The 71,343-nt window shown below is 51.2% G+C and overlaps 1 protein-coding gene across 1 annotated transcript; it reads left to right on the top strand.

Annotated features, from left to right (window-relative positions):
- Positions 1-13,175: 13,175 nt before the first annotated feature.
- On the top strand, positions 13,176-70,259 carry WNT7A (Wnt family member 7A). The gene is given in 4 exon segments (NM_001265938.2): positions 13,176-13,432; positions 18,005-18,231; positions 34,470-34,741; positions 69,701-70,259. Coding segments are annotated over 4 exon segments (1,050 nt in total). The 5' UTR covers positions 13,176-13,361; the 3' UTR covers positions 70,181-70,259.
- The last annotated feature ends 1,084 nt before the right edge of the window (positions 70,260-71,343 follow it).

The following is a 71,343-nucleotide window of genomic DNA, read 5'->3' as shown; positions in this document are numbered from 1 at the left end:
AGGTTTGTGGAGAACATTAAGAGATTAGGGGCCATCTTCCCACTAAATTATATGTTTAAATCCTAGCATTTATTTTTCCCTGTTATGAAGAATGAGAAAATTAAGTCCTTCACACTTTCTATCATGCTCACACCTAACACACTGCTGCTGGGCTATTGATTTTATTTATTTATTTATTTATTTATTTATTTATTTATTTATTGGAGACAGAGTCTCGCTCTGTCTCCCAGACTGGAATGCAGTGGCACGATCTCAGTTCACTGCAACCTTCGCCTCCCAGGTTCAAGTGATTCTCCTGCCTCAGCCTTCCGAGTAGCTGGGATTACAGGAGCCCACCACAATGCCCAGCTAATTTTTGTATATTTTTTCAGTAAAGACGGGATTTCACCATGTTGGTCAGGCTGGTCTTGAACTCCTGACCTCAAGTGATCCTCCTGCCTCACCCTTCCAAAGTGCTGGGATTACAGGCATGAGCCACTGCTGCGCCCAGCAGCACTGTTGATTTTATAATGCCAAGGTCTGTAATATTCACAGACCTTGTAATATTCTGCCACCTCCCTGCCCTTGAATATTTAATCCTAGTTCTGGGTTGATTTGTTAGCATTGCTCACCTCTAGTCATACCTTGACTTTTCCCTTTCTTAGTTTCTTTTTTTTTTTTTTTTTTTTGAGACAGATTCTCACCCAGGCTGGAGTGGAGTGCCAGTGGCATGATCTCAGCTCACTGCAACCTCTGCTTCCTGGATTCAAGTGATTCTCGTGCCGCAGCCGCCTGAGTAACTGGGATTACAGGCATGCACCACCACACCTGGTTAATTTTTTTGTTTTGTTTTGTTTTTGTAGAGATGGGGTTTCACCATGTTGGCCAGGCTGGTCTTGAACTCCTGTCCTCAAGTGATCTGCCCTCCTTGGCCTTCCAGAGTGCTGGGATTATAGGCAAGAGCCACTGCATCCCTTTCTGACTGTCTTATTTAGATTTATCTCTTGATTGCCATAGACCCACTCTATGGATAGGAACATTAAAGCTTGTTCAAAGTCACATTGCCCATGGCAAATCAGTGCAGAGCCAAGATTCTGGCAAATATTTGCCTGATTCCAGAGGGAGAGCTCAGGAGACCCATGGCATCTGTGAGATTTTGGACTTGGGTGTTGGCATCTAGGGAAGGAGGGAGTCACTCTCTCTTCTTGAACTTTCTGGGGCTGCCAGAGGAGGCTGGACAGGACTCAGGGCTAACTCTGCCTCAAGGGGTCAGATTAAGGGTTGGACAGGTTTCCTGTAGTGCCTGTAACCCAGCCCTAGAGCTTTAAGGAAGGAATTAGTTATTTAGGTGACTGGTTCTCTTGGCCTAGATTTTTCTGGACACTGAGGACTGAGAACAGAAGGTAGGACAATGAGGAGGCCCGATGCATCTGATTTTCTTCCACTAGAAACAAAAATCCCCCAACCCAGAGGCCTAAACATTTACAGATTTTTCTGTCACTTAAAAAAAAAAAAAAAAAAGCCCAGAGGCAGGCTGTGGGGATGCTATGGCAGCTCAACCATGCCATGGTTCCCAGGTTCCTTCTGGTTTTCCATTCGGCCATCCTCCTCAAGATGGCTGCCAGAGGAAGGGGAAACTCAAGGAATTGAAAGCCCGGGGGCTTCCACCCACATCTCTTTCAACAGAACAAAGTCATGGCTGCCCCTAGCTGCAAAGGATGCTGGGAGATGTAGTTTCTAAAGTCAGTTACAAGACAGAAGTTTATCCCCAGGATAATTGAGATTTTTCACTACTTTTTAGTCTAAGATAATGAAAACAACTACACTTAGTAATTTACAGATACTCATTTGAAGTGCCATCTAGGGACCAGGCACAGAGCCAACTGACTTGTGTAAACTGGCGAATGAAGGGCTTGTCCTCTCCTCACCTGACTTACATAGGGAATAGTCACTGTGTGCAAAGTGCCTAATATCTATTACTTCATTTAATGTTCATAACAGTACTAGGAAGTAATTACTATTAACCCCATCCTACACACAAGTAAACAGAAGCTCTGAGAGGCTAATAAATGTACTCAAGGCTCCATAATTATATAACAGAGCCAGAATTCAAATCCATGTTGGTCTAGTCCAGAGCTTCAGCCATTAACTATTCCATACTAGTGGGTTCTGTCCCTGGCTGTGTCTTAGAACCTCCCTGAAAGCTTTTTATATGTTCCACAGAGATTCTGATTTAAGTGGTTGGAGGTAGGATTCAAGCATCAGTGTGTTTGTAATTATCTTATTTAATCCACACAACAACTGGAGATGGAGGTATGTATCTTTCTATTTAAAATCAGAGAAACTAAGACCCAGAGATGTGGACTCACTTGCCTAAAGTCACACAGCAATTCCATCGTGAAACTGGGATATATGTTCAGGTCTATCTTCTCCAAAGAGCCATCCTTAGCTCCACAAAAAAGCAGCCTCTGAAAAGCTGGGGGATATACTGGCCAACTCCTCTGCTCCAGCCCCAGAAGCCTCCCAGGGAATGTGTGTGCATGAAGGGCAGAGTGCCAGGTGGCAACTGAGTGATAAACAGGCCAGGACATGCCAGGATGTGTGCCGGAAGCCCAGCCCGCTGAAGGCAGAGGTGTGGCTGGGCTGGGGTGGGGGCCGGACGTGGGGATGCACTTTTTCCCCAGCACAACAAGCTGTGGGCTTCCTCCCTCCCAGCTGAGCCCTGCCTGATATGGCAGGCCCAGAATGGGTTGCTAGCTAGAGACTGGAGGGCTGGCAGGAGGGCAGGGGCCCAGGGCCAGTCCCCAGAGGAAGTCACATGGCTGGGGGCACAGGCATGACCCAGGAATGGTGAGGGGAGGGAGATATTTCAGGCCCGAGAGGAAGGGCCCAGCCCATGAGATGAATCACCCAGGCCAGAGATTATCCTGAGGAAGACCTTGGGGGTGGAATGGTGATAAGTGCTCTCCTCCCGAGGTGACCAGGAGCCCACGGGCAGCTAGCCAGTGGCCGGTGAGGCAAAGTGTGGCTGGGAGCACACAGATGAGTCTGAGAGTGCCCACCAGCTCCAGGTGCTTTCCAGAAGGGACTTCTCAGTGACCCTACAACACGATGGGAAGCCCTGGAGACCAGTCTCTTGCACAAGGTCACAGGGCCAGAGATGGGACTTGGAGTGGGAGTGTGCCTTTCTGTTTCTGAAGCTTGTCTCCCCAAAGCAGGGAGCTAAGACTGCCACTGCCCTCTTGCTCCAGGGGCTTCCTGGGTGGACTTGAAACTTCACAGATAAAACACCACGCTTTAGACTCCAAATGGCAAACCAATTGTCAGAGCTTATGCTTGCTCCTGGATGAGGCACTAGACTTGTCCCAGCTTCTTACTGCAGGAATGGGAAGTAGGGAGTCCAGAGGCTTACCCAGAACAAGGGGCTTACCCAGGACTCCAGAGCAGGCTGGACAGAGGCCAGTGGACCTGAGTCCTGCCTCCCAGCCCACAGGTGATGATCTTCTGGATCTCTAAGCATGACCATCAGCATCACCTGGGAACTTGTTAGAAATGCACATTTTAGGGTGCATTAAATTCAGCCCCAGATGGACTGAATGTGAACCTGGGCAGTGGGCATCCCTCTGAGTGTTAACAAGCCCTCCTGCAGGGGATTCTGGTGCCAGCAAAACCCAAAGTCCAAACACACACACACACACATTCACAGGCTGGTATGTGGTATAAAATGACCCCACAATGGTCTTTACCTCAAATTCAATTAAAACAATACCATCCACCTGATGATCCATCCATGGGCTCACAAACCATGAGAGTGCAGAGGTCCTTCAAAATCAACAGGGATTTGTTTCTCAAGCTTGAGCGATATGTGGGTTCCTTGAAAGGGGAAGCTGCTTGTACACTACCCCCCGCCAGCCAGTAAACACACACAATGGTGGTTTAATTTTTATTACGCCATTGCTTAGATATGTACTATCATAAAACTAAGTGTAGGCTCTTATGCTATTAAAATCTGAAAGTTCCAGGTGAAATATAAACTAACACAAACACGACAAATCCTTACTTTTAAATGAATGATAATTGATGTATGCCAGAGAATGTTACTTTGCTGAAGCTGAGTGGCAGCTTGTAGGCTGACCATGGTGTCAACTGCCACCATGTGGGGCCCATTAAATTTGGCACCATGTATCACCCTCTGTCATGAGATGAATCAAACCTCCTAACCCCTTTCCTCTAGCCCACCTCCTCCTAACCCTTTCTTCACACAGGGCAGGGGCTTCAATGCATTACTGCGTTCTTCTCCTGGGCTCCAAATCACAAAAGTGGCTTTCCTGGGAACATTATGAACATAAGCAAAAATGCAAACTTAAACAGGAAAGTTAATTAGAGGACAGTTCTCAGTTATGAGGTCATCCTAATAGTTTGAAATATGAGGATATTAGATTCATGTTAAAATGGGGGAAAAAAAGACCATTTTGAAATTCTCACTCTTGGAGCCCTGAGTATGCCTCTCTGCAAACCTGGAAGTCCATAGACCCCTTTTGAAGAGACAGAGACTTAGAGCTGGCATGCCTTACTCCATTTCTGAGCTGGAGAAATCAAGGCCCACAGAACAGTGGGGACCCACTGTTCCCTTCTCTGATCCCTCTAACCTCTAACAGTTGATTTCTCACTGGCATAAGGAAGAAGTGTCCCAGTCACAATTGTACCCAAATGCAAGGGGCTCCCCTGGGATGAGTGAGCTGCTCTCCCTGAAAGAGGTTTGAGCACAGTTGGCCACAACTCAGTAGAGATGGGATAGGCTTCCCTCTGCCTCTGCCAGGAAGTCCAACTTGGGAGGTCCTGAGGGGGACCTGGGCATCTGTTTCATACCCAACTAATTTGGATGCACATAGAAGTTTGAGAAACAGCGGCCCTGATGCTCTTTAAGATTCCTTCTGATCCTAGAGGGCTGGATTCCAATACACATCATTATTGCTGTAATCATCATCATCAAATAACTGTCATGTGTTGAGTGCATGCTGTGTGCCAGGTGCTCTGCTAAATGTGTTATATATATGATTGCTGTAACCTATAAGATGGCATTATTATTATTATCATCTCCACACAGATAAGGAAATAGGCTAAGGGAGGTTTATAATTTCCCTAAGGTCACACAGCAAGAGGCTGAGCCGAGACTCAAAGCTGGGCATGTTACCCCAGTGCCCTAGCAGTATTTCATATCCAACTGTGCCCCTAGCTGGCCATGTGCCTTTGGAGCCTCTCGGGCCTGTAGTGGGGCTCAGTCTCCCCACCTGTGGGATGGATTGTCTCTTTGCAGCCTCTTCCACAATCTTGGCTCCCAGATTCACAAACGGGTTGATGGTTCAGCAGGGGAGTCAATAGGACTTTGGCAGCAGGAGGGAGATGTCAATTTTCCAGCCCCGAGGCCCATGTTCCAGCTCCTCCCAGTCAGGATGCTCTGGCCCTAACCATTCTGCCCCCACCTCCCGCCCCCTTGATAAACGCTGAATCACTGGCCTGGGTGAGGCCCACCTCATGGATAGCAGTGGGCATTAGGAATGCTGGGGTGGAGATGAAATCTATGTAGGTGAAATCAGTGTAGAGGAGCCTATTCTTGGCAGGAGTGAGGAGATGTGGAAGAAGACAAAAAGGGAATGGCGATGTGTTAACATAAGTGCCAGACACTCAGCTAGACTCTCAGCTAGATGCTGGGTAAACAACTTAACACCTCAACATCTCAATTTTCTCTTCTGGAAAATGAAGTTGTTATGAGGAGTGCATGAGAATCATCCAATTATTCATGTGTCTAACAATTATTCAACAAGGGCCGCCCATGTGCCAGGCATCGTTCTAGGAAATGCAGCTATTAAGTAACAAATATTCATGCTTGCGGGGCTGACAGTGCAATGAGGAAGACAGACAAACATAAGTCAACAAATAAACAATGTAAAGTTGGGGGGTGCTGATACATTCTAGGCATATAAATAAAGCCTGAGTAAGAGGTGGTCTAGAGAGTGCCATGAAAGGGCAGGGTACTCAGGGGTCACCCCTGTGGGGCAGCAATGTGGGAGGTGATATTCTGCTTGAATGAAGTAATGGGTAAACCATACAGCCATCTGAGAAAAGTGCTGCCAGCAGCAAAGAAATATAAGGCATCCATCAGATAGCCTGGCGCATACTAGGCCCACAGTAAATCGTGCATGCTCTCACAGTGCAAAGACAGAGGCTGTTTCCTTATTTGAGCAGATGGATGGTCTCTGTGTTCCTGCTGCTCCCCAGCTGTAGGAATGTAGTCTTCAGGCCCCAGCTTTTTGCCATGCCTGCTCTAATCCTGGGAGAGAGGACCTGGGGACCAACAGCTCCAAGGCAGAAGGAGGAAGAAGAGATTCCATCAGAGGCAGCACAACCTCCTACCAGCCTGGCGCACAGCGGGGGGCTCCCCAAGCAGACACCATGGTGCCAGTCACAGGGGTCAAATGCTGGATAGCCACAAAATAATAAAGGCTGATCTCACTGGTGAAAACCCACATGGAACTGGATCATAGCCCACCCACAAGGTGGGTGCCTTTCCATCTACAGGTTGAAGGCTACAGGCCTTTACAATTGACACCCTAATGGCTTCTGCCACCTGCTTCCCACCTCTCCTTCTTTCCAACTCCTCCACTCTCCCCGGGCTGATTACCTGGGCTCCGGTGACCATCAGTGGGTGCGCAGCTCTGGGTCCCCTCTGGAGGTGCCCATGTCAGGGGATGGGGGGCAGACAAACACACAGGTGAGGCTGAGCTGGCATAGTGGCTGCTTGGACAGGGGCCAGCACAGGGGCTGTGAAGGTCCTCCTGTTGGAGGAGTTGGCCAGGGATGGCTTCTGGAGGAGGCAAAATGCAGCTTCAAGGGTGTTTTTCATTGTTCAGTTCTCAGCTCTTCAGAGAGCCTTCGCTGGTCACACTACCTGAGGTTCTCCACTGAGCTGCAGTGTGTCACAGCTCTGAATTTCATTTTGTTCTGAGCACTATCCCACATGAGAGTATTTCTTTCCTTCATCTATTCATCCAACAGAAATGATGCTCCTAGTACAGGGCTCCCAGCAGCTCCAAACACTGTAGCACCAAATGTTTTGGCTCTGGTTTGTGCTGCTGAAGTTTTCTTCTAAGCACAAATGAAGAAAATGGAGGGACCAAACGCAGGTGGAAAGTCATTGGACACCCGCCATTCGAGACCGCCTTAAACACAAACACCCTTTCTTGATCCGTGGCAGCACCAATTTTATTTACAAGCATGTACACGGCACTGGCTATGTTCCCGGCAATGTGCTAAGCACTTTACGTCTAGTATCTCAAACCTCAAAACTACCCAAGGAGGTAGAAACCATTACTGCTCTCAGTTTACAGATAAACTGAGGCAAGGAGGGATTTAAGTAACTTTTCCAAGGTCACAGAGATAATAAACGGTGGAGCCAGGATGTGAACCCCTCTAGGGCCCTCATTGACAGCAGTGTCTGGTATACAGCAGGACTCTATACCTCAGTGATTGCTGCGGGTAAGAGCTAAGCTGATCTCCTTCTGTATCCAGCAGGGGGCGACAAAGCACCTGGCTGACTGTGCACCTGCCCCAGGTATGTATAGTTTATTTGGCTTAAAGACGAACAGTACCTGCTGAAGAGGTATCCTTCTCACTTCCTAATCCAGGCAGAGGGAGCTAAATGGGGAGAAAAATTCTGGGCTAGCACGACTCTGCCAAAGAAGAACTTTATGCAATGGGTCCCATTGAAACAGTCATGAAACCATTATTCACACTAGGTTCCAGGTTTTGGAATGAATCCTTGGAGAAGCTCCCAGTCAGGTGAAGGATTAAATGACCTGAACATTATCAAGCTCACAGAAATCTGTACAAGTGAAAAATAAGCTGTTCTGGATCACGAAGCTAGTAAGTAGCAGATTTGGGATTCAAACTCAGACTTATTTGACCCAAAAGTCTAAATTCTTTTTACCAAACTATAGTCCTCACGTTGATGAAAGCCCTGTCCTGGGTGCTGGAGACAGAGATGAAGGATACAGCATCTTTCCCACAAGGAGATTATGTTCTGATGAAGGAGGGAGGGGAGTGAGCCCATACAACATTTGGGGTGGGAAGGGCTCTGCCAAGATCAACACAAGAAGGGTGGGAGCACAGAGGAAGAGATGCATTAAAAGGTGGTCCCTTCAAAGATCATGTCTATTGTGTTCACTGCTGTACCCTAGCAGTGAACCCAGCCCAGGGACTGGCACAGTTTAATCCTCAACGAATGTTTGATGACTGACTGAATGAGGAAGAGACCAAGTGCCTAGGATAGGAGTAATGTAGATCAAGGAAGGCTTTTCAGATGAGTTGACATTTGGGTGGGATTTGGAGGATAAGTTAGGAGTTTACCAGGTATAAAAGACAGCTAAAGGCATTCTAGACATATGCAAAGGAATGACAGGCTGCAGTAGTAGTCTCTCAACTTTTTTAAAAATCACAACCCACAAAGTATACACATACACATCCAATACACACACACACACACACACACACACACACACACACACACAGTTGGAACCTTATGCATAATGTCCTCTGTTATTTTCTGATCTACTTCTTTTCATAAATGCTAGTGGCAACCCACCAATTTGTTGTGATATGGGCACAAGTGTTTGGGGAAAGTGGAGGCTGTAAAGGTAATTTTGAGCTAGACCATAAAGATCTCTGGATGCTAGGCTGATAAGATGGAACCCTTTTTAGTTCTGCCTCTCCTTCCTTCCCTGTGAAGCCAGACACTACAAATTCCTTTTCCTTCTCTCACTCTCTGATGAACTCCCTGCCTCTCAGGCTTGTCTTTGTTACCTTTTGTCACTCCATTTCCCCAGCTGGTTCTTTAAATCATGCTGAATTCCTGGGCCTCTACACTGGGCCTTCCCCACTCATCCTTCTTAGTCTCCCAGGGCGTCCTCTCCTTGCCTTGATTTGAATGTCTGCCCACTTCTAGCTGGGGATATCCAACCTAGAAGTAACAGCCCAAAGCCTCTCCCCAAGCACCAGTCACCCTTCAGTGACCTACAGACACTTCAGACTCAGTATGTCCAAAACCAAGTTTCAGTCCCTGAGACCTCCTGCTCTCTGGGTCACCATTCTGTATTTTTCTCACCAGCCACACTCTCACAGGACAGGACACTGTCCTGGAGGCCTTCCCCATCTTATCTATCCTGCCTTCAAACTCGCTCTCAAATCCACCCCCTTCTCTCCCCACCGTCTGCCACCGTTTTGTCCAGGGTAAGCCTTCTCTCCCACAGGTAATATTGAGACCTCCTGACTTGCCCTCCTCTCTTGCCTCTTCCTTTGGCTCCCACGACAGCCACCATGAACCTTGTGGAACATAAACCTGATCATGTAACACCCCTGCCCCTCTTAATATGCCCTGTGTCCCTAAACTCCCTATGGGGCCTCTTCCCTGCATATCTCCTTCCACCCTTATTCCCTCTAACACCCCAATATCCAGGCACCTTGAACCTCTGTGGCCCTGTTTCCTCTGGTTTCAAAAACTCTACTTACTTAATACTAGTTCATTCTTTTAGGATCCCACTTTAGGAACACTTCCTCCAGGAAGCCTTCCCTGATCCCCTGAGACTGGATGAGGAGCTCCTCTGTGTTCCAACAGCCCTCTGCGCACCACACATCTTGGTGCCTAACACCTTGTTTCCTGCTGGAGTGTCCCAAGTCTTTCGCCCTCCTCCATTAGATACGCAGCCGAATGGGGCTGGGGGGTAGATTAAGAGCAGATGCTGAAATCAGTATTCTCTAGGTTTGAAGCCCAGCTCGGCCATGGACTGGCTGTGGGAATTTTGTACTTTATTCAATCCCTCCCTGATTCACTTTCCTCATACTATCAAATAATGATGGCTGTGATAATGATATCAACAAGTGGAGCACCTGCCTCTTGGCATTTTCAGGTGATTCAGTGAGTTGATAGGCTGAGGCTGTAAATGACAGTGCCTGGCATGTAATAGTGCTACCTATATGTTTGATCATGAAATCGGTCCTCAGATGGGTTGCTCCAGGAGGGGCAGAGACTGGGTTTATTTGATCTACTGATCTGTCTTGGCCATATTCTTCCCTCCTGTATTCCTCCTCTTCTTCCTCCTCCTCCCTCACCTTCCAATGCACCCAGCACCTGTACTGAGCTGTTGGTATGTGCCTAGCACCTGGCCTGACATTGGGTCACAAGTACATCCCAGCATTCATGACATGAGTGAAACTTTGGTCTAGGAATGATGGTGGATGCAGAAAATAAAGGTCATATTTGAGACATTCTTTGGAGGTAGACTGCTCAGGGCTTGTGCTGACTGCATCTGTGGGTGGAAGAGGAGGAAGAGGAGGAGGAAGAATGCCAGAAGGAAGAACATGGCCAGGACAGACCTTGTGATTTACTTTACCAAACCCTTAGCTTCTCCAACCATCTCCAGATCATTACAAGGCACCTCCATTCACCCAAATGCTCCAGCCAACATCGGGGTCACCTATCATTCCTCTTTCTCTTTCTGTACCCCTCCACCCTCTCCCCTGAATCCTTTTAAGTCCTGTCTGTGCAAGACACAGGCCCCGCCCCGTATCCTGGGTCCTTTTCTCCTCTCTGCACCCCACTTCCACCCTTATTGTCCTAGTTACAACTGCTGTGTAATAAGCACCGCCTCCAAACTTAGTGGTGTAAAACAATCATATTCACAAGTTATAGGACTCAGGAAGTTGGGCAGGGTACACTGGGTGTACTACATAGCCACCGTCCACCATGCCTTAGCTTGGCAGACACAAAGCCAGCATGACACGATGGTGGGGGTACCTTCACCCACATTTCTGGCACCTGAGCAAGGTGACTCCAGTGCTGAACTCACCTGGGACTATGGGCTGGAGCAAGCACAGGTGTCCTCTGCCTATGCCTGGGCTTCCTCACAGCCTGGTGGCCTCTAGGCCTCTACCATGGTGGCTCAGGGCCCCAGCACTGGTGCTCCAGCCAACAAAACAAAGACTGCATTGTCTTTTATCATGAAGACTTGTAATTTTGAGCATCACTTCTACTACATCTTATCGGTGGAAGCCGTCACAAGCTCACCCAGATTCACGCAGGGAGAGCACAGAGAACCCACTTCTTCATGGGAGGAGTGTCAAATAATTTTGTGGTCATGTTCTAAGAGCACCACCCTAACCCAAAACCACCAATGTCTCACCTGGATCCCCACTGTCATCTCCTCTCTGGTCTGCTTGACCGTGCACTTTACTCACCTGTTCCCATTCCCGCAGTGTGTTCCCACAGGACAGCTACAGGGAGCTTTTGAACACACAAATCAGATCAGTCACCCTCTTCTTCATCCTTCCAATGTCCCCAACTGAACACACCACTGAAATCCAAGCTCCTTGACGTGCCCACACAGCCTTGTGGATCTGCGTAGCCCATCTCCCTTCAAGCTCAGGCCTTCTCTCTCTCTCTATCATAGCCCACCATCTCCTCTCCGGGGCTTATGCCCACCCCTGAGCTTTTGCACCTGCCGGTACCCTTCTTGCAGTGCTGGACCCCTGATGCTGTGTCCTTCAGGCCTCAGCTCAAATGCCACCTCCTCAGATCTAAAATTAACCCTCCAACACCCAGTATTCCCTCTCCCATCACCCTGCTTAATGGTCTACTATCTGTAACTCCTGTTCTTGTTCACTTATGATCTGCCTCCTTCCTGGACCCAAGAGGAAAGACTCTAGCCTTTCTTTTTCCTTATGTCCACGGTGCCCACCATCGTGGTTGGCACAGAATATGGAATGTGAGTGAATGCCTGAATGGTGGCGCGCGTGTGTGTGTGTATGTGTAATTTAGAAAGGCAATCTTGAAGGATAGGCAAGCCTGGGTGCAGGAGATTACTACAGTTGGGCATACTTTGTTTCCCATATGGTTCTGCTACTCACTAGCTGTTGACTCTGGGCAAACACCTTCACCCTCTTGAGCCTCGGTGTCTTCAGCTGAAACCTGAGTTCAGATTTGCCAGACCCGGGCATAGGGACAGCAGGTCCAGCAGGAACACCAAGCCAGGATCACAGCCGCTCCCAGGGAGCTCAGTGCCTGGAGCCCGAGAGGAACACTCTCAGGAGGCGCAGGCACAGCCGCTCCTAGAGACTGGACATCCCCCAGGTGGCAGGCGGGACCGGTCCGTGCAAACAGGGAACAGGTACCCGGGGGAAGGACATTCGCTGGCAAAAACATAAACTGCCGCTCGGAGTCTTGGCACCACCCAATTTCCAGTGACACTTAGACTCCCCCTACTCACTGAATGGGGTGTACACCAAAGTAGGGGGTCAGCCCCCTGGGATAGGCCAGGGCACTTAAAGCTTTCTGTTCCCGGGAGCGAGGCCAAGGTGCACCACCCGCCGCGTCCGCCTGGTGTCGCCGCGAGCGTGCTCTGAGCGGCCAGCTGCGCCCCTCACACTCCCGCGGCTCAGGCGCCCCACTGCTGTTCCGCGCGGGGTGCCTGGGCCTCAGCCCGACTCCGTCTGTCGGCTAACAGCAGGATCCCAGAGAGGGCTGCCCAAGTATCTTCTGCCACCCCCTGCCACACCCTCGAATAGGTGGAGGTAGGGAAGAAATACGCTGAGCCAGTCCGCCAGTCGCTCCGCGAAAGGGGGCGCCCTTCCCTGAAGCTGGGGTTGGGGAACTGGGGTGTGCTCTGTCAGCCCCATTGCCCTGTTCCGGGCTTGAGCGAGCGGGGCAGCAGACCAAGGCACTAGGGCTCTCGGCCGAGTCTGGTCCACTCCACCCGAGGGCAGCCTCTCAACGCCCACTCGCCCTGCAACCTGCAAGTTAGTGACGGGTGAGGGACGAGCGGGCTCCTCCTGCCTCCAAACAGGCTGTGCTCGCTAGCCTCCCACCTGCACCCCAGAGCAGGGAGGGGGCCCCCGGGAGCGCGCATGGAAAGGCACAAGCGCGCGCCTGGTGCAGGCGGCCCTGTCCCGCGGGCGCAGGGGCGCGGGGCGGGCGCTCCGGGGAGGCGGGCGGGGGAGGGGGTGGGGGAGGGACGGGGGAAAGGAGGGAGGGGCGGGGGCGGGAGGCAGCAGCGCCCCCGCACTACCCGCGTCTCGCACACTTTGCACCGGTCGCTCGCACGCAGCCCGGCGTCGCCCCACGCCGCGCTCGCTCCTCCCTCCCTCCTCCCGCTCCGTGGCTCCCGCGCTCCTGGCGAGGCTCAGGCGCCGAGCGCGCAGACGGGCGCACGGACAGACGGCCCCGGGGACGCCTCGGCCCGCGCCTCCCGGGCGGGCTATGTTGATTGCCCCGCCGGGGCCGGCCCGCGGGATCAGCACAGCCCGGCCCGCGGCCCCGGCGGCCAACCGGGACTATGAACCGGAAAGCGCGGCGCTGCCTGGGCCACCTCTTTCTCAGCCTGGGCATGGTCTACCTCCGGATCGGGTAAGGGCTGCCTGCGCCCTTTCCGCGCGTGTCTTGGCAAAGTTGGCACGGCCCGGGGAGGGAGGTGTGCCGCCTGAGAGCCTCTGCCGGCCACCAACTTCCACAGCTTCTCTGAGAGGCCGGGTGGGTGCGGTGTGGGAGCGGTGGACGCACAAAGGCCCCCCGCAGGCGGACGCCCCAGGAGATATAGGCAGGGGGACTGGCCATCCTGAGGACTTCTGAGTCTGGAATCTCCCAGGACCAGAGACAGCCGGTAGGGACGCTCCAGCCTGAGGGAGTCTGGGGGAGGGCTAGCTGCTGCAAAGGTTCAGCCCATCCCGGGGACCCTTCGGACCCCGGCATAGGGACAGCAGGTCTAGCAGGAACATCAAGCCAGGTCCACAGCCGCTCTCGGGGAGCTCAGTCCCCGGAGCCCGAGAGGAACTCTCTCAGGAGGCGCGGCACAGCCGCTCCTACAGACTGAGCAGTCCCCAGGTGGCTGGCGGGGCCGGTCCGTGCAAACAGGGAACAGGTACCCAGGGGGAAGGACTTTCGCTGGCAAAAACATAAACTGCCGCTCGGAACCTTGGCACCACTCGATTTCCAGGGACCCTTAGACTCCCAGAGCCCCTTCCCGGGCCAAGGGGACAGCACGTCCCGCCCCCAACAAACACACACAAAGGTGGGACAAGAGGCGGCCCGAGACACCGAGGGAGACAAGCGCTAGAGAGAGGCGGGACACCCCGCCCCCTTGAACTGGGCAGCAGAGGCTGCCGGGCGCGCGAGCAGCCCTCTGGCTTCACCCAACGTTTCTGTGGAGGTGGTGCTCGGGGGCGCTCTGGCTGGAAGGTGGGAGGGGGCAGCTCGGGACGAGTCCTGGAGCTGCTTGTGCAAAGCCGGTCACTCTTTGTACTTAAGACATAACGCGTGTGAAGCTCGGAGCAGTGGGCGGCGGGGGGGCGAGGGGAGTCTAGGCATGGATAGAGGTTCTGGCGCTGAAGGGCCCGCTTGGTAGGTCTCGAACACCCTGCCCCTCCACCCCCCATCAGTGAACCCCCTACCGCCCCTTTTGAGGAGCGGTGGACCGCAGGGGCTGCGGCTAGGGGGTGTGTGTGAGGATCCTTTGTGTTTTGTCACTACTACCCCCCTACCCCGTCACTTCCCCAGTCCACGTCTCTGGAGCGGGGATTTCGCAAGTTGTCGGGCTGCTGCCGCGAGCAGGTGCGTGCAGAGCAGACCAGGGGCCGCCAGCCCGACCAGCGGCGAAGAGGCGGCTACGGGGCTCGCGCCAGTACCGCCAGCCTGCCGGTGTGTTTTAAGTGTTATTGATTCGCCCGCGTCTGGGTGGCTTTTCTTTTTTCCCCTGCTTTAATCTTCATCTTGGCCCGAGCCCCGCCGCCCCGCCGCGCCGCGCACATCCAGCATCCAGGAAGCCGGTCAGGCCGATTGGCTGGGACCGCGTGTGGCTTTATCTCCTTTTTAATTAGAAACGGGGAGGAGGGACCCGGGTGGAGGGGGAGAGAGAAAGGGAAAACAGCAGAAAATAACCTCTCCTGGCCGCCCCGCCCGCCCGCGGGCCGCCCTCCCGCCAGCGCCGCGGCCTACCCGATTGGCCCTGCGGGGGCCCAGCTGCCCCGGAGGGAGGGAGGGAGTCCTGCAGGGTGCTGCCCTTCCGCCCCAAGCTGCCCTCTGGGGTGGGGAGAGGTCCAGGTCGGGGAGGTGGGAGTTGCAGGTGACTTCAGGCCAGGCGCTGCTGCTCCCTGTGCCTCGGGCTACTCATCTATATAGTGGGCATGAGGGGTGAAGTCTCAACGTCCCTAGGTTTTTCCATTTCCCCACATGTGACTGGGCTCTACCCGCTTCTGGTTGATGGTGGGGCATCTGTGGTATTCTTATTTCACTCGGATAGTTCTATTACTCGCACTAGCCTATTGCCACAATCAGATCCAATAAGAATGGTGATAATTACAACACCGCCGCCACATTTATGGGCACTCACTATGTGCCTGGCACCTTCTAAGCACTTTCCATGTTCTAGCAAATGCGGTTTTCATAGCAGCCAATTAGGTGGAGACTAGTTATCAATACCCTAATTTAGCCATGGAGAAACTGAAGTGCAGAAGGAAGGAAACTTGCCTAAGATCGCACAACTAATAAGTGAGGAAAGCTGAGATGGGAAACTAGACCAGACCCTTAGGGGCTAGTCTATTGTACCTATGAGTTTTTGGCCCCAGTATGCCAATCCATCCACTCTCTGCTGGTGTAGAAATTTCCTGGTGGCCAGCTAGGTGCTCAGAGGGTCCTCCTGACAAATGATGCCAAAGCATCTCCACTTAATCTTCTCACGCTGCTGCTTCCTCAGACATTCCCAGCATTCTAGTGTGTGTTAGACTCTGGTTTAGGGCTGAGATGCAGATGCAAAGCCAGGCTGTCCCACCTCCAACACCTGCTAGCTGAGAACCTTCCTCTGGGTCCCAACCTCTGTGAGCCTCAATTTTCAGATATTTGAAATTTATATGATGATTCTTGCCCCACAGGACTGTGTGGAAAGGTCACATGAGCTGCTGTTTGTGGCAGCACCCACCATACTGCCTTGGCACATAGTAGGGACACTGCCCAAGTTTACTGATGCATTTGATGCATATTTGGGGGCACCTGCCATGTAATAGGTACTCACCCGGAGCCACATCTTTGAAGTGCCACAATCCATTTATTTGGTAGACATTTAGTGAACCAGCAGACAGCCTCCCTGCCCGCAGGGAGCTCATCCTCTCAGGAAGAAGACAAGTGATCAAGTGAGCATGCAAATTAAAAACACATACATGAAAACATGAAAGTAGAACATGAGAAATCAAGAATATCCAGTAAACAAAACAGAGACTGTGATGGAAATTTATTAGGGGAAGGGAAGGGAGGGAGGCTCCCTTAGCTGGGCTAGTCAGGGAGGTGACCCTTGAGGTCATGTGAATAATGACAAGAAGCCAAGCTTGTGAAGATCAGGGGTGAGAGCACTTCCAGGGAGAGAGGCCAGCAAGGACAGAGTGCCTGCTGCAGGGAGAAGGCTGGCATGTGGCAGGAGCCTAGGGAAGTGGCAGGAGTGATCAGTTGTGCTCTTGGAGGGCATGGGTCCACGTCACCTCCTCGAGTTATTGGTACAGGAGAACCTCCCTCTAACAAATTGCAACTCCAGAACAACTGCCCATAGCTGAGCCCCAGGACGAGGCACTTGCCCAGTGGCTCTACCTGCAGCCCTACGACTGCCACCAGCCAAGCCATCACCAACCCTAACCTGCCCGGTCCCTCTGCTCCTGCTCTGGCACCCCGCAGGTCTTTCTTCCATGGAGCGGGGACCACCAGGTCATGTCAAGGTCGTGCTTACACCCTTCAGTGCTTCCTCGTGCTGCCTGATGCACCTGAGAAAATGCCAGCCCTCAGCCATCTCCTCTCCCCAGGATCTTCCTGCATCTCAAGCCCTGGTTTTGTAGCAGTTTCCATGGGTTCTTTCTATTCCTTGAAGACCTCGAGCTTGTCTCCTAGAACTTTGCATTTTCTGTTCCCTCTGCACAGAATACCCTTCTCCAGATTTTCCCACAGATGCCTCCTGGCAATTCAGATCTCTGTTCTGTTCTGATGTCACCTCCTCAAGGAAGTCCTCCTTGATCACCTCAACTAAAGTGGCCCTCACTTTCCTCACCACCTGCACACCCTGGTTGCCATCCCAGCATCTTCCTTTACTTTCTTCATAGTACATATCATTGTCAGAGATGGCCTGTTTTATTCATTTGTGACACCTGTGTTGTCACCCTCCCTAGTTCCTTGAGGGCAGGGCCTTGCCTGTCAGGTGCACAGCTGTCTCCTAGCATGGTACCTGGCACATGATGGGTATCTGATACATGTCAGTGAATAGTTGAAGAAGATAGGAATTGCCCTCATAATAGTCACACACATCCTCTAAGCCAGTCATGCCCGGAGTGGGATACGTGTACTCCATTGACAGCAGGAAGAAAATGCCAGGACTTCTACTTAAAACTACTTTTTAAGGTTTTTTTCAATAATAAAACATATACATACATGAGAGTATATGTTACATATACATTAAAAAACAGATTTTTTTAAAGTGAACATCTGCACACCCATCACTCCTTCAGAGGCACCTGCTGCATGAGACTTTGAAGTCATCATTTCCTTGCTTGCCTTTACAATTTTACCAAAGAGATGATTCCCTAGCAACATAGGGTTTCTTTTGCATGCTTTTGAACTTCATCTCAATTGCATCCTACCATAAACTCAAAGGCAACTTGCCTTTTTCACTCAATGTAATATTTGTGACATACATCATCTTTTCTTGTTTCTAAAACAAAAATCAAGTGTGTGTGTTTCACTGATATTGAGTATACGCATTGATACAAGAGCCTATGTAGAAATTATAGGGTTTCTATTCGAATGGACATGAGTTAGGGGTGCAGGATCAAAAAAGTTGGGAGACCACTGCTGGGGGCAGTGGGGTGGCCAGTGCTGGACACCTAGGAAGGGTTCCTAGTCCATGCTGCCTTGCTGGCCTAATGCTCCATCTCTCTGTGTCTCTCCCTCCAGTGGCTTCTCCACAGTGGTAGCTCTGGGCGCAAGCATCATCTGTAACAAGATCCCAGGCCTAGCTCCTAGACAGCGGGCGATCTGCCAGAGCCGGCCCGACGCCATCATCGTCATAGGAGAAGGCTCGCAAATGGGCCTGGACGAGTGTCAGTTTCAGTTCCGCAATGGCCGCTGGAACTGCTCTGCACTGGGAGAGCGCACCGTCTTTGGGAAGGAGCTGAAAGTGGGTATGTGCTCACCCAAACACCCCAGCAGAGTCTTACAGGTTATAGAGACATCAGGCTATAGGGACACCAGAATACTCTCAGGTGCCCTGTGGAACTCCGTTGCCTGCCCCTACTAGAATGTCCTTCAGTGTGGGGTCCTGCATGTGCATTGACTTGCATTCAGGACTCCCATTGAGGGTCAGGTCTCTGGTTGAATCCATACCCCCTCAATCGTTTATTGACGGAGGTGCAAACCAGCAACCAGTGACCCAAATGCTAACCTCTGATACAGTGCTGATGCTGTGTTTTGAATTGAAGCCCAGATTTTAAAACTTGTTTCACCTAAAATATAGGAATTTCCGGTTTCTTTTGAAAAGTTGGCAGATCTACTCATAATTTACATGTGTGCCCACATGGTTGCAAAGACCTGAAACTGAGAACACAGCTCCCTTTAGTTGTAGCAGTGAATGGGCAACCCATTCACTGCCACGGTCCCCAACACTCCCTACTGCTGCCCAGCCTGTGCAATCCTGTGACATGATCCGCTTGATCCCTGTGGGCTTTTGACTTTGAAACTGTTTTATGGGAATGGTGCGTGCAGACACATACATACATGTAGAGTTTTGAGCCACACATTTAACTTCTGAAGCAATTATAACAAAAGTCTGGTGGAAAAGGGTCAGAGAGAGCAATGCTGGTCTCCAGGAGGCCCTGGTCAGTGGTAGGAGGCCATGCTGTGTGTCTTCTGGCTTGTGTGCATGTGCATTAGGGGACCAGAAATTGCCACAGGCTGGCTTCTGCACTGTGAACTTCCCTGAAAGCCAGGTCAGCCTCGGATATCTTTGGGCATCCCTGCCACCTCCTGCTTAGGTCACCCTGCTGTCACGTCTGGGCTCCCAGGTTGTCCCATGCTCCCCCATCTCATTTCCCTGTTGCTCCTGGCCATCCTGCAGTCCCTTCTGCACCCAGCAGGCAGGATCATCCTTTTACATGGAAATCAGATCATGTCACTGTGCTGCTTAAACCCCTCTGGAGGCTTTCTTGCATCAGAATGAAATCCCCACTGCTCATCTAGCTGCTGCTGACCTCTGCTTCCATCTTCCCTCTTCACCTGCTCACTCAGCCTTGTTCTTTTTCCCAAACACACCATGCTGGACACCAGCTATTTCTTCTGCCTTAGCTCCTTTCCTCAGCCCCGTGCCCCTGACCCTGTCCAGGTCTTCTAGACCTTTGCAACCTTGTCAAAAGTCCCCTCTCACCTCAAAGTTCCATCCCATCAGCCAAGCACTTCACACTGTCTGAAACCATTCTGAACTGGTTTGCAATGTCAGCTTCATGAGGGCAGGGGCTTCACTCCCATGCTTGCCACTGAACACTTTCTTCCCATTGCCTTTTGGAAGGCCTTACCCATCCCTGCAGCAGGCCTGGTTTTGTCACCATATTCTGTGAGTGCCTTCTTATTTGCACCTTACAGAACTGCAGACAGGATCTCAGTATGGGGTCCTGCAGGTGCATCGACTTGCATTCAGGACTCCCAGTGAGGGCCAGGTCTCTGGTTGAATCCATACCACCCCAATAGTTTATTGACAGAGGTGCAAACCAGCAACCAGTTTTTTGGGCCACTGGTGAAGTTGGCAGAGACCTTTCCGGAGGTAAGCCTTTTCCAGGATCTTTGTTGTGTAGACTTTTGCCTTGCACCATCTGCCCTGCTTCTCCCTCTTCCCAATTCCAGGGCTCACTTTTTAGGTGGAAACAGAGGCCCAGAGAGAGAATGGGACTGTCCCAGGTCACATAGTGAGTGGCATCAACACTGAGACTCCAGTTAAGGTTGCCTAATCTGTCTTGTGAGCTTCCCCTTGCTTGTCACTTGTAGTTTTTGGTTTTTGTGCTTTCTTCTACTCAGATATCTCTCACACACACACACACACACACACACCCCATTCCTGGGACCCAGGCATGGGTTCCAGCATTGTTTTAAATTTGTGACTTCTGATATGTAAGATGTTATAGATGAGGAGACTGAGGCTCAAAAGGGACTTGCTCAAAGTCAACAAAAGTGAGTGGCAGGGCCTCTCAGGACTGGGTTCATTCCAGCATAACTTTCAGTCTCAGAACAGTCAGTATATCGGCTGGCATTGGAATAGTCCCCACAGAGGTCTGGGGCGCAGCAGGAGGGCTACAGTGCAGGGCAGTGCCTGGACAAGGATCCCCTCCTGTTGAGCAGCCCCCAGCTGGCCATGGTTGTAGAAGTGAGGCTGAGGAGGAATACTGCCAGTGCACACCAGGGAGGAGCAGAGGCCAGTGGCAAGAGGCATTCTAGTGGGCTTGGCAGGCAGAGGTGGCTGGTGGAATTCCAGCAAAGAGAGGTGCCCAAGAAAATCCTTGGGATAGCGATGCAGGGCAGTTGGTCCGGGGAGCCTGGAAGGAAGTAGGAGCTGGAGCCAGGAGGTATGTAGGGTCAATTTAACAAGTTTGAATTTCTGAGCAGGAGCCGTTGGAGGATTTTGAGTGTGGGAGTGACTGCCAGAGGATAGGTTAAACTTATGAAATTGCCACTGTGAAATGATTTTTGGCCCACAAAAGTGGCAACATAATATATGTTGATATGCATATATTATGCATTGACTTGCATTCAGGACTCCCAATGAGGGTCATGTCTCTGGTTGAATCCATACCCCCCAATAGGAATAGGAATCCATTCAACCTTATAGGAATTTTAGGAGATTCATGAAAGAGTGGGTATAAGGTCATTCATTCATTTTAATACGTGTTGATTTATTCATGCATTCACCAAGTTATTGGGTGTCCATTGTGGCTGGAGGCTCCTGTTCCAGTGTGTGTGGCCAGGGAAGGGCGCTGGATTTGTGAGGGAGGTGAGCTATGGGCATGTCTGGGGGAAGAACATGTCAGGCAAAGGGAACAGTAGGTGCAAAGGCCCTGAGGTGGAACGTGCTTGGGGGTGGCTTGAGGAACAGCGAGGGGCCTGGGGTGGCTGGAGTAGAGTGAGGAAGGCTGAAGGGGAAGGCTCAGGGAGCCAGGAGCTGGATGGTGCAGTATCCCTCAGGCCAGGGCAGGGGATCTGGATTTCCCTTCATGGGAATGGAGACCTTCTGAAGGGGAGACAATAAGGGAGGGACAGCATCTGACTTCAGGTTTAGCATCATCACTCTGGCTGCTGGGAAAAGCATGAACTGCAGGGTAGGATGGCAGTGGGAGTCAGGAGTCTGGTTGAGTCTTCCAGGAAGGAGGTGATGGTGGCTCAGCCTCAGTGATAGCCATGGAGACCTGCTTTGAAAGCCACCAGCCAGGAAGGAGGGAGAGTGACAAACTAAGGGCCAGCTAGGAGGGAGGGAGGGTGACAACCTAAAGGCCTGCTAAGGAAGGAGGGAGTCACTCTGGTCTGGACTTCTAGGGTAGTCACAGTGGGAAGAGGAAGATGAATCAAGATGAGAGCCCCGACAGTCTGAAACCGCCCTGAGCTTAGGTTTCCTCATATGTAGAAAGGTGTCCTGCTCCAGGACATCAGGAAGCAAGCATCACATTTAGGGTCACTGGGCTCCTCCTCAGTGCTCTCACCCCCATGGGGTTGCCACTTTCTGGGAATGACCAGCTAACAACGGCTGTCTTGCAGGGGTGAGGATCTGGCCTTTGGAGCTGTGGCCATCAAGTCCTGACTTTGAACACCAGGACCCATTGTCTGCCTTTAAAGAGAAACTTCCCAAAGTTCTACCCCATACTTCTGCTTACATATCATTGGCCAGAACTTAGTCACATGGCCACATCTAGCTGCAAGAGAAGCTGGGAAGTGTAATCTTGTATTCAGAGTGGACATGAGACCAGCTGGAGCTCTGTGACTGAAGAGGAAGAGTTCTTTATCCCATGCTTGGCTCCCTTCTGAGTGTTCAGGTTTCCTGCATAGAGCTGAGGGGCAGCAATGGGCATGTACCAGGTAAAGTCCCGTTGCATGTTAGAAATTGAACCCCAATTCAAGCCACCTCTGGTAAAAGGGGGACTTATGTATGCTTAAGGAACTGGAAAGCCAGGGCATAGTGCTGACTTTCGAAATGGACAGGAGCAGAGGTAGCATTGGCATCCATCAACCCCAGGACCAGCAGGACGGCCTTTGCACCTGCAGTGACACAACTTCCAGGTTCAAGCACCCCCAGAAAGAGCCTTGGCCTTTCTCTAGCAGCACTTGCAGAAGTTCTAAGATTCACTCAGATTGGACCAACTAATGGGGCTTTACTTTTGGTTGTGTGCCCATCCCAAACTAATCACAGTGGCCAAGGGCAACAGTGCTTTTTCTGGTCCAGCCAGGTAGCCCCACCCAGACCATCTCTCAGGGAAGAGGAACTGCTCACGAGTGTACTAGTCTACTAGGGCTGCCAGAACAAATCTCCGCAGACCAGGTAGCTTAAACAGCAGAAATGTACTGTCCAGTTTCAGAAGCCGGACGTCTGCCATCCAGGTGTCAGCAGGGCTGCTTTCTCAGAGGCCTCTCTATTGGGCTTGTCACCTTCTCCCTGGGTTCTCACACGGCCTTTCCCCTTGTATATGTGCCCCAGGAATCTCCTGTGTCCTGGTCTCCTTTTTTATAAGGACACGAGTCATATAGGACTAGGGCCCACACTAACAGTCTCATTTTAACTTAATTATAATACTTCTTTAAATTTCCTGTCTCCAAATGCAGTCACACTCTGAGGTATTGACTCAGTCCACAGCAATGAGTGACCAGAGTGCAGCATGGTTCAGGCTTTAGGGAGAGGCATAGGGGGTGTGGTGGGCTCTCAGAAGTGAGACCTCGGGATGGAGGGAGGGGTCTGGACAGTGGAGATGGCCCTTCATCTGGAACTTGGAGGGTGGGGAGAAATTTACCAGTGAGTGGGATCCTAGGCAGAGGAAACAACAGAGCAAAGACATGGTCATGTGAGAGCTATGGAGGGAGTGAACAGGGGCCTGCAGCCTCAGGAGACAATGGCTCAGGGAGTCGCCTGTGAGATGGCAGGCTAGCTGTCAAGACCCTTGAATGCCAGGGATTATTTGAGTGGGGTGTGTGGCCCCACATCGGTTTGACCAACTGCTACCAAGGCACAGTGTGACCCTTGCGGTGGGGTATAAGAAGGCCTTCACTTCCCTCTAGACTCCCTTCCTTCCTTCCTTCCTTCCTTCCTTCCTTCCTTCCTTCCTTCCTTCCTTCCTTCCTTCCTTCCTTTCTTTCTTTCTTTCTTTCTTTCTTTCTTTCTTTCTTTTTCTTTCTTTCTTCTTTCTTTTCTTTCTTTCTTTCTTTCTTTCCTTCCTTCCTTCCTTTTTTCTTTCTTTCTCTCCTTTTTCTCTCTCTCTCTTCCTCCCTCCCTCCCCCTTCCCTCTCTTTTTCTTTCTTTCTTTCTTTCTTTCTTTCTCTTTCTTCTTTTCTTTCTGTCTCTTTCTTTCCTTTCTCTTTCTTTCTTTCTCTCTCTCTCTTTCTCCCCTCCTTCCTTCCTTTCTCTCCTTTCCTTCCTTCTTTTCTTTCTTTATTCTTTCTTTCTCTCCTTCTCTCTCTCCCTTCCTCCCCCTCTCCCTCCCTCCCCCTCTCCTTCCTTTCTTTCTTTCTTTTCTTTCTTCCTTTCTTTGTTTCTTTCTTTCCTTTCTTTCTCTTTCTTTCTTTCTCTCTCTTTCTCCCTTCCTTCCTTCCTTTCTCTCCCTCTTTTCCTTCTTCCTTCCTTCCTTCCTCTCTCCCTCCCTCCCTCTCTCTGTTTCCCTCTTCCTCTCTCTCTTTCTTTCTCTCTCTTTCTTTCTTTTCTTTGTCCCTCTTTCTTTTCTTCCTCTTTCTTTCTCTCTTCCTTCCTTGCTTTATTCCTTCCATTCTCTCTCTGTTTTCCTTCCTTCCTTCCTTCCTTCCTTCCTTCCTTCCTTCCTCCCCTTCTCTCTCTTTCCCTCTTTCTTTCTCTCTTTCTCTCTCACTTTCTCTCTCTCTCCCTTTCTCTCTCTCTCACGTTCTCTTTCTCACTTTCTCTCTCCCTCTTTGTCTCTTTCTTTCTTTCTTTTTCTTTCTTCCTTCCTTCCTTCTTTCCTCCCCCTCTCTCTCTTTCCCTCTTTCTCTTTCTCTCTTTCTCTCTCACTTTCTCTCTCTCTCCTTTTCTCTCTCTCTCACGTTCTCTCTCTCACTTTCTCTCTCCCTCTTTGTCCCTTCCTTCCTTCCTTCCTTCTTTCCTTCCTTCCTTCCTTCCTTCCTTCCTTCCTTCCTTCCTTCCTTCCTTCCTTCCTTTCCTTTTCTGTCAGGGTCTCGCTCTGTCACCCAGGCTGTAGTGCAGTGGTGCAAATATAGCTCACTGCAGCCTCCACCTCCTGGGCTCAAGCAATCCTTCCACTGGGATTACAGGCACACGCCCCCTCACCTGGCTAATTCTTTTCTGTTGTTTTGTAGAGACAGGGGCCTCACTGTGTTGCCCAGGTTGGTCTCAAATTCCCAGCTTCAAGCAATCCTGCCTTGGCCTCCCAAAGCAATGGGATTACAGGTGTGAGCCACTGCACCCGGCCATTTGCTTTTCTTAAATAATACTGTGACCTCCCTCGAATTCACCCCCAACACAACTTGTCATCCACCTCTGTGAGCCTCCCTCATGTCTCCCCTGCCTCTCCCTCCCTGGCTACGCTTTCCCTATCTTGAATCTTGAGTTTCCCATTCCCTAGTTTATTTATGTTTAATATATCATATGGAGATCTTCCCCCAAAGTAAATGACTTCATTTTGGTTGGATTGAATTGCTATTGTGCCAAGCTCCTCCCCTAGTGGCGGCGCAGCTCCAACCCTGGGACTGGCCAGCTGCATGTCTGCCCAGTGAGTGGGTGAGAAAGACAATCTCAACAGCATCCTGATCTGCACTTCCCTGAGAAGTGATGAGGTTGAAATCTCCTCCTGTATTTACTGGCTGTGCATGTTCGCTCTTCCATGAGTTATCTCTTCATGCTTTGTCCCCATTTTTCTGTTGGGTTGTGGGTTCTCCCATTGGATTTTGCCAGTGTGGTTGTAGTCACAGTGCAGGGAAACCAGGGTTAGACCAGGCAATGCCTCGGGGTGAGTGGGTTCCTCAGGATGAGTGGGTTCCTCAGGATGAGTGGGCTGTGGGGGGCTTCACTCTATCTTGTGTCTTTTCACTGAGGATCAGTGTGGACCAGGAGCCAAGACTGCCCTTTCTCATCCGTCACTTCATTGGGTCCTTGGCACCCCTGAAAGAAAGTGTGTCCACCTCCATCTTGTTCCTGGGAGACAGGCTATGAGCCAGGCAGAGGGTGTCCAAGATCATGTGGCTGTTTCGTGGCAGAGCTGAAATCGGTCGTGAGTCCCCCCTCGCTGGAGGGATTCTTCTGTTTGTGCGATCCTGCCACAGGTGAGATTCTCAAGTCTGCTATGTATTTGAGAACCCCTTGGCTTGTTGCAGGTGTGGGGCTGCCAAGTGAGTACTGAAATCAGAGTCACATGGCCAGGTTTGCATCCCAGCCCCACCCTTACCTTGCAGATGACTTTAAGTGAGTACTTCACCTTTCTGACAGTCTGCAGAATGGGGGAGCCAAGCACCCACCTTACTGGGTGGTAGTGGCATTACATGATACGGGGTGTAAGAGCCTGGCACATTGTTATCCGTTGGTAACATCCCCTCCCCGCTTCCAGGAGGCCTGTGTGCCGTGTCATATGCACACAAGCTCAAGGAACCGGGGACCCACGCTCTAGATTTTCTTGGTGATTACCAGTCTAAGCTGACCGTTTTGACTCTACCTCCAAACTATATACCCCAATCTGTCCAGTTTTCACCACCTTCACCACCACCTCCCTATTCAAACCGCCATCTTCAGATACTTGCTGCCTGAACAATGACATCAACCTCCAAATGCACCCCACCTCCTCCCTTTCATCCTGCAACCTATGCAGCCATCCAGCATGACATCTTCTCCGTGTTGCTCTGAGTGTGGCATCCTGCCGTGTAAAACCCTCCCGCGGTTTCCTGTTGTTCTGAGAATAAAATGCACACCCATCCCCTGCTCCTTTATGGACCTATGCCAAAGTCCCTCCCACCTCAGGGCCTTTCCTCACTGTTCCCTCTGCTTGGATGCTCTTTGCCAGCTTGACTCACTCCCTCTGTCTTTCTATCCTCTGCTCACCTGTCAGGCCTCGGAGAAGCTTCATTACCTCCTCTCCAGTGTACACTGCCTGTCCTTGTCCACTCTCACTGTGTAGCATTTTTCTTTATGTCACTTTGTTACTCCAGGATGTATTCTCTAACTTGCTCATCTGTGCAGCGATGTGTAGTGGTTCAGCCCTGACGCTTCCCGCTTGGTCATTTACCAACAGTGGGCCTTGACCAAACGGGAGTGATAATGGCACCATTCTCACAGGTGGTGGGAGGATGAGGTTGCTTACTGCGCTCAGAACAGTGCCTGGCACACAGGAAGTGCCCATACATCGTAGCTGTGTTGTTATTATTGTGTGTCTCTCTGGCCAGAAGGCAGCTCTGTGAGGGATCAGGGGCCTCTGATCCAGTGCCTGGGACATGGAGGATACAGTCCCCGTTGGGGTGCTCAGTGGATCTAGGGACACCATGAGTACCAGAGCAGCCCCTTGCCCCAACTCTTCTCTGCAGCAGAAGATGACACAGAGGGTACTTGGGAGAAGCCGCTGAGTGATGGTGGGCAACCTGTCCTCTCCTGCATATGCAGGTCTCCACTCAAGAGACTTCCTGGAGGTGGTCTTCTGGAGGAGGTCTTCCTGGACCATCCTGCCCAAGACAGCATCCTCCACCCTTCCCCGACAGGGCACCCTGCATGGTTGTCTTTAAAGCACTTTAAAGCACTCACCACTTTTGGAAGTGACTTTGTTTACTTTTGTAAGAACCCATCTGACATTAGTCTTCTCTGCCATCATGAGGCTCCATGGGGCCCAGATCTGCTGATCCTCTTCTCCCCATACTTCCAGCATCTGTCCTGGGGCCTGGCACACAGTAGGTCCTCATGGAACACGTGAAGAAGTGCATAGCCCCCAGGCAGGCCAGCTCCTTTCTACCTTGTGTGGCCCCAGTTGCTCTGAGCCCTTGAAGACAGGCCTTGCTTTGTTTATCTTCTGAATGCCGGGTCTGGGAGCACCTCATGCACAGTAGGTGCTCCATTTTCTCTGTCGTGTGAGTGACTGCTGTTCATTTCTCACCCCAAATACAAAACTGCATGTTCATTTCTGCACATTTTCTTTGAGATCCATCCTAGCTGGGCAGTCTCACTCATCAAGATCTTTTTAATGTCAATTTGATCAACCATTCTGTTAGCTCTCCTGCCCATCTCTGCATTGGCTTAAAATGGGATAAAAATGTTGACTAGGTCTAGTGCCTAGGAAAGACCGTTATGGCATGATTCAAGAGGAGCTGTGCCCAGGGTCTGCTCAGCAGATCACCATTCCCAGGCTCCACCCACTGCCTACTGCCAGCTGCCCTGGGGAGAAAAGGACATTCCCATGGGTGTCCTTTTAAAATGGGGGAACTCAGCATGTTATACTGCCTGCTCCTGGAGAGTCAGGATGCCTGCCAGCATATTAAAGGTGCTGAAACGTCCTGCGGACAAGACAGCAGCTTGAGCTGACTCAATCTGGAGGGTCCACTCATTTCCATTCTTGGACTCACTGACTGTCTAGTGGAGCTGCTCTTCAGGGGCACACACACTGGGGAATATCACCCTGGAGACCCTCACAGATTGACCATACTCAGAATGTGGTTTATACATCAACTTGGAATCTACCAAAAAGTATATCCACCTATCACCAATTTCCATAGCTTTCCCCAAGGGTACAGAAGAGGCACATCCTCACTTCTGACATTGCCATGGGCAGTGAAATCCATTCTAATCCACATTACCATTGAAAATCCCTTCAATCATGCATAAAATTCAGAATACCTGTGTTTCCATACAAGTACAGGAAAGCATGCACATACATGTAACATGTATATATGGCAATGTGTGTATATATATGTGTGTGTATATATATGCAGTGTATAGAATGAAGTGTATATATCCACAATATAAGTATATAATATTTTTTTTTCTGGTACATTTCGTTCAATTTATGCAAGTTAAACATTCATGGGATAAGACTCCTCCACTTGTATGTCCACTCATTTATTCACGTCTTCATCCTACAGGTATTTACTAGAATCTCTGCAGTAAATGCTGGGGTGCAGGCTCTGTCCAGGGCACTTGCTGTCCGGCGGGGACACACTAGGAAGACAAGGCTGAAAAGTGCTCTGAGGATCTAGTGGAAGAGAAATAGGCACTGGGAGATGAGCACAGAAGCTGCCTGTACGGGTCACCTGAAGTAGGGGCCGTCCACAACCCAGGAGGGGAAGGGGAGTGGCAGCAGGAAGGGCTTGGCTGGGTGACCCAAACAGGAGCCCTGGGATCCAGAGTGGCTTGGCACGAGGGACTGCAGGGCGTAGGGTAGGGAGGGTAAAGAGGCTGGGGGAAGAGGTGGGACCAGGCATCCTGCAGGGTTTTGGGACCAGCCTCAGGGGGTTTGCTTGGGAGGGAAGTTGTCAGAGGTATTTAATCAGAGGAGAGACAGGATGTAGGAAGATAATCAAATTCCTTGCACACACAGAAAGTTGCTATGTCTCCAGCATTATCATCGGCAAAGAAATGGTGATTTCCCGCCGTGTGCTGCTGGGGATGGGTGCATTCTTTTCCACATGCTCACAGCCTCCTGTTTGGTACCCCCCTGCCGGAATTTTTCCAGGGATGGGCACAATGACCTAGGAGTCAACCCCTGGAGTCCACCCTCCTCTGTCTACAATCTGGGAAACTCTGATGCATTTCTGGGCTTCTGCCTCTGTAGAATTTGTCGCCACTTCTCTTGGGCAGTCACTTGAGCAGCTCTCTCCTCTCCCCAAGGTGATGGCCTGGGCTGAGGGTCCCATGTCTGGGGATCCCTACGTCTAGGAGTCCCCACATCTTGCAAAAAGGACGCCATCATTTTACTCATCTAGGGCTGTGGGAGTGCAACACATGTCTGGTGAGCTGGTGAATGCTTAGAAGGATGGATTTGAAAACCTTTCCAGTGAGAGAGACAGAAGCAAGGGGCGGGCCAGCTCCATTTTCTCTCTGCCATTTCTTAACAATGCGCCATCTTGCCCAAGCAAAAGACCTATTCTTTCCTTATTCTTGCTTAGAATGCAGCTAACAAAGGACTTTTTGTCTCGTTTGCATTTTTTTTTGCAAGCCTCAGTTCATCCTGGGTTTTAGCTCTCCTGACACTATTCTCTGAGATGAGTCTTTTGTTATAATGTTCTCTTCCCAGCTTTCATATGGTAGACAGGCAGGCAGGCAGGCGTGCGTGCGCATGCAACATGCACACACACACACACACTTGCTTTCACATGCACATTCATTCATTCAACTGTTGAGGCTTCACAGATAAATAATCCAGTCCCCCACAGCCTAGCGGTGAGAGGCTGATCATTCAATTCAGTACAAAATAAGGATGGACAGGGTGCTGGGCCACAAGTGGAGGGAAGGGACATTTGGGAGGCACCTCAGAGTAGGGAACTTTGGAGCCGTGGCTTGATGGATATGATGCTAACCAATAATGCATCTAGTAAGAGCTATTGTTTATTGGTCCCTTACCGAGTGCAGGCTGGGCTTGTCACGTGCATTTGGTTATTTAATCCTCCCAACAACCCTGGGAGGTAGATATTTTGTTATTCCCACTTTATAAATGAGGAAACTGAGGCCTTGAGAGGTGAGTTAACTCACTCAAGGTCCCACTGCCAGGAAAAGGGAGCCAGGACGTAAACCCAGATTTATCCACCTCCAGGGCTCTGCTTTAACTCCTGCGCTACATTCCCTGCCCCTTAGCAGGCAGATGGAACAAGGAAGACAATTGCAGGCTGAGGGAACAGCATGTGCAAAGCCGTGAAGCCAGGAAGGAGCAGATGCTGACCGTTGGCAAGTGGTCAGCAGCGTGCTCTGGCCTTGCTCAGTAAGGAGAGAGACCCTTGGATGGAGAAAGACAGAGGCTGGGGCTTGCACACACCCCTCCCCAGTTTCCCTAGCTGTGGGCCTGTTACCTTAGCAAGCTCAGCCCAGACACAGCTCCCTGCATCCCCAAATCTTCCAGTTATTCATTGTGAGGCTCCCTGCTTCCTCTTGATGAGACAGCCCCATGTGGCATTCTGAGCCCAGAGGGGCTATGAACTGCCATGCCATGGGGCTGGCAAGTGCAACCTTTTTCCATCTGTATATTTTCCAAATCATATATTTCAGCTTGTGTCACTGCAGATTGCTTGCTCTCTGACCCATTGGCTTTAAATAGCAAAAGAAAAAAAAAATACAATGCACTTTGTGGTTTCCAGTAAGATACCGTAAATACACCCAGATAATATTCCGGTGCAAACCATTTACAGTGGCTGCACAGGGCGGTGGAATGGAATCTTTTGGGCAGGCTTGGACATCAGTTTATTTCCTCTATACCCGCTGGGATCATTATGGAGCTGGAACCACAGAGGGCGTCAGCTGGGCTCCCCATTTTCATCTCAGTGATAATACGTATCGTTCTTTATCAAGCACCTTCTGGGAGCTCCACAGAGGCTTCATTCCACAGAGGTCTCATTTAATTTTCAGGACTTGGCGATGTCCTCCTAAGGGTTCGCACTTCACAGATGGGGAAGCTGAGACTCAGAGAGGCAGAGTCCTTGCTTGGGGCTCCCCCAGTGAATGAGAAGTACACAGGAGGGACTGACAGGTTCCATCTTACCTGAGTTCTGAGCTGAAGTCACCTGGGATATCCCAGGAGGGAAGGTCTCTGGGCTTCTGGATGAAAACTTTACCTGGGAGATGTGGGTGGATTGAAAGGTAAGGAGGGCATGGGGGAGGTGAGGGAGCCCGGGGGATCTTCTGGTCTTGCTGAGTCACTGGTGACCTTGAGCAAGTCTCCCATCCTCCTTGAAGCTATCATTCCAGTAGGAGCCCCCTGGCTTTGTTTCTGTGGCTCTAGGAATCTTTTCTCTGATTCTGGGGAGAGGAAGGGCTGGCAGAATCCGTACCTGCCCTCAGCCTCACCTCCTCCGGTGCCAACCTGGCTCACCGGCTCCTGCCAGTAGCTGACCACACCACGTCAGTGCCATCACTCAGGCTACCACTTGGCCTGATGCCTTCTCTGCCCCTAGAGAGCCCCCTGACCTCTCCGCTCAAGTCACCACCCCAGATGTCCCCCACTCCCATCACTGCCCTGTGTCACCTCCTTCAAAGTCCTCAACTGCCACGGAGTGGCATTATCCTGCTGCCTGTCCTTCTACGAAGGCAAAGCCATGTCTAAACTCCTCATCTGACTTTCCTCATGTCCTAGAACAGTGCCTGGCACATAGTAGATGCTCAAGAAATATCTGATGAATGAAGGAATAGATGGCTTGGTCAAGGAGGTGGAGGGGAGGGCAGGATTTGAGGGAGGTTCTTCCTCTGCTCCTGGGCAGGACGGAGAGGCAGGCCTTTCACAGCAGGCTGTCCCCACTGCTGGGATGGAGGATCTGATCGTGGAGGGCACACAGGCCATGGTGGCCAAGCCCAGGGTTCACTCACAGGCTCCACATGGATGATCTGGGCAAGAATGTAGGCCTGGAGTCAGTAGGACTGGAATGGTTCTCAAGACCTTGAGGCAAGGGAGTGGGTCCAACTCTGGGGCCAGCTGTCCAAGTTTGAATCCTTATAGGTTGTATCACATGGGCCTCAGTTTCTGCATCTGTAAAATGCAGATAATAGCCCCCACCTCATGCGTTGTTGCCATATATTGTGGATCTATATTCAGTGCTTAGAACAGAGCCTAGTGAATAAGAAACATTTCGTATGTCTTTGCTCAGCTTTTTATGGACTATATGCCATTGGGCATATGATCTCATCCCATTTCCACAGCAGTAGAACAGACCACCCTTGCAGGTATCTCCTAAGAGAAATGAGATGGCATTCGGGAAATTACCCACCTGAATGAAGGGGCTTCCCTAGACAGATGAGAAAAGGGCGGTTCTCGGAGCAGTGAGGGTGACCAGGGTCCAAGGGAGTTCTCTGGAGTGGTTAGGCACAGCAGGTGACCTCCAGGTTTGCATCCTAACTCTTCCTGGGCAAGTCAGCTCATCTCCCCAAGCCTCAGTTTCCCCACCTTACCTGGGATGAGTAAAGGAGGCAGACATGGATGGAATCTGAGATTTATTTTAAGATTCCAGAAGCTTTTTCTGCTTTCTTTCTACCATCAAACTCTGTTCTCAGCTCAGCAAGCCATCCAGTTTGAATGGTTTTGATAAATTATTTATTGATAAGTTTTAATTGATAACAACTGAATGCCATCTCGTTTTAGAAGTGCATTTTGACAAGAGTTGATTATGGTGGTAGGGCTGGTATGGGGAACAGAAAATCAGCAGCTAAGTCTAAAATGGCAGGGAGCAATAAAGGCCATGGATAAAACAGAGGCAGGGCAAGTTCTTCTCTGTACCACCCAGTAGCACCTATAATTTCATCAATTATTATAATTATAATGCTCACTACTGTTTGTTTAAGTACCTGCTAGGTGCCAGGTGATGTCTACCTCTTCCTACAGGGTAGTTGCTAATAACAGATGAGGAAATGGAGGCTCAGAGAGGTTAAGTGACTTGCCCGAGGTCACACAGCTTTTGGCAGGGTTGAAATTGGGACTCAGGTCTGTCTCACCCCTCACACATTTTGGAGGGTGTTGGAGACAGTGGGAGTGACAGACATGGTCCTTGTCATCTTGTAAACCTGAAATTTGGCTGGGCAGACAGACACTGGATGAGCCTCTGTGTTATTTTTTTTTTTTTTTTTTTTTTGCCTCTCTGTTGTGACCTTCAGGACATTGTGAAATGGGACTCAGCAGGGACGCCATGGGTGGGCTGGCATGGCACGCCACGGCAAAGCCAGCCCTGGCATAGGGAAGCTGTCCAGTTCAGCAGGTGGACAGGCCTACTTTCTGCGGGGTGGGAGGGCAGTGATGGGGCAGCGGACAAGTTGTTTGTGTCTGTCCCTCCTGGGGAGGGAGGTTCCAAGGCGAATGGGAAGGTGGGTGGGGAAAGGACCTCCCTGAGCATGGGACAGAGTGACTTAAGGCTAGAAGCAACTTGGAGCAAATCATCCACCTCCTCACTCACTGCTTAAGCCATCTCCATCCTGGCATTCTGAAACACCTTCTCTGGCCCCCCTTTGCCTGCTCCGGGCTCCGGGGCCTCTTCTTCCAGGTGCCTTTCCTGAAACCCACCCAGGCTACATGAGAGCGAACTTGCCCAGTGCTCCTCAGGACTTATCCCACACACAGGGCTTCCCGTAGGTTGCTTTGGTCAGTCTTCACCCTGTAAAGTAGACATAGCCCTTGAACCCATTTTGCAGGTGAGGAGACTGAGGTCCAGAGAGGCTAAGAGGCTAGGTGGCAGCACCATATTCACACCAGCTCTGAGTGACTGCCCGTCCCACGCTGTCTCCTGCACCCCAGCTGCTCAGGACCCTGCCCCTCCCCTGGAGATACTCACAGTCCAGTGAGGGGGACACAGAAGAAGGGAAGGGATGGACATCTGAAATAGCAGGTGACACACAGAAGGAGTAATAGTGGCCACGAAAACAAGAGGTAGGGTGCAGGCAGGTTCCATAAACGAAACATGGGGCCAAGAGCTTTCCATGGACAAACTCTTGTTCTCTCTCATTGCCATGAGAAAGTTACCAATGATATGTCTCCATTTTACAGCCAGAGGGACTGAGGCGCAGGGAGGGGTAGTCCTTGACCAATAGTCACAGAGCCAGGGATTGATGTTCCTGGGATTTAAACTCAGGCCTTCTGGCCCCAGAACCAGTGCCCTCCGTGGGTGTTGGGGAAATGCTGCTTTACGATGCTGTGAGCTTTATGCACGTGTGCAGGTTACATGGTTAGGTCAAGGGTGCTTGGGAGTGGGGAGTGGGAACTGATGGGCTAGAGGGGTCCCCACCCATCTGGCTTTCCAGATCCTGGGCAGCCAGCCCACATACATTCCTCCTTTATTGCCCAGTTCACTCCCCAGGTTCTGGGGGTTGAATGGATGTGTGCGTAATGGCAGTTGCTCAGCTCATCACCCTAAGAGGGAGCTTTGTTGCAAGTTAGGAACGGGTACACAGTCGAGCTTTGGAGAGCCATTGCATTGAGCTCAGCCTCACTCCTTAGTCAGGCCCAGGCTCCTCTCAAGTGCCTGGGACCTGACCCCAACTTGTCTCCTCTCCTCCTCGCAGGGAGCCGGGAGGCTGCGTTCACCTACGCCATCATTGCTGCCGGCGTGGCCCATGCCATCACAGCTGCCTGTACCCAGGGCAACCTAAGCGACTGTGGCTGCGACAAAGAGAAGCAAGGCCAGTACCACCGGGACGAGGGCTGGAAGTGGGGTGGCTGCTCTGCCGACATCCGCTACGGCATCGGCTTCGCCAAGGTCTTTGTGGATGCCCGGGAGATCAAGCAGAATGCCCGGACTCTCATGAACTTGCACAATAACGAGGCAGGCCGAAAGGTAGGCAGCCAGGGAGGGCAGCTGGGCGGCGCTCGCGGAGATACTGCGAAATGACTTGTTCATAACACCTGGTGCTGGGTGTCTGGTGAGGAGCCACAGGGCTCTGCCCTCAGCCTCACTCTGCTTGGCGTTGGCATCAGCTTGTGGCTGGTTAGGATTTGTGTATGGCACAAAGCTTGTCAGCTATTAGAGAGGTTGGATAACTGAGTCTCCCTTAAGACGAATTGGATGTTACTCAGCAAGGTAGAAAGAGGGACAGATGTGGACTCTTATCCTCGGGAGGAGCCAAATTAGCCTTTCTCCCTTGCTCCCTTGCTCCCTTCCTGCCTCCCTCCCTGCTTTTTTCTCTCCCTCCTTCCCTTCCTCCCTCTTCTCAGGCTTCTGGCCACATCCTGTGTGTCAGAGCCTCCCAGGTGGCCTTGGTGAGTCACACAGGGGAATTGCTCACCTGGTCTACCCCAGGACAACGTCCTGGGGGAAATTACGAGGCCCTGCCTGTCTAGTCCCATGGCTGGGAGCTCCTGCCCAGGGTGGCACATCCCTGCAGGGGTCCCAGCTGCTCCCTTCTCCCTGATTTTGTGGTCAGATCACCCTGCAGGTCCCAGGTCCCAGGCTCTCTCCTGCCTTGAAGCCCTCACTTCCTCAAGGCAGACAGGAGGAGGACACATGGCTTCCCTCTCCCAGCCTCTGTTTCCTCACCCACAGCTCCCTGACTGGGCCATGGTGAGAATTAAAGGAGAGAATAGCACGTGACCGGTAGCAAGTCAGGGTCAGGGTGGATCCCACGGGAGTGTGTTCTGTGAGCCACACAGCTCCACTGGGTGTGAGGCTTGTGGCTGTTGCTCTGTCGTGCTGCCATGAGCCCATGGGCGACACAGACACTGGGAACTGTCAGAGGCTGTAAGACCAATCTCAGTGGGCTTCCTGGAGGAGACAGGCCCCAAGAAATGAGTGAGGTTTGGCTAGGCAGGGAAAGGAGGTGGAAGCAGCCAAGATCTGGTGAGCTGGGGAGGAATGGACGCAGGCCCAGAGGTAGGGGCAGGGGGCCAGTTGGGGACCACACTGACCAGTCTGTGAGCCCCTGACAAGGGAACCCCTGCAGGATGGGGCCGAAGCAGCCTTGTGTTCTGCACCTAGATCTGCTTATGGCTGCCATGTCCTTGTCCTTCAGGTTTCAGCCATGATGTCCTCTCTCCAGAGAGGCTTCCCTTCCCATTCCTTCTTAGCCTTTTCTCCAAGGTTGCCTTGTTCTGTGGCTTTCTCCCCTCTCTAGACTGTAAGCATACTGAGGACAGAGGCCTGGGGTGTCTCAGACACAGCAGCACTCCAGAGCGTGGCACACAGTACGCACTCTACAAATATGTATGGAGTGAACGGATGAGTGCCTTGTAGTTGCTGGTGAGCCACTGATGGTTCTGGGGCAGGAGAGGGGCAGAAGTCATAGACCCTTGGGAGGCAGAGGGCTACCTTGAGTGGGGTCAGGAGCTGGGTCTAGGTGGAGTGCAGGCCAGGCCTGACCTGATGTTTCTGAGCAGGAACAGCCCTCCCAGCTCAGGAAAGCCCAGTGGAAGGCCATACATCCCCCTGCCTGCCCAGTGCTCTCTGGTTAGGGAGGACCCTTGAGGATGGCTTTCTAGAAAAGCACTTCTACAGACACTATGTATTTCCTGAGCCAAGAGGCGGGACTGCAGACTCCCCGGTGTGTGCAGAGAAAGGCCTGAGTCACCACCCGTCCCGCCCCTTTGTGCTATATAGGGGTGGAAATGGAGGCTCAGAGAGGGTGCCAGCTGACCCGTGGGACTTAGGTCAGTGACCACACACACCACTCAGCCAGAGCACACCAAGGTGGTCTTCTGGCCTAGCCCCAAGTGGCCAGACACTCACTTGCTGCCTTGAGACACCCCAAGGGCCCCGACAAGGGCACGAACAAAGACAGCCACCAGCTGCTGTGGGTTCCAGCCCCTCTTGCGACCTCAGTTTCCACATCTGTCGATTGGGACTATGACCCTCTCCTTGTTCTGACCGGTGCCAGTCGGTTCCCCAGGATTTTGCAACACGCCATTTACTCGAAGGCATGGGACCCCACTCAGAAGCCCCCTCCCAGCAGGCTGCCGTGGGCCCCACGCATGGCAGGGCTTGGGAACCGGCAGGAGCAGAGGGGCCAGCCTGCCGCTGCTCCTGGCTGAGCGCCTCGGAAAGGCTCGCAGATGTGTTTATCACCCGCTCCCTCGCTCCTGCCGTGAGGAAACAAGACTCAACCTGACCACAGGCTCTGGGGCTTGTTGGCAGCTGGTGTGAGAGAAGGGGAAGCGGGGAGGCCAGGGTGGGGGCGGCTTCTGCAGACCTGATGAGGGGCTGCCCCAGAGCTGCAGGGGAGCCCTCGACTCCCCTGGCAGATGAGGAAGAATCAATGCCGCAGGGGCGTCCTGCCCTCGCAGGTCTCCAGTTCGAGTCTGAGCCCAGCAGGGTGTGGGCCATGGGGCAGGGGCAGCACCTCAAGGAGGCTGCGGGGCATCCCCCCCTTTCCCTCATTGTCTCATCAGTTGTGTGGTCTGCAGGCCGAATCAGAATGGTTAGGTGCCAATATCTTTTGGCGAGGTGATTTTAGTATTATAGCTTCCCCTATTGGCAGTTCGGGGTCTTTGCACTTTGGATTGAAATCAGTGGTTGCTCAGGTTGGGGTCTTAGAATACGAAGTTCACATCCTAGCGTGTGATGTGTGGAATCATAGGCTCCCCAACTGGGAGGAAGGGAAGAGTCAGAAGCATTGTGTTGAAATCTTTGGATGGTGGAATCTTTGTGGCTTTGAATAATTTCTTTCCAGCCTTTTGGGCAGCAAGGAAATTATACCCAGTTTTTGCCCTCAAGACTAGATGCTCAGTCTAGTGAGAGAATCAGGTCCAAGAAGCAAAACTTGTGATTCAGAGCTACACACTGTAGGAGAAACGTGATGTAGAAAGTGAAGAAAAGAGGTCAGAGGAAGAGCGGTTTGTTTCCTCTTGAAGTCTGAAGAGTGCTAGGCAGAAGAAGAGAACTCTTAGCAGGGCTTTGAAGGCTTAGGAGTCCTCCAGGTTGACAAGGCATCAGGAAGGAAGAGGGCAGTTCAGGCAGCACAGGCATGTTTAAAAGCACGAAGTCCTAACAAAGCATGCTGTGGGGGCTCCACGTGGCCGAGGGTGGGGAGGACAAGTGATGAGGCTGCAGAGGGGGCTAGATCCTAACACACAGCCTTGAATGCCAGAACAAGGAGTGGGACTTTGTCTCAGGCCAGAGGTGCCCAGAAGAGGCTTTGGTGGCGCAGTGCTTGGGCAGGTTTCTGACCTGTCTGGGATAGAGTGGAGAACAGAGTGAAGGGGCTGTGGCCAAGGTTGGTGCCTAAACCCAGCAGGGGCCTCGGGGCGCATGGCTGGGAAGGCTGTTTAGGAAGCATAATAGGTAGGAGCTGCGTCAGGTGTGTTTGGGGTGGAGGAGCAGGGTGGTAATGGAAGCCCTGGTCTTTGTAAGATTGCCCGGTGGGAGGGTTAAAGGGGAAAAGGAGGAGAGAGCCTGGGCCACAGCCTGGGCAAATGGGTACTGGGACAGGAGGGCTATGGGAAGGGAAGGACAGTCAGGGAGGTTGGAGGAGAACCAGGAGAACCTGGGCCTTCTGGGTGCATTTGTGAGTGCGTGTAGACATCCCCCTGCAGGAGTGCAGAGAAGCCTGGGCAGCTGCGAAACCCAGCCAAGGGCCAAGGATCTCCAAGCCTCCATGACAATATTGTACTTGGCAGGCCAGGCTTTCGAGGCCTTACTGTACAGAGAGAGAAGTGCACCAGGGAGCTCTGGGGGCCTGGGGGAGGGTGGGAGCCCTCAGCAACCCCTTCATGAGAGTGTGGTGACTGAGCCCAGGAGAGGCAGCCCTGGGGATGGGGGCCCAGCTGGGACGGGGCTGGCCCCTGCTGGAATGCGCCGCTTGCTCCAAGGGAGGTGAGCTCAGGGGGATGGAATTCCACCGAAGTGAAAAGTCACCTCCCAGTCCCTGCCCAGCCTCTTGCACACGGAGGGGTGTCGGTCTTGTCCCTTCCTGCCCTGCCCCGTCTGGTCCGGGTGCTCCTGGGAGCTGGATTCCCACCCCTGCCCTGGCCGCAGGCAGGCCTGTGAGTCAGGGGACACCAGGGACCAGCCCCTGGCAGCTGGGGCGGAGCCCAGATAAGGCCTGCTTAGCTATGCTCCTCTCTGCTGTCCCGAGGGCCACTTGCATATTTGACCAGATAGAGTGGCTAGTGGTGGCATGTCAAGGGCCTGAGGAGCCAGGCCCCACCCAGCCCGAAGCTGACTGGCCAGGCCAGGCTGGGAGGAGGCATCCTCAGTCTGCCATGCCCTCCATTCCTGCCCCGCCCCGGGCACAGTTGTGGGTTCTCGCCCTTGCAAATGGAAAGGCTTGCAGCCAGGACTCAGGGGACTTGGAGCAGGAATGGTCTTGGGCACATCTCAGCCCTTCAGGGCCTTGGTTTCTTCCATGGCAGGGGCTTCTTTTCTTTGCTCCCAGGAGGGTCTCCAGGTCTGACATGTGGGCTGGGGAATGACATGGGGTTCTTGGGACCATTGTACCCCAACCTTGTCTCCAACTTCTCTCCCACACACACCACCTTCCAACAACACACTCCTGCAGTCAACCAAGCTTGTTCCCACCTAAGGGCCTTTGCACAGGCCGCTTCTGCTGTCTGGAGAGCTCTTTCCTTGAATCTTTGCAGAACTAGCTCCTTGTGTTCCTTCAATTCCCCGCTCAGATGTCACCTTACCAGGGAAGTCCTCCCTAACTTCCCTCCTCCGCTGTCTGTCTCATCTCCTCCATCACCCTGCTTTACTTGCATGTGAAACCACCGCACAGAATGATCTCATTTGCACAGCTCTTTGTGTCTTTATTACTTGTTGCCTCCCACTGCAGTGTCAGCACCATAGGGTAGTGATGGCCTAAGTTCACCTCTAAACTTAGAACAGTGCCTGGCACATAATAAGTGCTCAAGAAATATTTGTTGAGTGAACAAATGATTTGGCAAGTGCTTGCTCTTTCTTGGGGGGATTTCCAGGAGCAGGGTTGCAAGGTATAATACAGGACTCCCACTTAGAGTTGAATTTGATATAAACGAAAGTACGTCCCAACTATTGCACAAGACATATTAAAAAATGATTCACCATTTACCTCAAATTCAGACTTAACTGAATTTGTATTTTTGAATTGAGCTGATATTGAGATAATTGTAGATTCACATGCAATTGAAGAATATGAAGAGATCTTGTGTACCCTTTGCCCAGTTTCCCCCAATGGTGACAGCTTGCAAAACTATAGGACGACGTCACTACTAGGATGCTAATGCTGGAACAGTCAAGATGCAGAGCACACAATGATCCCCAGGTTGCTCTTGTGTAGCCACTTCTACTTCCCTTCCCCTTCCGAATCCCCAGCAATCACGAATTTCCTCTCCACTTTTATACTTTTTTTATTTTAACAATGTTACATAGGTGGATCTGACAGTATAACCTTTCCAGACAAGCTTCTTTTCATTCAGCACAATTCCCTCAAGCCTCCTTCAAGTGTTGTGTATCAGTAGCTGGTTCCTTTACCTTGCTGAATAGTATTCCAGGGCACAAAGGCTCCACAGTTTGTTTTGCCATTCACCTGTTGAAGGATATCTGGGTTGTTTGCAGGTTTTGACTATTACAAATAAAGCTGCTGTGAACATGTATGTACAGGTTTTTTTTGTGTGTGTGAATGTAAGGTTCTATTTCTCTAGAATAAATGTCCAAGAGCACAAATGTATGATGGCTGTATGTTTAACTTTATAAGAAAGTGCCAAACTGTTTTCTATTTTGTGGGAGAGTGGTTGTGCCATTTTATATTCCCACTAGCAATGTGTGAGTGGTACAGTTTCTCCACATCCTCACCAGCATTTGGTGACATCACTGTTTTTAAAATTTTTTTGCCATTCCTATAGATGTATGTTATACCTCATTGTGGTTTTGACTGGCATTTCCTGAATGGCTAATGGTGTTGAATATCTTTTAATGTGCTTATTTGCCATCTGGATAGCCTCTTCAGTGTAGCATCTGTTAATGTCTTTTTGCCTATTTTCTAGGTAGGTAGTTTACTTTTTTAACTGGTGAGTTTGGATATTTCTTTATAGATTCTAGCAGCTAGTATTTGGTCAGACATGCGATTGGCAAATATATTTTCCCAGTCAGTAGCTTGTCTTTTTATCATCTTCATAGGGTCTGTCACAGAGCAAAAGTATTTAACTTTGATAAGTTTTCATTGGTAAGGTCCAATGTATCTATTTTTCCTTGAATGGACTGTACCTTTGGTATTATCTAAAAACTCTTTGCTCAGCCCTAGATCCCAAAGGTTTTCCCATTTTTTTTTTCCTAAAAGTTTTATGTTTCACATTCAACTCTGTGACCTGTTTTTAAAAAAATTCATTAATTTAAAAAACTCAATGAAAATTTATTTCTTTTTTAAGTTGGAGTTACATTTTTATTTATTTTCAATTGTGGCAAAATATACTTAGCATGAAACTTGCCATGTTAGGCATTCTTAGGTGTGTACCCCAGTGGCATTAAACACACTCACACTGTTGCGCTGCCATCCTCACCTTCCATCTCCAGAACTTTACCATCTTCTCAAACGAAGACTCTGTCCCTGTTAAACAACCACCTCCCATGTCCCCGCGCCCCACCCCAGCCCCTGGCACCCACCTTTCCACTTTCTGTCTCTTTGAATCTGACTGCTCTAGGCACCCCACATAAGAGGCATCATATAGTTTTTGTCCTTTTCCATCTGGTTTATTTCAGTTAGTGTAATGTCTGAAAGGTTCTGTGATTGCTTTGAATTAACTTTTCTATGAGGTGTATGTTTAGGTCGGGGTTCATTTTTCAGCCTATTTATGTGCTAAATCCAGGAACCCTCCCTAGCCTCCACTGTCAAGGACAGTGGCCTCGGCACAGTGCCAAGGAAAGCTGTAGGATTGTTTTAGAGCTGGAGATTCTCTCTTCTGTGGGCATTTGATCAATGAGAGACTGAGACCCTGACCTGGAAGGGCCCTGCCAAGGCCACACACCAAGGGAATGGAGAAGCAAGAGCTGCACCTAGGGCCTGGCTCCCAGCTCAGACCTCCCTTCCGCTTCCTGGAGCTGGCCAGGGCCGGGGAGCTGAGCTGGATGAGAGGCTGAGGTAGGGGCCAGGAGGTCCGTGGTGGGCTTGAGAAAAGCTTAGTGGGATGACCAGGCCAGGGTGTGTGGGCCCAGAGGAAGAAGCCCAGACGAGACCAGAGAGGAAGCTACCAAGGACGGGTTGGAGGGGGACCAGCCCAGGCTGGGGCGGAGGGTGCCCACGAGGCCTGAGGTTTGGCCAGTTTTCTCCAATGACACAGCAAGGGCAGGGCCCAGCCAGGTCCTGTCAGTGATGCCACTGTGATAGCAGTGGACAGTACCCAGGCAGGAAGGGGATGAGATAAGAGAGGACGCATGGGTAGGGGCAGGAACAGCCCTTCCCACAGAGACTGGAAACGTCTGTGGCCCCAGCTTCATGTGGCCTGGTCCCTGGCATCCCACTTTGCTCTGGGCTAGTAAGACCACCCCACCCCCAACCTGGATGGATGTGGGCAGCAGGGGCAGGCCCTGAGGAGGCGCTGAACACCCAGGCCTGGGAGGAGTCAGGTGGCTCAGCTGTGATTGGAGCAGCCTCAGGAAGGTGTCACAATCCTGCAGTCCCTGAGGACTGGGGGTGGTGTGGTTGGGAGGGTGGCAGGCAGGACCAGGACCCACAGAATGGAAGAATATGGGGAAAAGGCAGCTCAAGTGAGAAGGAACTTACTATCAGGAAACGGGATGAGGTCCCTGTCAGAGCAGGTGGTATAGGTGGAGGGAAGGTTTTCAATTGCCTGGAGAATATGGACATGATTCTAATATCAGCACTTGAAATATGTGTACTAATTTAATCCCCACAGTGGTCTTACGAGATTAGCATTCTCTGTTCTCTCCATTTCATGAATAAGAAAACGGAAGCACAGAGAGGTTAAGAAAGTTGCTTAATGCCACACAGCTGGCAGGTGCAGCGCTGGGATGTAAACCCAAGCAGCCTAGCTCCAGATCCAGGTCTTAACCTCAAACTACGCTACCACACCCAGGAGTCTTGGACTCAGATGCTTTTATCCCCACAGTCTCCTGATCCTGAAATCCTGTGATTCCAAGATGTTACCCCAAGATTCACAGATCCTCTGATTTGAGGAACTTGGAGACTACAGTCCTCAGCCCCCAGAAGGCCCCGCTATGTGGTCATTTGGGTTGTGGGTTATCCAGGCACGCACACGTGCATCCTCTCCTACTCTGGTCACTGTGGCCTTGCGGGCAGTCCCTGAGCCACCACCTTCTTCCTGGGAGAGAACACATCAGGGCCAGGGAGGAACCCGGTTATGAGTGAGAAGAGGGGATTCTGTGTGCCATCTTGGCAGGTGACGGGCCCCAGTCTGCCATGGGGGTTCAGGATGAGACTGGACAAGGAGATGGCCAGCCAGAGACCCACGCCTGGCGCAGGGACCAGGGCGCCCCCTGTTTTAGCAGAGTTTCTGGACTTGTTCAGCCTGATGAACATCAGTTGGGGAGACTTCTCTTCTCCCCCAATCCTTCCGGGCAGTCGCAAGACTCACCTCGGTATCTCTCAGAGCCCAGCCTGGGCCGGGCATACTCTTGGTGACATAAAGTGGCACACATCCTAGGCCATGTCACAAACAGCCACCAGAGCACCAGAGGCACTAGACTGGGTGCGTCTGTCCCTGCCTTCTCATTCCCAGGCGTGCACAGGGGGCAGGCGAGAGGCGGGTGCTCCCTGTGCTGTCAGGTGGGCTCTGGAGTCCACTCCTGGCTTTACTGCTTGCTAGCTGTGTGGCCTTGGCCATGTTACTCTGCCTCTCTGTGCCTCAGTCTCTCCAGGTCACTTAATAGCGCCACAGAGTGTTATGAAGATTACATGATTAAAAGAATTTAAACTGCTTAGAGCTGCCCTGTCCAATAAGATCACAAGCCACATGGGGCTACTTACATTTAAATGAATTACAAATAAATAAGATTAAAAATTCTGTTTCACAGTCCATGTTTCAAGTGCTTGGTAGCCACCTGTGGCTCATGGCTTCCTACTAGACCATTCCGTGGTGGCAGGAAGGTCTATTGGACATTACTGTCTTAGAGTGGCGGGCACGGAGTAAGGGCTGAGATGTTGGTACCACTACTAAGGGGCCTGAAAAGATCTCAGCTGCGGTGGAAGCTCATCCTGTCACCTCCCTGGCCTCCCGCCAGCCCAAGGGGGTCTCAGATGCTGGCCATCTGATTTATCTTGGAAGGAATTCCCAGTGTGGCTGCTGGCCCTGCAGCTGGGAACTCATTTGAAACCCACCTGAGGTAGGGAGGGGGCAGCATGGCGAGGCCCTGAGAGCCCCCTCAGTGAGGTAGAGTCACGGGCTCAGTTACACCATGTCAAAAGGCACCCACCGGGGACAATTGCCGCCTTTGTCCTTGGGAAGGGGACTGGGACTCCTGGGTGTTATCAAATCTGCCAGGAAGAGGGAGGGAGGGGAGCCAAGTGATGGGAGGAAGGTGGGTGAGGAGAGGGGCAGGAGTGATCCTAGAGGGAAGGAGAAACGAGGTGTTCTGGAGGGTCTGGAACCAGGACCTGGCAGCTGTCACTTTTCCTAATCCTCAACACTTGTGTCTTTTGAAGAGAAATCCAGTGCAACTGTGTCCCTAGGAAGGACTCCTTGCCTGACAAAGGCACTTCCTTAAATTACCTCCTTTCAGTGTGCATTGAGACACTGTCATGGCTGCTCACAGTGGCAAGCACTTGCTCTCGCTCTGTCCCGGGTGAGGTTCTAGGTGATCTCCCGGGATTACTCCATTTGATTGACCAGACATCTTTGGGGACCCTTGGTAACTCCATTTCTCGGATGGGCAGTGGAGGTCCGGGCAGTGAACGTGAGCAGCATCCCAGGCTCCTGGGCAGGAGAGCTGGACGCAGAGTCTCAGGGCCTCCACAGGCCATGGCGGGAAGGGGACAGATTCCCTGCCAGCTGGGCATGGGCAGTGAGGCCAGCACTCAGCTGCTCACTGCAAGGCACTGTGTGCCCCTCACAAGGCCTGCCCTTCCATGTGCTGGTCCCATCGCAAGTGCTCTTTGTAAGTGATCTCACAGGGAAGGGCCTATTGCCATTCCTATTTAGCAGATGAAGAAAACTGAGGCACAGAGCAGTTCAGTGGTGCTCTTGAGGTTGCCCAGGTAAAAAGCATCTGAGCTAGGGTTCCCTCCAGCCATCCCACCTCTGCAATCCAAGCTCTGTTCATCCTTGGTGCAGCCTCTTATTAGCTCTCAATTATGTGTGTATGTGGGTGTGTGTGTATTTTTGGACTTGGATGGATTGGTACAATTTTGAAATAATAAAGATTCCAACAAGGCCAGGCACGGTGGCTCCCACCTACAATCCCAGCACTTTGGGAGGCCAAGGGCGGTGGGTCACCTGAATTCAGGAGTTTGAGACCAGCCTGGCCAACATGGAGAAACCCATCTCTACTAAAAATACAAAAATCAGCTGGACGAGGTGGTGGGCATCTGTAATCCCATCTACTTGGGAGGCTGAGGTGGAAGAATCACTTGAACCCAGGAGGCAGAGGTTTCAGTGAGCTGAGAATGCACCACTCCAGCCTGGGAGACAGAGTGAGACTCCATCTCAGGAAAAAAAAAAAAAAAAGATTCCCACATGATGTTGGTAAAGCACTTTATGATTTGCAAGACCTTTTTTTTTTTTTTTTTTTTTTTAACATCTTTTCTTGGCCAAGTCTCACAGCTGTCCTCTAGGTGAGCAGTGTTATTGTGCCTGTTTTGTAGGTGAGGCAGCCGAGGCTCTGGTTGGGTACTGCTCAGTCCCCCGGAGGGGTTCTCTGCTGGGCTGAGAGTTTTGGATGGGAGGCAGGTCAGGAGCTCCTGGCCAGACCATGCAGGGAGATGTGAATGACCTGGATGTGGAAAGAGCTCCGATCAGAGCCCTGACTGTGCCACTTGTTTGCTGTGTGCCCTTGGGCAGTCACCCTTCTCAAGCCTCAGTTTCCTCGTTGAGAAAAAGGCAGTGAGGATTTAGTACTTGCCAGAGCTGTTGTGCAGGTTACATGAGATAATGCCCCTGGAGTGCCTCGTCCTACGTTCTCAGGCACGATGAGTGCTTGGAAAGCAGTCATTGCTGTTATGAATATCATTGTTAGTATCAGCAGTAGTAGTGATTTTAAAGCCACAGTCAAGTTTTAATTCTTACGTTTTATTCCTAAGGACTGTTCTAGCTCTAAAACTCTGTTTCGTCCATGCGCTGGCTGTAGAGTATGCTAGCGGACTCAAGAGAAGGAGCGGTCCAGGTCACCATTGAGATTTTTTGCTGCACTGAGCAGGGAGGGCCACAGGACACCAAGCCATAGCAAGGTCATGCTGGTTCTCCTTTATCCAAAATAGGTGATGTCCACCTAGGTCTTTCAGTCCTGGTGAACAGCCACCTCCAGAGGGGGCCTCTGCCCTTGTGCTTTCAGCCCCATGCCACACGTACCCAAGTACCACATTCCAGGACATTGAAAGTTGTCCATAAAGTCCGGTCTCCAGCCCAGACCTGCCTCCCAAACCCAAGCCCCGTGCATCCAGCTGCCCGACCTGCCTCCCTGCTCCGGGATGTCAACTGGCCCCTGAGCACACATCTATCCCAACCTAACTCCTGATCTTTCTCCCACAAACTTGCTGGTGCCTTTGTCTCCATCCCCTGGTTCAGTAAATAGCATCTGCATCCTTCCAGTTGTGTAAGCCAAACACCGGCCCTTGCCTTGGCCATGACACTTTATTTTCTTTCACACCCCACATCCAACATGTCAGTTCTACCTACAACATCCGTCCAGAATCTGTCACCTAATAGCTTATACCCCTGAGCTCATTGTCCGAGCTACCAGCATCTCTTCCCTACAGTGACACAACAGTCCCCTACCCCAGAGTCCTGTTCACCAGCATCTCTTCCCTGACATTGCACAACAGTCCCCTTACCCCAGGGTCCTATCCACCAGCATCTCTTCCCTGCAGTAGCAAAACAATTCCCTCCCCCAGGGTCCTATCCACCAGCATCTCTTCCCTGTAGTAGCAAAACAGTTCCCTCCCCCAGGGTCCTATCCACCAGCATCTCTTCCTTGCAGTGGCACAACAGTCCCCTTACCCCAGGCTCTTATCCACCAGCGTCTCTTCCCTGCAGGAACACACCAGCCTACTAACTTGGGCCCCTGCAGGCTTTTCAAATGTGGGTTAAACCCTGCCTCCCTCACTTATAATCTCACCATGGCTCCCATCTCACCCAGAGTAGAGGCAGAAGCCTTCTCGGTGGCTCACAGGCCCGTCCCTCACCCCCATCTCCTTCCCCTTCACTCTCACTGTCACCCCGCAGCAGTCTCCCTGCTGCTCCTCACACACACTGGGTATGTCCCTGCCCCCGGTCCCTCGCACTTGCTGTTCCCTCTGCCTGGAACGCTCTCCCTGCAGACACCCACCCTCTCACCTCCTCAAGTCTTTGCTCAAATATCACCTCTCAAGGAGGCCTTTCCTGACCACCACCATATTTGAACTTGCCCTCCCGTCTGTCTTGCTGCTTCCTGTTCCCTTCCACATTTTGTTTTTCTGCGTAGCACTCATGGCCACCTGACATAATATTGGTACTTGGCCAAGTGATCCCAGTGTGGCTGGGAAAAGTTAGAGTGCCTGCTGTAGAAGGCCTCCTATGGGAACAGCAAGGCCCAGACAGAAGTTTCCCTCCCACCATTTTCCCTCTGTGCCTTCGATATTTGTTCCAGTGGGCCAGCAGCACGTGAATATTTTATACCTGTACTGCTTTTGTCTTACTCCAGGCACTGTTCTAATTACTTCATATGCATGAATTCCTAAAATTCTCATAAGAACTCCGTGAGGTCAGCCTGGCATTGTCTCCCTTTTACAAATGAGGAAACTGAGGCACAGAGAGGTTCAGCAACTCGCCCAAGGTCATACAGTTGATAAGCAAAGAGCCAGGATATGAACTCAGGCAGTCCAGCTCCAGGGGCTGCACTCTTGCTCTACTTCCTCCCTTTTGTGTATTCATCCACTTACTCATTCATTAAGAATTTATAGAGTGTCTTCTTTGCCTTAGGTGCAAGATTTTGGAGACCAACAGATGACTAAAAACTGGTTCCTGCCATCAGGAAGCTCAGTCTAGTTGGAAATGCTGAACAAGTAAATAAGGGAAAAGGAAAAACATATTCATTCAGCAACCATTCACCGATGCCTGAGATTATTTCCCAGCCTTTAAAAAGTTAGAGGGGGCCAGCCCCTGGTGTATTCCCTGATTGTGTTCATTTCTAAGCCAGAGAGCCAAATCCCTATATGCCAGCTCTGTTTTAAGCACTGAGGTCTGAGATAAATAATATAGCATTTCTGAATTTGAGGTTGATTACACTCTAATGACAGAGGAATAAGAGTGAATTACTGCATGTAAATATGACAACATGAACTGGATTTGGTAGAAGAGTGTGTAGGGGACTATGGGACCACAGGATAGGAGCTCTAACCATTTGGGGATTGGTTTGGATGGGTGCATGGCTGAGTGGTAGAATGAATGGATGGATATACGGATGGATGGATGGATGGATGGATGGATGGATGGATGGATGGATGCACGCATGAATGGATAGATGAATGGATGGATATTTGCTAGATAGATAGTAATGGGAGGGCTGGTTGAATGAATGGAATATGAATGAATAGATGGATGGATGGTTAAACGGATAGATCTTAGCAGATGGTTGGATGGATGTTTGGGTAGTTGGATAGATGGATGGCTGAATGGGTGGATGGATGGACGGATGAATGGGTGGATGAATAGCTATTTGGAAGGATGGTTGGGTGAATGGATGAGTAAAAAGCTGAGCTCACTGCTGGAAAGTTGGACATTTTCCCAGTGAGATCACTAGACCAGCTGAAAGAAAGGGATGGAAATCCATGCATTCATTCATTCATTCAACAAATATTTATTAAGCACCTATTTATGTGTCTGGTACTGTTTCAGGCTCTGGGATTAGACATGGTACTTGACTTTATGGAGCTGACATTCTAGGGGAAGGGAGACAACAAACAAATAATGGAATATATATATGGAATCTATTGTCAGAGTTATAAATGCTATGATGAACAAACAGAGCAGGATGAAAGGGCACAGACGTCAGGATCAGGGGCATTTTATTTTAGGCAATCAGGAGAGGCCTCCTGGAGAAGGTAAGTTCTGTACAGGAAGTGAGGAAATGAGCCATCTGGGGAATTGCATTTGAGTCAGAGGGAATTACAAGGTCAGAGCCCAGAGGCAAAGAGGCCAGTGTGGCTCTCAGGGAGGAGAGGAGGTCACAGAGAGGTGTGTTAGAGAGCGGGGAGTGCAGGGCCCTGCTTCCATGTGAGAGAAGGGTTTGCCTGTGTCTTGGAAACCCACGGACATTGGGCTGATCAGCCTTAGGAAGGGCATCACCCTCCCTAAACCCCTGCTTGCTGGTTCCCAGCGCTGCTCCCTCCTGGATGCTTGGCAGTTGGGAAGCTGTCAGCATTTTAATTACAGCTCCACGCTCTCAATGGTTTACAACTCAACCGTAAAACAGGCCCTGGGCAACATGTGGCACCTCTGAGTGATTTACTTGCTCACCATTTCTATATTTAGTGCCATTTAATGCTTGTTGGCCAAGTTTTCAGAGAGAAAAAGAAGGAGGAATTTGGTGATGGAGTGGGGAAGGGGTCGGTTAAGTTTTGTTTGTTTGTTTTTAAAACACACAGATGTATTTTTCAGTTGTTTTCTGAGATCATTTCCCAGGCTTTAAAAAGTCACGGGGGACCAGCTCCTGGTGTATTCCCTGATAGCATTCATTGCTAAGCCACAGAGCTGAATCCTTTGCAAAGTTGCCCTCTTCTCCTTAAAGTCCGTATACCCTTCCTGGTGAGGGTTAGGTTTAAAGGACACCATGGGCTGAGGGTATAACTAAGGGAAAGGCATCAGTGACTTAATATTTCACCTGATATGGGCTAGGCTTCGGGCCATGTGCTCCCACCCCCTATCTGGGCTCCCCTCTGAGACCCCCAGCCTCAGGCTCTTCAGAGCTTCTCAAAATTCACCTGGGGAGTACGTGGAAATGCAGCTCCCGATTCCATGTGTGGGTCTGGGGCGGGGCCTGAGATTCTGCATTTCCAACAAGTTTCCAGGTGATGTGGATGGTGCTGGTCCAGGAACCGCACTTTGAGCAGCAAGGATTTCAACCAGCACCATCCTGTAGAAATATAATACCAACCACAGGGGTCATATGACATTTGCTAGTTGCTACATCAAAAAAGTGAAAGGAGGTGACATTACATTTAATAAGATATTTTATTTCATCTAAGATATCCCAAATATCTATCTGATATTGATTACAGATCATTTCAATATGCAATCAATATACAAATACTTTTCAATTTTTCTATAATAAGTCTTTGAAGTCTGGCATTTGTTTTACACTTATAGCACATCTCAGTTCAGACTAGCCACAGTTCAAGCACTCATATGGTTCGTGGCTCCCGTTTTGGAGGGTGCAGATCTAAATCCAGCTTGAATACCCTGGTGATAGGGAGCTTGCTACTTTCTGGAAAGTCCACTGCATATCTACGGAATCCGAGCTGAGAGTTGCCCCTTGAGACTAGCTGGGGAGACCCAACTTTACTTCCTATGCCAGTTGGCTTATCATGCCCCCCACCCACTCTGCTCAGGGCAAGAGGCCCCTCTGCATCCTCGGCTGGGAACTGCAGAAGCGTAGAGATAACCGGGGTGTATTTCCATTTGCCCGACTGGAAAACCTCTACCCCTCCAGGGGTGGGAACAGAATATCTCAGAGCTGGTGTCTTTGCACACACATCCCAGGGCTGTTGCAGGGCAGTGTGGAACCTTGGTTCAGGCCAGTCCAGCCTCCTGGACACCAGCTCCTGCATGCTGGACACCAACACAAGTCAGGAGAGGCCAGAGCTGCTCCTCGTGTCTCAGGGAGCTCCTGTCTGGGATGGGAGGTTCATAGGGGTTCTTTGGCAGCTGGCCACCTGGGCAGGGCCTTGCTGGGGCCCGGGAAGCTCAGATGGAGGTGGTCAAGGGCACAGAGGATGTTCAGCCAGGTGTGACCCGGCACCTGGGTCCTTCCTCCATGTTCTGGAGCATCACCACCTGTGTCCCTGCCCCAGAGACTCTCTGGGATGCTTCAGCCTTGATCTTGTGTGGACTAAGTCAGGGCCTCTTCTACAAGAACCCACCACGAAAGAATGGCTATCTAGACTCCTGAGCAAGGGTGAATTTATTCATTCACTCATTCATTCATTCACTCAGAAAATGCTTGCTGGGTGTCTCCCGAGAGGCAGACCTCCTCTAGATGCTCCTGAATACAGCAGATGGGGGTTCTGTGTTTCTGGAGCCGACATTCAGGAGGGGAGGGGGAGAGCAAGCAAGTCATCCCGAAGTACTCCGAGTGACCGGTGGGATGTGAGCCAGGGGGATGTGAGAGGGGCTGACGTGGGGCATTGTGGAGAGGGGACCATCCAGGGTGGCTCTATGTTGCTGAGCCAGAGCTGAGGAACTGGAGGAAGGGTGTCACAGGCAGAAGGATCAGCCGCTGCAGAGTCCTGGGGCAGGAATGGGCTTGGTGTGGTCCTGGAATACCTGACATTAAGTGTTCACAGAAGCGTTTTGACAGGGCTGAGAGGCAGTGGGTGCACTGGGGCCTCAGAGGACAGGGCAGAGTATGGCATTCTCATCAGAGGCTACCACTTGGCCTCTGGTAACTGCCCACACCCTCACAACCAGACACCCCCAGTAATGCCCTGCAGTGTGCTGGGCTCCAGCCAGGAGGAGCAAGGCCCCTGGCTCTCAGCACTCAGTCTCATGGCAGTTCCATCCAGGCCTCCCTTCAGGTCCCAACTTGCCTTCCTTCCTACCTGGGGCTGTCACTGCTGCACCAAGCTTCTCTTCTGCACCCACACCCTCTCCCTTGGTTTTTCCAGCCCCAGGGCATTGCACTCCTGCTCAGGCGCGGGTGACACCCTGCCCTCGAATTTCCAGTGGTGAACTCCTCTTCATCCTTCAAACCCCATGGGTCACCTCCAACTGCTCATGGGCCCCATGGCAGTACATACAGGCCTTTATTTTGGACCAGTCTTCCTTCTACTGGTCTGGCTGTCTCCCTGACTACCTGCGTTTTTCTTGAAGACAGAGACTTTGTCCAGCCACCCTCACTTTACTGGCACCCAGCACAGGCCCGGCAGTGGGAGGTTCCACTGGAGGGTTCAGGAAGGCCAGAGTGGATGGAGGACATGACCAGGGCTCTCCACCCCTGGCCACATGTGAGAATCCCGAGGAGCTTTTTAAAATAGCAGACACCTGGCCACACCTGAGACCAGTGAAATCCTAACCTCTGGGGGTGGGGTCCAGGCATCAGCAGATTCTGAAAGCCTGGGACTCTGCAGTGGAGCCTGGGGAGAGCGTGCGGATTCTGCTGTGCCCATCCGGAGGCCAGGGCTGAGCCCTGCATGCCCACACAAGGGCTGACGCCCCTGTCATTGCACAAGCAGCTATGCTCCATGGCCCAAAATCCTAGGGACACTGGCCCAGTGGGATCTCTGATCTTTTTTTTTTTTTTTTTAAACAAAAAAAACCCCAGCTTTACTGAGATACAATTCTCATGCCATACAATCCATCCTCTTAGAGTGTACAAGTCCATGATTTTCAGGGTATTCACAGTTGTGCAACCATCACCACAATCAATTTTGAAACTTCTCAGCACCCGTCAGAGAAACCCTGTGCCCACTAGTAGTCACTCCTCATTCCCTCTCTCCCAGCCCCTGGCAGCCACTCCTCTGCTTTCTGTCTCTATGGATTTCCTGTTCTGGACATTGCATACATCTGGAAGCATACACGCTGTGGTCTTTTGTGTCCAGCGTCTTTCACTCAGGATAATGTCTTCAAGGTTCATCCATGTTGCAGCATGTGTCAGTACTTCATTCCTTTTTATGGCTGAATAATATTCCATTGTATGGAAAGACAACCGTGTGTTTACCCATTCATCCATTGATGGACATTTGAGTTGTTTCACCTTTTGGTTATTATGAATAATGCTGTTATTGACATTTGTGGACAAGTTTGTGTGTGTGTGTTTCTGGTGTTACTGTTCCCCCAGCCTCGTGGGGAGGTCCCATCCCTCTTTGAAGTCCACCATCTTTGGGGTTGTCCCTGACAGAGCCCAGGTTTCTGGCCAAGAGAGGAGGGTCTGGACTGATGGAGGGGCCTGTGCTCTGGGTCCTCTACCTCTGTGTCCCATTGCTCTGCGTCCTCATGGGGCTGGCTCTGGCCAGGCCAATCAGCAGGAGCTGTGGATGTTGGCTCGGCCCTCATCAGTTGCACAGTTTGTAGCTGATTTACCACTAAGTTCACAGGGGTCTTGCCCTGGGAGCTGGCCAGGCGGGCGGTCCTCTGGTTTCTGCGTGCTTCCCCATTCTCTCTACGGTTCTGCCTGACTGAGCCTCCACCCTGCATCTTCCTGCATCTCAGGACCTTCCTGCTCAGGTCACTAGCCTGTCCTCTGCGTGGACGCCTGGGAGAGCTTCTCCAGTACCATTCCACATGTACTCCTCTGACCCCAGCGAGAACCATCAGGACAAAGACCCCGCCGGCCCTCCAGCCTGGCCCACTGCCCTCCTTCCTGTTTCCTGACTGCTCCCTGCTTCCTTCTGCCCTCGGCCTTTGCCCATGCTCTTCCCTCTGCCTGGCCTGCCCTTTCCTCCCTTTTTGTCTCATCGACTCCTCTTCAATGTCTGGTTCTCAGCTCAAGGTCACTTCCTCACCTCATCACTCCAGTCACTTTCTTTCTTACTGCTCTCATTCATTTGCAAGTATTTACTGAGCACCAGCTTTGTTCCTGGCACTGGTCTAGCTGCTGGGGACACCACAGGGGATGGACAGACCAGGCCCTTGCCCCTGGGCAGTTTACATTCTAGAGGGAGACATGATAAACACAACAACTAAAATGTGTGCTGTGTCACATTTGACGCAAGCTAAGGAGCAAAACAAGCCAGGGCAGGGGTAGGAAAGACCAGGGCAAAAGTCAGGGAGAGCCTCATGGGGAAGGTGAGATTTGAGCAAAGGCTAGAAGCTCTGAGGAAGGGAGCCATGTGGAGCCTGGGGAAGAGTACCCCAAGGCAGAGGGGCAGCAGGTACAAAGGCCCTGAGGCAGGAGCATGCCTGGGGTGCTGGAGGAATAGCAAGGAACCCACTGTGATGAGCATGGAGTGAATGAGGGAATAGGAGATGAGGTCAAAGAGGCAGCAGGGGATGCCTGGAGGACAGATGGAGAGAGAACAGTAAAAGGAGCCCCATGCACCCGACTCCCAGCAAGCACCCAACCCACAGCATGCACCTGACCCACAGCGTGCCCCTGACCTCCAGTGTGCACCCAACCCCCAGCATACACCCAACCCCTAGCATGCACCCGACCCCCAGCATCAGCAACCCCAGCTTGTGGTCCAAGTCCTCTACCTCGTTTTCTCTTCTCAGGTCCCCACAACTGGACGGGTTTAAGGAAAACCCTAGACAACATGTTATTCCACACACACATGACTGTGTATCTCAAATCAATAGGGACTTCTAAAAAAACATAACCATGGTACCATTATCACCCTGAGCAAAATAAACAATTGCTCAATGCTGTCTAATACCCTACCTGATTCTGATTTCTCAAATTGTTTTAAAAACATTTTCCAGCCAGGCTGTGGGGGAAATTCTGGGAGCCGTGACCACAGGAGCGGGAGCCACCTTCAGAGCCACCATTGGTGGACGCTGGTATCAGCCTCATGCCCGTGCGACACTTGACAGCACAGCCACCTCCCTCTCCAGAGCCTAAGCTTCAAGGGAGTCGGGGGCTTGCCTCTTTCTGCCCACGTGGCCACCAACCTCAGCTCCTGGCCAGGGAAGGGATTAAGTTAGCATGTAGTGGAAAGATGAATGAGTGAATGAATGAATAAGTGAATGAATGACTGATTGCCAAGGCCATTTCATGGTGCTCCAGCAGTAGAGAGAAGCACATAGGTTCAGCGGCTCCACATCCCCACTGTCAGCCTTCCTGCCCCTCATGCTGTGGTTGGGGTCACCTGATTGCTTCACCCCAGGTCACAGGCCACAGTTCCCACTAACCTACACTCTGGGCCAGGCCTACCCAAGGCAACCCCTGCCCTGCAGTCAACCTAGCAGCCTGCAGGGAGGTCGTTTATGAGAGAGAGGCATCCAGAATGCATCTAGGAGAGGCTGCACTGTGTGGGGCTCGACTATTCCACCTCTAAATGGGTTTGCTACTTTAAATGCCCCAGTTTACAGGGGAGCAAAGCTGAGGCCTGGCCCCTGGCCCCCTGCGCCAGTGTGCGGTGGGTCCATCTGCTAGCCACCACCGTATGGACTCCCTTCATGTTTGAGGGTGTGTGTGTGTGAGCTTGTGTGCCAGGAAGTATGTGGGCAGGACTGTGTGTGAAGGGCTATCTATACACATGTTGTGTAGGGATGGACAGCATGAGAAGCACCTGTGTGTGAGCATGTGGGTCATGCATACGTGTGAGAGAGTGTGTGAGTGTGTGCACAGGTGTGAGTGTGTGCTTTGAGTGTGCTGATGAGTGTGAAGGTGTGAGCCTGTGGGGGGTTGCATGGGGCCGTGCCTGGGGAGGTTGTGTGTGTGTAAGCACATAGTGAGGGGTGGCTGTGTGCAGGCCGCACAGGTTACTTGGGGTGGGGGGTAGGAGCCTAGAAAGGGATGAGTCTGGGGTGAGGGGCTGTGTGTCCACCATTCTTGGGGTCCTACAATACTGCAAAGTTGGGCAGAGACCAGTTCGTGGAGGGCCTTGAAAGCCAGGCAGAGGAATCTGGGCTTTAACCTCAGGAGCCGTAGAGAGCATTTGAGCAGTTGTAACCTGGCAAACACTGAGTTTCAGAAGGCCCCCTATGTAGACCAGGAAACTTCTCTCTGGTTTGAGTGGAAACCTCTCTTCCTGCACCTCCCAGGCTGCATTCCAGGGGGCCTGTCCTATGGGGTGCATCTTTTCCCTGCCATCCACTCCATGTCAGGCAGGAATATTTGCTTGAAATCAGTGCATCCAGAATGACTTAAAGAATGCACCAAAAAGAAAATACCTCAAATGTTTACGGAAAAAAAAAGCATTTTTTTCTGCTCTTTCATCTGAGTTGCCCAGAGGTATACAGCTGCAGCTGGCTGAAATGCAGCTTTCTGCTAAGATGGATCGACATGGGGAGGGAGAGGAGGAGCAGGAGGAGACTGAGAAGGAGGAGGAGGAGCAGGAGAAAGAGTAGGAGGAGCCTGAGGAGGAGGAGGAGGAAGAGCAGGAGAAGCTTGGGAAGAAGGAGGAGATTGAGAAGGAAGAGGAGCCTGTGAAGGAGGAAGAGTTGGAGGAGTCTGTGGAGGATGAGGAGCAGAAGGAGGAAGAACAGGAGAATCTTGGGAAGAAGGAGAAGTCTGTGGAGGAGGAGGAGCCTGCAGAGGAAGAGGAGGAGCAGGAGGAGGGGAGCAAGAGAAGGAGGAGGGGGAGAAGGAGGAGCAGGAAGAGCTTGAGAAGGAGAAGGAGGAGCAGGAGGAAGAGCAGGAGGATCCTGAGGAGGAGGGGGAGCAAGAGGAGCCTGAGGAGGAGGAAGAGGAGGAGGAGGAGGAGGAACATCATCAGGAGCAGGAGAAGCAGGAGCAGGAACAGGAGGGGAGCAAGTAGCGGCAGCTCTGGATGGGAGCCTGTAACACCTATTCTGGTGTGGATGTCCACACTCATTGTCTCCCGGGGTGGGGGATCCAAGGCTGCCTACCCACTGACCTCCACATTGTCTTCATTCAGTGCCTTGGAAAGGGTTCCCTGGTTTGGACATTAGCCAGCAGGATGGGTCCTGGGCAGGACTCTGGGGAGATACACCTATAAGGCAGTGGAGAAGGCAGCCCTGGGCATTGAGAGAAGTTGGCCAGTGATGCAGCAGCCACAGGGACTTATGTTGGTCCCATGAGAAACCTGGAGCTGGGTTAGCCCCATGGAGGCAGGGAGATAGGCCTTTGTACCCAACACCAACCAGTCTTTGGCTGGAGGACTGCCCAGGGAGGGGGAGTGGCCTTAGGTGAGACCGCTCCCATCAGGGGAGGGCAGTGCCTAGGACGGAACTCAGCTGCTAGCCATCCACAGCAACACTCCCAGCAGCTGCAGAGGGAGTGTCTGGTCCTGAAGGACAGATCCCGGTGGCATGCGACAGTGTCTACTATACAATCCAGCCCAGGTGAGCATCGCTGAGGGGGCAAGGCCATCCTAGCCCACCCACCTTCCTTCTGTTCTGCAGCATCGCAGCTCTAGAGCCAGACTGCTGGATTCCAATACCAGTTCCACGCTTCCTGACTGTGTGATTGTGGCCAGCACTGCCACCCCTTGGCTCCCCAGTCTGCTTATCTGTGAAATGGGCTGATGATGGTCAACCTTCCTCATAAGGTTTCTGTGTGCATTCGTGTCAGGCACTGGACACCGCAGCTACCTCAGAAGCAGCGGCTTTTATTAGAGGTGGGCATGGATCCTGCCCTTGTGCCGCTTCCTATGTCTATGCTGAGAGGTTCAGGCATACACATAGGAAGAAATGACACTAAGAAGCTTGGGCTTGAGGCCAGCATTGAGCCGTAGGTCGAGAAACTGTCCTCACTCTCATCCTCACACCAACACCAACACTGCCTACAGAGCCTTGAACAATAGCACAATCCTACATAATCACAGTGGTAATTATGAGTGTCTCTTTCCCTGGAACTCCACCTTCGGTCATTTAACCCAGATGCTGCACCATCAGGCGTGTTCCATTGAGCCCATGTCATGAGGAGACAAAGCTGGGGCTCAAGGAGGGACTCACCCAGTGTGCCCGCCAGAGTCTAGGAGATGGCGTAGTCAGGGGTAACAGAGGAACGTTTAGGTAAAGGATGACTACAGGGATGTGGGCAGGATTTAGGGAATCCTGAAAAGGCCTTAGGGCTGGCAACAGTGGGGAGCTCTGACTGCCCTGGAGGGCAGTGTTAGTGGAGAAAGCGTGGCTTGGGGAAAGGGGCCTCCTGGCAGGTGCTGTGGTTCTAAGTAGACAGTCACAGCCGCCATGTGGTCCATGGACAGGGAGTCCAGGGTGTAAAAGTCCAGCCTGTATTTTCTCCTGCCCTCCAGTTCCTGTGGGATCCCCCATTGGGAAGCGGGAGGGCAAGGAGGGACACAGCTCAGCCTCCCGGGGCAGAGCAGGGGTGAGCAGCAGCCAGGGACACCTTCCACCACACACAGAGGATGATGGACCCGTGTTTCACTTGGTTGGTGCAGGGTGGGTGCTTGGAGACAAGAAACATGAACAGATGGGGCATGGGGCACAGGAGAGGAAGCCAGTGGAACTTGGTGACCATCTCCTGCCTCAAGTCTCTGGATCTGACATGGCTTTCTGTGAAAACTAAGCCATCAGTCCCCCAGCCTGAGAGCGAGGGGCCTCCACACCCAGCGAAACTCCTACCTGCTTTCTGTGCATCTTTTTGACCAGGGCCCACCTTTACCACGTGATCCAGCTGGCTTGGATCTTTCTGGAGAAGGTTCAGGAACGAGCCTCCTGCTAGGGGGAGGGTGGCTGGGGTCTGAGCATGGGAGACAGCAGTACCAGCAGTGTGGATGGGAGAAGACACTGCGGGGACCAGGAGCACATCATGTGAGGGGAGAACAAAGGCAGCCGTTGCAGGGGCTGCTTAGAGATACCCTGGGGTTGCCATGCCAGGTGGCAGCAGCACAGACATGCTTCTGGTGCTGCGAGGGTGTTTGCAATAAGACAGGGGTTCTGGGGTGAGTTGACCTGGGTGTGGGAGAAGGCAGGAGAAAGGACGAAGGGCTGGGGCTTCAACAGCGGGGCTCCCAGGAACTCCAAATGACCTCTGGGGGAAATGGTCACTTCCTTGCATATATGCAGCTGCTGCACTGCACAGAAATGGATTTTCACCCCAGGGACATCTGGGAGAGTGTGGACAACCTCAGCCAACCTGCTTCTCTCCTCCCCCGCCCCTCCTCGTCTCCCTGTGTCCCCATCTTTTCTCTCCGAGATCCCCCTGTGGTGCCTTCATTGGTAGGGAAAACTGAGACTCAGAGAAGGAAAGGGACTTGCCTGCAGACACACAGCAGTGTACAGACAGAAGCAGAACCTCCATCTGACAGCTTCTTCCGCCCCACAGCGCCGTTCTCCCTGCCCTGCCCTTCCAGCTCTGTGTGCGCTCATCCCAGCATCCGCTGCTCAAAATGAGAAAAGTTCCCACAGGCTGGGTGCCAGTTCTGTGAGTTACATGGTGCCAGGTCTCAAAAAGCCTTCTCCTATTTAATCCCCACTGTTCCCTTTGAGAGGACTTGTTCCTACTTTACAACGAGGGACAAATCTCTTAGGATGCATTAGGTTGCAAGTAACAGACTGCCTTACTATTACCAAAAGTAGTATTGATGGTAGGAGTTTGTTTTTTTCCTGCAAAATAAAAATCTGGATGTGGTTTCTTTCAGAGGCTCAACAGTCTTCTCTTGGGCCCCAGCTCTTTTCACCCTTCCATTCTGCCATTGTCAGTTTGTCAGCCTCTTAGGTCTTGCCTAATGGCCACAAGATGGCTGCCTAAGCTCCAGGAATCACACTTTTACATCACAGCATCCAAAGATAGAAAGGGAGAAGTTGCTCTTCTGGGTCTCTGTTTTTTTCAGGCGATGTGTCGTGTTTTCGGCCTCCATGGTCAGAGGTAGGCCAGCAGCAATGAGCAGGCGATGTGTCGTGTTTTCGGCCTCCGTGGTCAGAGGTAGGCCAGCAGCAATGAGCAGGCGATGTGTCGTGTTTTCGGCCTCCATGGTCAGAGGTAGGCCAGCAGCAATGAGCAGGCGATGTGTCGTGTTTTCGGCCTCCGTGGTCAGAGGTAGGCCAGCAGCAATGAGGAAATGGAGAGCCAGAGAGTGTGCCATGTTCTCTTGGGCCATTTCTGCCATCACCAGCATGTGGTGGCAGGGGTGGGATTTGAATTGAACTTCTTGGGTGACCTGACTCTGCCACAGTGCCAGCCCTTCTGCTTCAGGCTGCCTTTGGCCACATCATGCTTTCCTGAAGACTGGTTCTGATTGCCCAGGTCACCACTCATAACCTGAGGTATAAGTAGTCCAAAACCGACCACTCCCTTCAGAGGAGCCAGGCTGGCCAACCTCAGAGGGGTTCCAGAGGGGAGGAAGCAGCAGATACTCAGCGAACCCAGAGTCTTGAGCTCCAGCCCTCGAGGTTCTGGCCTTCCAAAGACCTTTTTAGGCAAACCAGTCCTTGGCTCCCCATACCTGCGCCATGCCATGTGTGACTTGAAACCCATCAACTAGGGGCTGGCTATCTGCTTTACAAAAGGCACCTCCACCACCCAGATGAAAGGATTTCTATTCCAGTTAGGGTACTTTAAGCTGTAATGGATAGAAACCCAACTAAAGCTTGCTTAAGAGCAAAGGGTATTCATTACTTCCTGGAACACAGTGGTCTTGGGTTAATGAATTCAGGTCTGGCTTGATCCAGGGTACAAATGATATTCCCAGGACCCAGCCACATGCACCTCTTCCTTGCCGCCTCTCTATTTCTCAGCTCTGCTTTCCTAGTTGATGCTATTCTCTGCCCCATGTGGTTGTATGATGCCTGTCCACAGCTCTGGCCCCTGCATTCCCTCCTGTTCATATCCGGTGGGAGATAACCAGTAGCTCTTGTCTTCTGTGCGTGCAGAATCCCCAGGACTCGCTTCAGTTTGGCTCTGACTGGTCTGAGTCACCCATCCTTAGCAATGACCAGTGGGGTTACTTCGGTTTAGGGGCGAGGGAAGGCTTCACTGAAGAGTCACTGTTTGCAAAGCTCCAAGGCCCCACTGGTCTTGCTAGAAAATAAGGCACCAAGATAAAGACGTCAGGTGCTGGGGTCGGGTGGGGCTGGGACAGGCCGCTCTGCGGAGGAGGTGGCGGCACTGTGGAGAGCTGTAGAGGGCTGGGTTGGGCTGGGCCTGCGGAGATGAATGGGGACACATTCCTGGAGTAGGGCAGCGCAGGATCGATGCTGGAGCGCCCAGTTCTTTAGGGTGCCTTCCATGGGTGCTGGGGGCAGGGATGACAGTGAGCAGTGTGTTCAACGCGGGGAAGCCTTTGGTTTTTAAAATTGGATGCCCCTCAGAATGCTATGGAGGGTGGCGGACACTTCCGGTCATAGGAACACCATGTGGCATGGACCCTATGGGAGCCACAGGTTGCTGTCTGACCTCCCCTCCCAAGAATCCTTCCTTCTTCCAGGAAGTTCACCCCCAGGTCCCCTGGGCAGCCCGAGTGTCTGGGACAGGACCAGAAGCGCCAAATTTGATAGTATCTATTTGGCATTATGAATCAAGGAATTTTCTGGAGCCAAGTTTCTCCCCAGTCCCCTCCCAGGCCTGAGAACCCCACCCTGAGTAATTCCGGGCTCTGGGCAGCACCTGGTACATTGTTGGCACTTCCTGGGGGACCTGTCAAAAAGAGATTGATTTTTCTCCCTCCAGTGGTGCAGAAAATCCTTCCTGCTGCTCCAGACAGGTTTGGGGCATGGCTGGGAGGCAGAGAAGGCTCTGGTTTGCAGCCCCACCCAACCTGGTGCAGGAGTCCCCTTTACAGACCTCAGCTGCTGCTTACACACATTCCAGGACAGGGAGCTCACTATCTTACCGGCAATCCTCTTGAGCCCTGGTGAGCCTTGTTGGGGAGGTTGGCCTCTCACTGAGCAGGAATCTACTGCTCTGTGACTGCCGTCATCAACTGGGGTCCCAGCTCTGCCCTCTGGATACACAGTCCTTCCTGCTCACTCTGTCCTGGGTCAGGCCTGCAGACCCTGTGGAGTAGTGACTAGGGATCCCAGAAACTACCTTCTCCAGGCTGAGCAGCTCCAGCTCATTCACTGTGGGTCCTCCAGCCCTCTACTCTAGACATGCTCTGTTTCTTTCCATCTGCTGAGGCATAGTCCAGTTCTGAAAACTGTATACCAAGACCATCCCCTCCTTTATTGTGGGCATTAGGCCTTAGTTAATATGGCCCCAGAGTGTTGGCTTTTCAGTAGCCTCTTAGCTTATATTGAACTTGTGGTCAATTTCAATCTTTCTCAGTCTCTCCCATACTGTGATTTTGCAATCAATTTTTTAGATATCAAAAATTGTAGATGTTCAGCCTTCTGGCTGGTTTCAGCCACTTGTTTTATTCTGTGGAAGGGATTGAAGTCTGCCTGGCACTTCACTCACATTATCCTCTGTAGATGCCTGAGCTAACTGGAGTCAGATTTCAGTAGCACCAAAAGACCCTTCTACTCCCCAGATGCCCCTCTTTCTGGCCACTCACCGTGCCTGAAATGTCCTCATTATGTGCTCAACATGTGCTCTTCCTTAAGCCTGCTCCCTCTTCCAGTTCTCTGTCTCTGTTTCCCGATCTGAAATGCCTTTTCCCCATCTCCCTGAGTTTGGCCAATTCTAATTTATCCCTCCTGTTATCTGACTTCAGCTCAGCCCTGGCCTTCTTGGGGGACTTCCTTGAGATGCACACAGAAGCAGCTCCTATGGGTTCAAGTTTCCTTCTCTGTCACTTTCACTCCTTCATAGCACTTACCAGTGTATGATTAGACTCGGGGGAATTATTAATTCCACAGCTACTTCTGGTTTGGAATCACAAGCTCAGAGGTGGCAAGGATTGCAAACTCAGGGAAGGTGGGGACCAGAAGCTCAGAGAAAACCGGAGCAGCACCTGCTTGTGTCATAGTCTTCCTGGGAACTCCCCAGCAGGGGTGACGCCAAATAGCACAGAGTAGGTCCTCATTGTAAAACAGGTGCATGAGTGAATGCATACATGGACAGACACGCCCTAGGTCTCGTTCCCCTTGCAAACACGAGGCAGCACCGTTTGCATGCGAGGCTCTTCATCAAAGGCTGGGGATTTCAAGGTGAATTACCTGGCCTGGGGCCTGAGGAGTGTGGCCAGTGGGGTTCTCTGGAAGCGGACGCTGAGATGGAGTTTCAGGTCCCAGCTATTTATTGGGAATCTGCATAAAGGGGAAGAGGAGGAGCAGGGTTGGGCAAATGGAGGACTCACACTTGGATGCTGGCCCAGCAAAGCCTTGATGGGGAGTGCTGGACTTGGTCCTGCCCATTACGTTGGACTGCCTCTGGCTAAAATGGCCTCTCTTGGCCCCCAGATGCAGGGCCCCACACCCTGAAGGATCTGACAGCTGGAGGCTGTGCGCTAATCACACTCCCAGGCCAGCGGTGTGTTGGAAACCACTCCTATGGGCTGGAAGACCCACTACTAAATATTCACGGATTTGTCAGTTGTTAAACTGTTGGTAGCTTAAAGTCAGCCATGGTGGGAACATTTAATTTATTCCTCAGAAATTGGGAAACACCACATAACAGGGCTTTTTGTTGTTGTTGTTGTTTTTGAGAGCCAGTTTGAGCAACATACCACTACTTGTAGCTATGAAGCAAGTCCTCCCTTGGAGGGCAATTGGCCTGGGGAATGCTGACATATAGGCAGATCATCACAGTGCTAAGGAGACAAGGACTCTAACAGCACAGGTCAGCCATGGAAACCATGAGGGAGACACTGTCTATCCTGACAATCAGAGAAGGCTTTGTGAGGAGGTGACTTTTTTCCTGACATGGCAGAATAATCAAACACTACAAAAGACAATCCCGTGAAAAGTAAGACTCCCGTTTGTCCACCTGGTCCCCTGGCACTGGTGTCCTCCACAGAGACAGCTGCTCTTACCAATTCCCCTCATATAATTCCAGAAATACCCTGTGCTCTTACAAGCATACGTGTGAGTCTTGTTTCTCATACAAACAAGCTCCCATGCTGCAAGCCTTTCTGTACCTTGCTTTGCCCTCTTAACCATGGACCTTGCAGTGTCCTTGGTTAGTGAGTAAGAGCCATCTCATTCTCTTTAGCAGCTATAGGGCTTTCCAGCTTATAGATGTGCCATAATTTACATAACCAGTCCCCACTGGTGGATCTTCAGATTCTTTTGGCCTTTGGATATTTCAGATAAGGTCTCTGTGAGGCTCTTTGACATTTTGCACAAGTACAAGCCTCCCCGCAGGGTACATATTCAGTAGTGGAATTATTGGGCCATCGTCCGTAATGGTGATAAAGATTGGCCTTCCAGATAAGGAACAGCAGGTGCAGGGCCGAGAGGCATGGAAGGGGTGAGGTTGCTCAAGCGGAGGCGGCTGCTGTGGAGACAGCATGGGCCTGGAGGCCAGGAGGGTGGGGCTCAGCTTGGCCCTGCCACAGAGGAGCCAGGTGTATCCACTGTGGTCATGGCTGGATGCCACAGGCACATTCAGACTGGGAAATTAAGGAGAGTTTAGAAAGAGACCACTGTCCAATGACCGATGGATGCGTGGACAAAATGTGGCATACCTGTACCATGGAATGTTATTCAGCCATGAAAAGGAAAAGAATTCTAACACATGCTACAACATGCACAGACCCTGAACACTTTATGCTTAGGGAAGGAAGCTGGAGACAGAAAATGCCACATACTCTGTGATTCCATTTATAGAATAGATCTGTCTAGAACAGACAGATCTACAAAGACAGCAGGTAGATTAGTGGCTGCCTGGGACTGGGAAAAGGGGAAATGGGGAATGACTGCAATGGGTATGGGATTTCTTTTGGGGGGTGACTAAAATGTTCCAGAATTTGATTGTAATGATAATTGTACAACTCTGAATATACTAAAAACTGCTGAATTGTACACTTTTGATAGGTGAATTGTATGGTATGTGAATTGTACTGCAGTAAAGCTGTTTTAAAAAAGAAAGAGTTTGCTAACAAAAGAGGACAAAAGTAAAGTAACCCAAAGAGTTGGTGCAGCACCCTGGGGCTGGCTACACTGGGGAGCGGTTACTCCTTAGGCCCAAAGATAGGGGAGGCTGAACTGCTAGAATCCTGGGGCTGTAGAGAGAGGACTTCCCAGCAAGAGCTGTGACCTGTGATAGGGGTGTGCAGACATCCTGAAGGGCCCAGCAGGGAGCAAGCAGGGGAAATAACTCCCAGAACTTTTCTCCTGCCCTCTGATTTCCTGCCAGTGCCTTCCACTGGTCAAACCACCTGGAAGGGCCTACTGAGGACAGACACCAGATTCACAGATTTACTTCCTTATTTATTTTTCACATGTATTGTGAAATCTCAGCATCACAAGATGGCAAAATGGCAAACTCTAGCAGTTTCATGCAGCTGGTCTTTAACCTTTAACCCAATGGTGCAGCCACCAATATAAAATACTGACATTCTGCCAGCTGCTCCAAGCCCCTCGATTGTCCCCCACCTTTGCCATGGCTTTACCTGGAATCCTCTCGACTTCACCTATATCCAGCAATGGAGGGTTGATACCTGGCTAGCCTAGCAGAGCCTGTGGGACCCTGAACATTCAACTGACAATTGCTCAGGCCTGGGGCATACTGCTTGTGGAGTGATTTGAATGCACCCCCTTGGTGAATTACCTTCAGGTGTTTTCTGCACACCTGCTGTATGCCAGTCACTGGGAAGCTGCATGGAGCCGTGTCATCTTAGAGCCTGAGCCTGAAAGCCCTCAGACCTCCTGACACTGAAGCACAGAGCCCAGGCTCTTCAAGTGGGGAAGGGAGCTCAGAAGTCTCCTCAGGCAGCTCAGAAGCCTGGCCTCAAGCAGTAGGGTGCAAAGAGTGCAGCTTTGTCCCTCACACACTTCCTCTGCTGTTGTCCCCTGCCTCAGAGAGAGGGCTGGGTGCCTGTCTGGTGGCCAGCCCTGTCCAGGCAGCTGTGATTATGCCTGGCTTAATGTGGACATAATGCAGTCACTGCAGCTCTCAAAATGCAGAGTATGCAGGGCTAGCGGGCTGGATGCCACCTGATCAGGGCCCATTCAATGCCACCATGGCATCAGGCCATCAATGGCCTCAGAGGAACAGGGAGGCCACATTCAGGGGTCCAAGAGGGGCAGGAGGAGCAGCGACCCCCCATCCAGGACACAGGAGCCGCTTTCTGCACTAGGGCCATTGCTTAGGGCCTACCATGGTAGTAGCCCCCAGTATCACAGATGTGGAAATACAGGAAAGCCTTGGTATTGCTTTCCCATGAAAACCTTCCAGGGTCTTCCCATCGCCTTTTTAAAGAAAACCACTTTTCTGAGGTATAATTCACATGCCTTACAGTGTCACCACTTAAAGTAAGCAATTCAATGGTTTTTAATATATATTTGCAGATATGTGCAACCATCAGCACAATCAATTTTACATTATTTTCATCACCTCATAAAGAAATCTGTACCCATTAGCTGCCACTCCCCATTTCCCTTCTTCTCTGCAACCACTAATCTCCCATGTGTCATTATGGATCTGCCTATTCTAGGCATTGCATGTAAATGGAATCACATGATATGTGGCCTTTTGCATCTGGCTACTTTCACTTAGCATATAATGTTTTCAAGGCTCATCCACATTGTAGCATGTGTCAGTACTTCATTCCTTTTTATGGCTGAATAACATTCCATTGTATACCTCATTTTGCTTATCTGTTAATAGTTAAGGGAGTTATTCCTCTCACTTTTTAGCTGTTATGAATACTACTGCTATGAGCAATCATGTACTCATTTTATTGTGGACATGTTTTCATTTCTCTTGGGCATACACCTAGGGGTGGAATTGTTGAGTCACACATTCTGTGTCTAACATTCTGAGGAGCTGCCAGACTGTTTTCCAGAGTGTCTGCCTCATTTCCGATGCCCGCCAGCAGTGCAGGAGGGTTCTGATGGCTCCACACCCTCGCCGACACTTGTTATTGTCTTAGCCTCCTAGTGAGTGTAAAGGAGCATGTCGTTGTGGTTTTGATTTGCCTTTTCTTGGGGACCAGTGCTACTAAACATCTTCTCATGTGCTTGTTGGCCATTGATTGTATCCATTGCATTTTTATAAATTGAGATATTGCTTATGTGAAAAAGGTACACAGAGCATCCCTGTTCACTTAAAAGAATAGTTACAAAACATGATCCATGTAACCATAACCCATATCAAGGAGCAGAATATTGCCAGGACCCCCAGAAGACCGCTGGGTGCCCCTGGCCAACCACAGCCCCTCCCCGCCCTGGGAATAACCTTGTCTTGATATTGGTGGATGGGCTTCTAAACAATACCGTCCACTTTTGTCTGCCTTTGACCTTGATCCAAATGAAATCACTCTGTGGAAATCATTTCTGGCTTGCTTCTGTCCCTCCACACTGTGTTTCTGAGTTAGTCCCTGTCAGTGTGGCTTGCTAGAGCTGTTCATTGTCATTGCCTTATTGTGTTCCATTGAAATGCACATGCTGTGGCTTATCCACTCACTGTGGATGGTCATCTGGATGGTGCCCAGGTCAGAGCGATTATGAACATTGCTGTGTGGACATTCTTGAACCTGTTTCCTTTGCACACACAGTGATTCTCTAGGGTATGTGTCTTGGAAATTGAAGGTCTGAGTCATAGGCATGTGTATCCTCAGCCTTACTAGATACTGGAAAACAGGTTTCTAACATACATGTACCACCTTTGCATGCCTCCAGCAGTGCCTGAGTGCTCCAGGTGCTCCATATGCCCGCCAACACTCAGTATTGTCAGAATCCATTTTGAGCATCCCCCAGGTATCTCTATGTCAAAGCCTCCAGCTCAACTGGGCCTGAGTGCATCAGAAACACCTGCCTAACTCTGCCCCCAATTGTGTCATCATACCTCCAAGCCTTTGCTCTTTCTCCTACTTCTTAAGCCAAGGCAGAAAGGCAGGCTGGAGACCTAGGAACTATCCCCTCACTGACAATCAAAAGGGATATCTGTGTTGTTTTGGGGACACAGATTTGTGGGACGTAGCCTGCATTTGAACGGGCTGCTCATCCAACATGGGCTGTGTGTGGGGGGGTCCCGGGAGAGTGCTGCCTACAGGAGGCACTCTGTGATGCCAGGTGTTCTAGAACCAGAGCCTTCAACCAGCCAGTCCTGTTTCTGAACACTCTGGATGGAGGGATCACTGGCTTATTTGATTGCAGATACTGAGGTTGAAATGTGATAGCACTCCCTCCCTGGTGGTTCTATTGACCAAACACTGGTCACCTCTCCTGGAAGCAGAGCTCTTAGGGCCAGGAAGACCCTGAACATGAACCCAATCCTCAGAGACAGGAACTTAATCTTGTCACCTGGGTATCCCCAGCATCCTGAACAGGCTCAGGGCCAGAGGCAAGACTAGTGAGTGTTTTTTGCATGTCTGATTCCGTTCCAGCACCCTAATTTTCTCAGAAAAGATGGAATTGTCTTCACTATATGTTAGAGTTAAGGAAACTGAGACCCGGAGAAGAAGCGTCACATGGGAACTAAGTGGCAGCAGACACTCAGTTCACCCCTCAGCTCCAAGCCCCTTGCCTCAGAATGTCTCACAGACCAGCTCTGAGACTTAGTTGAACCTCGAGGTTTTTTTTCTGTAAAAAGTAGTCAATCATACTGGCTTCACAGAATTAATAAGATGCCATACATAAAAGCATGGGCCCAGTGTGTGTGCAGGGGGTTAATAAATGTCCACACACTTACCCCTTCCTCCAGTCATTCTTTCATGACATAACAGGCAAAAGCAATTTGACAATCTGAATGAAGGATAATAAAAATGCTCACACACGGTGACCCAGCAACTGTGCCCACCGGGAAATCTCCATCTCCATGCCTGGTACACAGCAGGAGCTCAATTCGTGTCTTAGGGTGGAGGAGGAAGGAAGAGAAGCTTTAGTCCCAAGATATTTCTTTATAGTTGAAAAAGGAAGAAAGGGGTGGAGGGAGGAAGGAAGGAAGAAAAGTGAGAGAAAGAAATAAAAACAATTTTTTAAAGTACCCTGAAAATCATCTGAATATGCTGTACTCTGAGTGCTGGGTAAAATGTTGCCTTCTCCTGTTGCTGGGCTATTCTAAAACAAAGGTAAGCAAAATATGGCTCATGGCCCAACTCTAGTCCACTGTCTTTGTAGGTGAATAAAGTTTAAATGAAAAGCATCCGCTATTCAATTCTTGAACTTCATATAAATGGAATCATAAAGTATGTCCTCTTTGGTGTCCAACTTCTTCCACTCAACATTACCTTTTTTTTTTTTTTTTTTTTTAGACAGAGTCTCGCTCTGTCGCCCAGGCTGGAGTGCAGTGGTGTGATCTCGACTCACTGCAAGCTTCGCCTCCCAGGTTCACACCATTCTCCTGCCTCAGCCTCCTGAGTAACTGGGACTACAGGCTCCCGCCACCATGCTTGGCTAATTTTTTGTATTTTTTTTTTTTTAGTAGAGACCGGGTTTCACTGTGTTAGCCAGGATGGTCTCGATCCCCTGACCTCATGATCCACCCGCCTCGGCCTCCCAAAGTGCTGGGATTACAGGCGTGAGCCACCGCGCCCGGCCAACATTACCTCTTAAAGATCCACTCTTTGTGCATGTGTGAGCAATTCATTCTTTCTCCTTGCTGTGTAGTATTTCATTGTATGGGTATAATTAGGCACTATCGTTATCCCCATTCTACACATGGGGAAACTACTGCACAGAGGGCTGAAGTGGCTTGCACAGCACAAAGGCTGGAGTGAGAGGGTCTGGAATCCAGGTCTGAGTTTCCTACACCAGAAAGAAAAAACTAAAGCCAGACCCAGATAGGTGGGGCAGGGGTAGGGGGATCTGGGGGCTGCATTTGGCCTTGGCGTGCAGTGACCTGTGCTGTGCTCTTCCCCGCCCTCCCCTGCAGATCCTGGAGGAGAACATGAAGCTGGAATGTAAGTGCCACGGCGTGTCAGGCTCGTGCACCACCAAGACGTGCTGGACCACACTGCCACAGTTTCGGGAGCTGGGCTACGTGCTCAAGGACAAGTACAACGAGGCCGTTCACGTGGAGCCTGTGCGTGCCAGCCGCAACAAGAGGCCCACCTTCCTGAAGATCAAGAAGCCACTGTCATACCGCAAGCCCATGGACACGGACCTGGTGTACATCGAGAAGTCACCCAACTACTGCGAGGAGGACCCGGTGACCGGCAGTGTGGGCACCCAGGGCCGCGCCTGCAACAAGACGGCCCCCCAGGCCAGCGGCTGTGACCTCATGTGCTGTGGGCGTGGCTACAACACCCACCAGTACGCCCGCGTGTGGCAGTGCAACTGTAAGTTCCACTGGTGCTGCTATGTCAAGTGCAACACGTGCAGTGAGCGCACGGAGATGTACACGTGCAAGTGAGCCCTGTGTGCACACCACCCTCCCACTGCAAGTCAGATTGCTGGGAGGACCGGACCGTTTCCAAGCTGCGGGCTCCCTGGCAGGTCACTGCCTGGATCTTCACAGGGAACCGCAGGAATGCTGAGCTTGTCTTTTCTGCTGAGGAGGGTACTTTTCCTGGGTTTCCTGCAGGCATCTGTGGGGGAAAAAAAAATCTCTCAGAACCCTCGACTATTCTGTTCCACACCCAATGCTGCTCCACCCTCCCCCAGACACAGCCCAGGTCCCTCCGCGGCTAGAGCGAAGCCTTTTGCAGCAGGAACTCTGGACCCCTGGGCCTCATCATAGCAATATTTAACAATTTATTCTGATAAAATAATATTAATTTATTTAATTAAAAAGAATTCTTCCACCTCGTCGGGATCCGTTTTCTGCAATCAAAGTGAACTGCTTGCTTTCCTAGCGGGATGATTTTGTTGCTAGGACAAGGAGCCATGTAGAAGTATACATAACTATTCTTAATGCAGATATTTCTACTAGTTGATTTTGCAAGTACCCCCCTTGCAGCACTAGATGTTTAAGTACAAGAGCAGATATCCTTTATACATATATAGATATATACACACACACATTTTTATATATATATATATATATATAATTTTTTTTTTTCTCTTTGCTGCTACTTATCCAGAAATTTAAGCTGGTCCAGATTTGGAGATGTTTTTTCCAGAGTATGTTTCCCATCCTTTTGCCCTCCCTAGTTCAAACTTCACCATTAGAAAAATCCAGTTTGGAATATATAGAGAGAGGAAAAATAATAATAAATTCCCAGCAGTTTCCATCTTTCAGAAAGTGAGCCACCAGATAAGAGAGAATATTTTGTAAGAGACTATTTTTATATGAATATTTTATTTATATCGAGTCTGCTGTATCATTCCACAGCCTATGCTTCTTCTTAATTCTGGTACTCACTTTGGGGTAAGGAGGGGCGATGCCTGGTTGTGGGGTCAGGCCCCACGAGGCCCCTTACACAGCTGGATTCTTGAGTTCTATTTGCCAAGTGGGCACAAGATGCCCTGGATGCCTGGGGTTGAGGCGTCATCTCATCCATGTTAGCTGGGAAAGAAAGCAAATCCCCAGCTTCAGCCTGTTAAGTTCAGGCCTTTCAAGCAGGGCCACTGGGT

This window comes from Macaca mulatta, chromosome 2 (assembly GCF_049350105.2).
Source record: "Macaca mulatta isolate MMU2019108-1 chromosome 2, T2T-MMU8v2.0, whole genome shotgun sequence".
NCBI lineage: Eukaryota > Metazoa > Chordata > Mammalia > Primates > Cercopithecidae > Macaca > Macaca mulatta.
Note: the sequence above shows the minus strand (reverse complement) of the source record. Positions and strands in the feature narration are given on the sequence as shown.